At 32.6% G+C, this 63304-nt stretch overlaps 4 protein-coding genes, 3 long non-coding RNA genes and 2 other non-coding genes across 10 annotated transcripts in view; 6 read left to right on the top strand and 3 right to left on the bottom strand.

The window, feature by feature from the left end:
• LOC146911265 (putative mannan endo-1,4-beta-mannosidase 9) overlaps positions 1 to 1854 on the bottom strand; it is a 2581-nt gene extending 727 nt beyond the window's left edge. Inside the window, exons 1-4 of the mRNA XM_085723941.1 lie at positions 1285 to 1854; positions 667 to 861; positions 188 to 310; positions 1 to 76 (exon numbers count right to left, since the gene is read on the bottom strand). The exon at positions 1 to 76 is cut by the window's left edge and continues 118 nt beyond it. Coding sequence (XP_085580067.1) covers positions 1 to 76; positions 188 to 310; positions 667 to 861; positions 1285 to 1710 — 820 coding nt within the window. The 5' untranslated portion in view covers positions 1711 to 1854. The remainder of the gene's footprint in view (positions 77 to 187; positions 311 to 666; positions 862 to 1284) is intronic.
• Positions 1855 to 8127: 6273 nt separating this feature from the next.
• On the bottom strand, positions 8128 to 9109 carry LOC146911264 (uncharacterized). Its single transcript, XR_015019352.1, has 2 exons — positions 8836 to 9109; positions 8128 to 8355 (listed from the first exon to the last, which is right to left on the bottom strand). It is a non-coding gene; the product is annotated as an uncharacterized LOC146911264 (long non-coding RNA).
• Positions 9110 to 9262: 153 nt separating this feature from the next.
• Positions 9263 to 9336, top strand: TRNAI-UAU (transfer RNA isoleucine (anticodon UAU)). Its single transcript has one exon. It is a non-coding gene; the product is annotated as a tRNA-Ile (tRNA).
• A 3226-nt stretch (positions 9337 to 12562) lies between these two features.
• LOC146911262 (uncharacterized) lies at positions 12563 to 14674 on the top strand. The gene is made up of 2 exons (XR_015017728.1): positions 12563 to 12645; positions 13658 to 14674. It is a non-coding gene; the product is annotated as an uncharacterized LOC146911262 (long non-coding RNA).
• A 5212-nt stretch (positions 14675 to 19886) lies between these two features.
• ERMO2 (Sec23/Sec24 protein transport family protein) lies at positions 19887 to 31499 on the top strand. The gene is made up of 14 exons (XM_085723441.1): positions 19887 to 20162; positions 20531 to 21613; positions 21697 to 21835; positions 22167 to 22357; positions 23139 to 23246; positions 23367 to 23570; positions 27219 to 27450; positions 27880 to 28029; positions 28173 to 28329; positions 29076 to 29203; positions 29279 to 29601; positions 29679 to 29867; positions 30544 to 30783; positions 31001 to 31499. The coding sequence occupies exons 2-13, from the start codon at positions 20600 to 20602 to the stop codon at positions 30772 to 30774; spliced, it is 3066 nt and encodes a 1021-aa protein (XP_085579567.1). The 5' UTR covers positions 19887 to 20162; positions 20531 to 20599; the 3' UTR covers positions 30775 to 30783; positions 31001 to 31499.
• Positions 31500 to 33840: 2341 nt separating this feature from the next.
• TRNAF-GAA (transfer RNA phenylalanine (anticodon GAA)) lies at positions 33841 to 33913 on the top strand. The gene has a single exon. It is a non-coding gene; the product is annotated as a tRNA-Phe (tRNA).
• A 1554-nt stretch (positions 33914 to 35467) lies between these two features.
• On the bottom strand, positions 35468 to 40303 carry LOC146911259 (Protein kinase superfamily protein). The gene is made up of 8 exons (XM_085723440.1): positions 39892 to 40303; positions 39092 to 39808; positions 38656 to 38760; positions 38350 to 38472; positions 38111 to 38281; positions 37865 to 37994; positions 36581 to 36793; positions 35468 to 35846 (listed from the first exon to the last, which is right to left on the bottom strand). The coding sequence occupies exons 2-8, from the start codon at positions 39775 to 39777 to the stop codon at positions 35730 to 35732; spliced, it is 1545 nt and encodes a 514-aa protein (XP_085579566.1). The 5' UTR covers positions 39778 to 39808; positions 39892 to 40303; the 3' UTR covers positions 35468 to 35729.
• An 8107-nt stretch (positions 40304 to 48410) lies between these two features.
• Positions 48411 to 50487, top strand: LOC146911258 (uncharacterized). The gene is made up of 4 exons (XR_015019035.1): positions 48411 to 48680; positions 48807 to 48840; positions 49024 to 49140; positions 50251 to 50487. It is a non-coding gene; the product is annotated as an uncharacterized LOC146911258 (long non-coding RNA).
• Positions 50488 to 56896: 6409 nt separating this feature from the next.
• On the top strand, positions 56897 to 62943 carry LOC146911257 (endoribonuclease). Of its 2 annotated transcripts, none has more exons than XM_085723439.1 (9): positions 56897 to 57482; positions 58018 to 58050; positions 58437 to 58519; positions 58772 to 58844; positions 59101 to 59431; positions 59528 to 59859; positions 60660 to 60997; positions 61576 to 61933; positions 62356 to 62943. In XM_085723439.1, the coding sequence occupies exons 1-9, from the start codon at positions 57027 to 57029 to the stop codon at positions 62569 to 62571; spliced, it is 2220 nt and encodes a 739-aa protein (XP_085579565.1). In that variant the 5' UTR covers positions 56897 to 57026; the 3' UTR covers positions 62572 to 62943. The 2 variants fall into 2 exon arrangements, with proteins under 2 accessions (XP_085579565.1, XP_085579564.1); XM_085723438.1 differs by having other exon boundaries at positions 59525 to 59859.
• Positions 62944 to 63304: the final 361 nt, after the last annotated feature.

The following is a 63304-nucleotide window of genomic DNA, read 5'->3' as shown; positions in this document are numbered from 1 at the left end:
ATCCTTCAAGACCAACTTCTAGTAAATGGTTGCTATCAATAGATTTCACATAAGCAGCCATTTCACTCACCCAATCCTGTAATTAACATAGTTAATTAGCAACTTTTAGTAAATTTATATATGTTGACAACTACTATATATTGACAAGAGGTAGATAATGACACAAAACCTATGTAAGGAAATAAACCTGAAATGATTTGCCGGAAGAGTCACTTTGAGAACGAGGTTCATTCATAAGCTCCCATGCAAAAATGGTTGGGTCATCCTTATATGCCAATCCAGTTATAGTATTATTTCTTGTCAAAATAGCCTGTACACATTTCAATCAAATTTTTCAAAATTCCACATATTACTTTATGTTAAAGTTTGTGTCTATTTATTTTTTCGTGAGAATTTATCAAACTTTGTAAATAGTGAATATATATCATGCATGTATGTGTTTGCATGTATCTCTTTTTCTTTATGGTTTAGCCTTAATTTTGTTTCAAGACTATTGATGTTTTAAATTTTTTAGGGAGTAATATAGTTTTTAAATTTTAGAGACTACTTGTTTTGGATGTAGCTCCACTTGTTAGAGTTTATTGAGTTTTCTTTTTATACATATAATATAATATGCTCAGTCATTTGGAAAAGATCCGTATTTGTCTTTCCTCATTATATTCTTACCACAACATGGTTTTTGTAATATTGTTTAACAATAGGATGTACGTAGAAATCATCATCATTGTTGACGTTCTGACCCTGTTCTTTGGCCCATTTCACATATTGACTTTTTCCACCATAATCATTCCAATTATTCACTAAACTTAATATCAATTGCACTCCATTCTTCCCTGCTTCTGAAATCACAAAATCCAATCCCTACAACATACGCAAATTAATAGTCATATATATGAATTAAGTTTAGCCCATGCAAATCTTACGTATGAAGTAAGTCAATTAAGTTGATATATCACTAATAAAAAATCATATTAGCAAGGGGAATTAGACAAGAAAAACGTGAAATTTATCTCTAAACCCGTCACTAAATTTAGTGGAGAGAAAATTAAAGAGTGGTTTTAGTTTTCATCGCTAATCTTATTTTGTTTAATAGTACATATATATATATATATATATATATATATATATATATATATATATTTTAAAATAAAACTTTGAATAAGTATATAATATGTATGAACATCTAATTATATGTGTATGTGAATCTAATATGCACATACACAACACAAGCAAAACATAAATTTATTTAGATGACCATTATTATAAGATGCAACTAATTAATACCTTGAATATATCTTCGTTATAAGAACCGGGTGAAATTTGAAGAGCTTTATAACCTCCATCATTGAAGGCCCATGTTCTTGCTAAGTTTAAACCATTTTGGGAAGCTTCTTGAAAAGTTGTAGTAACTTTAGACATTGTTGATGGGTCTGATGCTGCAATCATTAAAAAATACGAATTGAACCCATTCAAGTACAATGGTTTTCCGTTCAGAACAAAACTAGTTCCATTTCGTTGAACAAAACCGCTTTGGTAAAGAGTTTCACTATTGCCTAAGTGAGTGTTTGAGTTACGATGATGTTGATGATGATGACGGGTACGACGATGATAATGATTACCATTAGTACCCTTGCAATTCACATACTGACCAACAAGTACGTTCAATATTGTCACCACAAAAATTAAAAAAACCAAGTTTTTGAAGCCCATGGCTACAAAATAAAAAACTAGTTAAAGAAAGAACAAATATGCAAATTAAAGCACAAGTTTGAGAGATTCTAAATGCAAATTAAAGCACAAGTTTGAGAGATTCTAAACTTTGTTTTGTTTGTTTGTTTGTTTAGTATGAAAATGTAAAAGTGTCGTGATGTTTATATAGAGACGGAGATGAACAAACTAAGGTAGCATGAGAAACAATTATGAGCTTCATGCCATGCAGTGGGTCCCATCGAAAAACTAGAGTTTGTAATTGGTTGAATTCAATCAAAAGTTATTTTTTTATTGGACCCCATATTCTAGGATGAGCCTCAAATTCAGTTTATTTGGCCGTTGAGTTTCGTGTGCATGGACTGTATCGTTATTAGTTGGACTCTTTATTTTGACAAAAAAAATACTTTACGTTAATTGGACCCGGTGAAGTCAAAATCATGAAGATATATGGTGCATGGTACTATTTAAATTCTTCCTAAATTATGATGATGCATCTAGGGAGGGTGGAGGAAATTGGATTCGCTGATCGCATACATTCACGCGCAATCATTCACTGTGACCGTTCCAACAAGATTGAAATATCCTCCAAATTTTAATTAATTTTCTTTAACGTTAAAAATATTTAAACTTCTTGAGATTTGAATCGTCTAATTTTGATCAGACGGTCACACAATCACTAAATATGTGATTACATGCGGTCGGTGACTACAGCAAATCTCAGACCTTAAGATGGATGAATCATTGGTGACTATCGTTAAATGTGGTTAGATATACTAATACTTTGATGTTATATATATATATATGGGGCATATCTAGTGAGAATGGATATGTTATGTGAGAATGATAGGAATAATTATCAACCCTTGGATTAAAATAAATGGCTATGATTAAAAGGCTCCAATTTAATGTGAAAAAACCCCCAAAACCCACGTGCATCCCTTCCTTCGCGTTCTAACCTTTCTTCTTCCCTCACATCTGCGTTTCCACTTATGTGTTCTCCCATGTCTCTTCTTCAGGTTCCACAACCGTGACCTCTTCTTATTTCTTCTCCCTTTATTATTCTTTTATTTTTCTTTCCATTCTCATCTTTATTACATCACTCTCTCAAATTTGGATGCTTTGTTATTAGCCACTTCAATTGTTTCAGAAATTGTTCCTTTTCCTCTTGGAGCTTCTTTATCATGAAGTGAAAACAGTGCAATAAAAAATATAAAGAGTGTGGTTAAATCGTAAAACATAATTGTGTCAATTAATTATGTTAAAAAAGTGTGCAGCCATTGATCCAAGTTCTAGCCTTCGAAATAGGAAACACGGATCTGGTATTTGGGTTGAGTGGAACTAAGAAGGAGAAAGAATATTAGACGATAGAAAGAGGGAGAATCACGTAGAAAGAGAGATTGAAAGAGGGAGAACCACGGTAGCATTAAATTGGAGCCTTTTAATCATAGCCATTTATTTTAATCCAATGGTTGATAATTATTCCTATCATTCTCACATAACATATCCATTCTCACTTGATATGCCCCTTATATATATATATATATATATATATCGTCTCATTGGATAAAAAAATATTGTTTTAGTTAGCTTGAATATTAAGTTAGTGAAACTTCTGTTGCCCTAGAGTTTAGTTTTTTTTTTTTTTTGTGACCGGGGTTCGAACTTCGAACCTTGCATATATTATTCATTGTTCATACCAACTGAGACAAGACAAGCTCACGAGGACGCCCTAGAGTTTAGTTAGGCACACATTCACCATTCAATTATTAAATTTTATGTCATTTTTTTATATTTAATTAGTTTAAAGTAATTTTAAATTATTTTTTCTCACTAGAGTACCTTTATACAACAAAACTACACGGTACCAAAAAAAATCTATTAATTTATGTCATATATATCCTACTATTATCACATACTCCCACAAGAATGAATTATAAGGAAAAATGATTAAATTACACTTTTTTTAGGAATTATTAAATTACACATATTAAGAAAGATAATTGATCGTGTTTATATGCAATTTTAATAAAAATTCACGTGTCTTGACTAAATTAAACTTCTCGACTATTTAGAAATTTAAAAAGTCCAACTAAATCATAGTTTAAATATATCATCTTCATTTTTTATTTTGTTAAGTAATTTAGTGGCCAAAAATTCTTGTATTTTACAATGCTCCTATCAACTGAGAAATTAATCCAATTTCTCTCAAACTGAAGATCGTACTAATTTCAAATACTGTAAATGTTTTTGAATGCCGGATTTTCAATTCATATTTTAAAATTAAACCAAATCGCATACATAAAGTTACTACTTTTTTTATTAGTGTGAGATATATTGGAAAAAGTTATTGTATTAACATGTTGTTTTAAAATTAGATGTAACTAATTTAATAAGCCCAAATATCCTCTCCTAAAAATTAGATGTAACTAATTAACGTATATGGTGGAATTTAGAGTAGTGTATATAAAGATGTAGTTTGCATGAGAACATTGACTCAAACTTCATTCTTATCGTTTGTTTGTCTTTAACTATACAATATTTCTAACGAAAAAAATAAAAAAGAAAGTTGCATGTATTGCCTCAAACCAACTACTAATAACGTATACGAATATACCATAGGACACCAGCCTCCTTTAAATTTTGTTTTTTGTGGTTTTTTTCCTGTGAATTTAAGTATAGTCCCAAAATTTATGAGCAGTTTTATTCCACAAGTTTGTGAACAAATGGCGTCTCTTATTTTTTTTTTCTTCTCTTTCTCCATAAAAAATTGAGGTTATTGGAGCATATATTAACGTGAGATCAAACAAACACGTAACTTTGTGCAAAAAAACAAACACGTAACATAACTAATTCTAAATGCCGTCACCTGCATTTGTTGACATGTCTCCAACTTCTAACTATTTTAATTTATGTATGCTTTCCATTTTCTTTTGTTTTAATTATTCCTATAGGCCTACTTGTTGCATTGCTACTTAGGCTTTGTTTGGAGGGGAGGGGAATGAAGGGTTTTAAGGGTACAAAAATATAGAGGAAAATAGATTTTTTTTTGAACAAGCCAAAATGGAATATATTAGATTACCAAAGGTGATTCATCTCGCACAAGATGTGCAAAAGAGAACACCCAACATAAACAGAGTTTAGTTACAGTCTTACTTCAAAAGATAAAACGAATAACAGAAGAACATAAACAAAAAGCTACACCAGCACACCCATGCATAATAAAGGATGTTGTCCCCAGTCATTATAACTGAAGGCAAAGCTGGGCATATTTGCCTTAAGCCAATTAAAAGACATAATCTTGACCATTTCTGCTAAACGATCCGAAGTCAATAACTTTTGCTGAAAAATCCTGTTATTTCTTTCCTTCCATATAACCCAAACACAAGCATGCCAGATTAATGTCATAAAAGAATGAGTAGACCTCAACAAACCTGCCAACTGACCAAATTGCTGAAAGTGGTCGCCTATTGTAGCTGGAGCAATAAAAGAAATGCCTACCCACCGATAAACATAGTGCCACACTGAACCGAAGACTTCACATTGAAGAATGAGATGAGCTGCAGTCTCAGCACAGCCGCACCCCCCAATGCAAAAAGTGCCATCCTGATGAATAATTCCCCTACGAAGAAGGTTATCTCGAGTTGGAAGTCCATAGAGGAAAATAGATAAATTTAACTATTTTAATTTATGTATGCTTTCCATTTTCTTTTGTTTTAATTATTCCTATAGGCCTACTTGTTGCATTGCTACTTAGGCTTTGTTTGGAGGGGAGGGGAATGAAGGGTTTTAAGGGTACAAAAATATAGAGGAAAATTGATAAATTTTTCACATTTTTTGAAAGAGTATTTTTTTAGAGAGTGATAAATTAATACTTATGATTAATATATTTTTAATTTTAAGAATATTACAACAACATATATTAAATTTGAAGAATTCACATAAACTCCCCCAAACCTCCCCAAAACCCTCCTGCAATACAAATTTTGAGTTCTGCTCTTTAGCAACACGTTTTGCTCGCGCCCAACTAAAATACCAAAAATACCCCTGCGTGAGTTAACTCACGCATGTGTTAAAAATTATGCATCTTAACATGCGCTGCGCAACTTAGCTCACACTGGAATTAACACTTGCGTGAGTTAACTCACGCAGGGGTATTTTAGGAAGTTCAGTTGGGCGCGAGCAAAATGTGTTGGGTAAAGAGCAGAACTCACAAATTTTTAGTTCTACTGAATGAAGAGGGTTTTATATTTTGAAGTAAAGCAGGCCCCCTAAAACCCCTCCTCCCAATGTCCTCTATTTTTTTCTACTTACTCCTTCCTTTTTTTTCCAAACCCTGCCCCTTCAAACTCGCAAACAAAGCCTTAGGGAATCCACAAGGTAAGTTGTCCTCTGGAATTGATTTTAAATTCTGGCCTTCTTCAATGTTTAATTTTTTTTTTTTTGAATCGGCAAAATATTATTAACCAACAAGCCCGTGCGAGGAGCACTAATAAGCTCGAGTGGAAAAAAATACATACAGGGGGTTTAAATATGAATTTGGTTTTGGTGAAAACGAGGGTTTTGACATTTGAGAGCCAAAAAATAGAAGGAAAAAAAGAAGAAGATTAACATGACATTAAATCTGAATTTAATCTTTGACCTGAATATTTTGGATGATACACCAATTTGTGTATGTTTGCTTGGATGGAGGGTCATGCGTTTGTCAAACTCATGGTGTTACCGCGAGTTTATAAAAATTATGGTGACATTGATTTAGTAGAAGCTATAAAGTGTAACTTTTGTTTTTGTTAAAATTATGGATTTATCATGATTTTGAGTTTACATTATAAGACTCTAAAGTTTTATTAAATAATTGTCAAGATTAAATAATAATATGTGATCCATCGTGATTTCATTTAATTTAATAAACTAAATTCACTTCAAAGAGGGATTGTTGGAACATGTGTGGAAATTGAGTTAAAAGACTAAACACAAATTCCTATGTTGGGTAGAACTAGTGTTGTGTGAATTGAAAAAAGTGGAAGTCCCACATCGGATGGAACACACACATTAGTAGTGTTTATATAGTGGGGGTGTACCTCTAATAAGGGTACATAGTTATGTGAACGAAGTAAGCACTAGAGAAAAAATAAATATATTGATATATATTTTATCATTTGGAAATGATAAATTAAATAATTAATTTAATCATTATTAGAAAGTGATTTCTTAGTCCCCAAGTTTTGCTAAAATATTTTGGAACACAATCTAGAATATTTTGGAATACAATCTGAAATATTTTAGTAGGCAATCTAATATATTTTAGTGCTTGATCTGAAATATATTTTGGTACATAATATAATATATTTTTGTACTAAATATAATATATTTTGGTACTTAATTGAAATATTTTTGTACTAGATCTAATATGTGAATTACTTAATGACAAAGTAATGTATTAGTTGTTCCCAAAGTTTCTCACTTATTAGTTGTGAATTTTTTCTATAAATAGAGAGCTCACACAGTGCATTCCACACACCAAAGAGTTTCATTGAGTTGTCGGGAACTCTTTCTCTCTTCTCCCTTTCTTGACTTGTTTTGACGAGTCTTTCTTCTCTTCATCTCCTTTTTCTGTCCCTTCGGATTTAAGAGTGTTCTTAAGACCATAGTCCCTTTTCGGTTTAATGTCCCTTCGGAATTAAGAATGGTCTTAAAAACATAGTCCATTCGATAATATAAGTCCCTTCGAAATAAAGAGTACTATTAAGATCATAGTCCCTTTTGGAATAATAATGTCCCATCGGAATTAAGAATGAATGATCTTAACGGTATATAAAATATTTCAATATTTTTCTATTTGAGGAAAAGTGGTGGTAACACCATATTTGAGTGGTCGTAGTACCATATTGATAGTTTGAAGAAATTAAAGTTAGAATGGTGGTAACGTCATATTTGAGTGGTCTCAACACCATAATAGAATGGTAATAATATCATATTAAAGTGGTTTCAGTATTAAAGAGTGGTCTTAGTACCATATTTGAGGGTGTAATTCTCGAACGATTTTCTACAGTGCAGTAGTTAATCGAACAGTTGTAGCTGGACTTGTTTTATCCTGGAGGCGGCGTGGTTGATAGTCTACCTTGCACAACTTTGGGTAGTGCCACGAAACGTCTTAAAGAGAGCGACCTGGTCGTGACTCAACCTAGTAACAACTTCGGTAGATAATAAAATTTGGAAATCCAAATACAACAGTTTGGAAATCCAAAAACAACAGGGATTAACATGGAGACCTAGTTAATTAATAGGTACTCTTTTTTTTTCTTCAAAAAGATTGAAACCACTTGTAGGGAGGTTGGGCCAGAAAGAAAAACTTTGCTCACTACCTCCTCCACTAATATGAACGTTGCGATTAAGTTCCCTAACAATAGCTCCCTAAAATCTCCACAACACTATTACAAATCTCATTGTTGTCATAGCTCTTCAAACTTACAATCTTTTCCAACCACCACAGTCAGAGGGCTTATTTAGTCCCCTTTTCTTGCAAAATTCTCCAGCATCTAAAATGTTTTCCAATCCTTTCAGACATTTTGCCACAACCTCGGGGTCTGTTCTGTACATATCAACAGATCACATAATGCCTTGATGCACCCTTTCCTCACCAAGCACCTAGAGCAATGTCCATCATACACTTATGTCATAAGTTTTCATCACAACACAGAATGCTAAAAAAGTAAATAACAATATTTTTATACACATCAACTAATTTTCTAATAAACCCCAAGTGTTCTAAACTGCATGTATCAATATTTCCCACAATTCCATGGACACGGCAATATATATTCCACCACATGTCATTCTTATTATTGATTTTTGTTCTTTTTAGTTTTTACACCTAGAAGAGAGACTTCCTGAACAAAGTTGCACTGTGTCGATGAATGTTAAAATCTGAGTAGTAATTAACAACTTACATGAACTACATCATAATTTAAGCAAAGCTCGCTCGCACGCAGGCCTTATATAGTGTGTAGCACTATTTGAAGTAAATTAAAACTCGGGACATTACATAATGTCATCATATAAGTTAGGCATAACATAAGAAACCGATATTACATCCTAAATTGAATACATGATCAGTTGTATTCATACCTGTTGATGATTGCTCACAAAACCAAAAAGTTGCTTCATATTGTAAATCAACATCGTTAGACTGTAATGGTCGTGTCATTTCAGGAATGTCTTTTATCTGTTAAACAAAATTAAGAATATTTTTATGTTGCATTTCAAAATCACACACAAAGCTCTATCCTGGACATGCATTATATGTAGCTCTAGCTCTTAATTGGAACTTTTTTTCCACATAATTCCGCTAAAGCCTCTTATTTTGCAATTGGTATCTGTCTTTAATCATGGTTATGCTTTTGACATGGAACAATTTAGTTTTAGAAAAAATGCAGGCATCACACAAAGTGAGTCAGTACACGCGTGCCAGCTCCAGATTAAAAAGCTTCAATTGCAACGCGAACTCTGATTTCCAAAGGTTAAATATTATATAAATTTAAAACAATCATCAGCTGGTCCCGTAGCTCAGTTGGTTAGAGTGTTGGTCTTATGAGCCGAAGGTCGCGGGTTTGAGCCCCGCCGGGACCATGCTTTGGTTTTCTTTTTGGGTTAAACGCAAATCCTGTTACGAAATACTCTGTATATATCGAGGACTCAAAATCATTCATCATTCATGTTGTACAATCAAAATCCAATCCTTGTCCTTTACAAGACTGTATTACATTTTTTTTTTTAGCAAAAGACTGTATTACATGTTAATTATATATTTTTATTGTTTTTATTTTCTTATCAATTCCTCTACCTCCTACCTAAATCTATAGGTTCTATGATATTTCCTTCGAGAATAGTTAAGATATGGGTATGTGATCAAATTAAAAAAGACGTTGAATTGCAAGTAGATGTAATTAACTAAAAAGAGGAACAACTAAATTCTTCTAATTAACAAACATCTCTTGACTTTTGTAAGATCTCAATGGTCGTTAAACTCTCTATAAAAGTTTTAATGTTGTTGTATGTTCAATGATGGATTCGAATTCAAGACTTTAATTAAGTTAGAAGAAACGTGTATCATCTCATCTAAGTGCACTTGGGGTTAAGGTTACATTTGTTTGAACCAACAACCGTCGATTTTCAGGAAGAATAAGTACACAATCCTCACTGTAGGATTATTTGTCATTCAAACATAGCATTTATCTAACATTAAATGATAGGTCAAGATCAGGACTAAATATAAGGGTCCGTTCGGTCCACAAGATAGGAAAACATAATATGATCAAACTATCATATTTTGATTCAATCTGTTGTTTAGTGCACCAATATGAATGGATAATTTAAACCCATTAATCATATCATGCTCCCCTTTGTTATTTTTATCCTTAGTTTTTGGCGGGTTAGCAATCTGAAAACACAACCATCAAACACATGTATCAACTAAATTTATTATATTATTGGTATCATTGAAATCTTTATTATCTAATCCTAATCTACAATGTAAACAATTATGCAAAACCCTAATCCTTGATAATGAGCGGGAAAATCTCATTTAATGTTCAATTTGAAATTCAAATTGCATTGTAAATAGTAAAAAAATAAATTAATGTTGTATGTTTTCGATACTTGGTGTTGCATATCTATTTTATTGGAAACTATGTCTCTGACCTAACCCATCTCTCTCTCTTCTCTCACACGCATTCTCCCAACGCCACCATCTGCTCCCCCACCAGAACCCTATCGGAGCTCCGCCGTATCACCACCAAAACAATTATAGCTCTGACCATTTTCTCACAACCAAGCCTTTCGGCTCCGCCGCTGCTGTCTTTGATTCCAACCCAACACTTTCTTCTTGCTCAAATCAGAATCGCTGATCTTCTCTCTCTTTTCTCTTTATCGATGGGTCTTTCAATTTTGTGTTTTCCCTTTTCAGAAGAAATCATCTTCAATCTTAATACCTATCAATTGATTATTCAAATCAAATCTCAAATCGTTTCTGAGAAGAAGATAGTACGCCTACAAATGTAATCAGATTTCCGATGAATGACTTTCATATAATCACGTTTTTCAGGTAAGCAACTGTAAACGGTTAATTTCTTGCTCACGCTTTCATCTTTGTCACTCTATTCTCACGCCTCCATTATATGAAAATTGATTTACCCTTCAATTTTCCTCTGTAAGTTGATTTTAATGTTTATCTCTGTAAAAAATAAATTTGTTCTTTGAAGCATCATTCTCTCTTTGCAAACAGATGCTCAATTACAAATTCGTATATAAAAAAACTACGTAGATTCAATTGAATATTTTCTCACTTCAACGATATCATTATATTATTATATGGGTTTCAGAAAATTTTAGGAGCAATTAATTACTTATTTTTGTAATTTTTGCTTTAGCTTAGATATTCAGCGACACCATTTATTGTTTGATTTGCAGCCGTTGGCAAACTTTGTTATGGTAGAGGTCCTTAAGCAACTTTTTCTCAACTGTTTGTCCCATACTCATCTCTGTTCTCACATTATCATCTTTATTTACTAATAAAACTATTCCATTAGTTTAATTTTTTATTTTTCTCTTAGCTTATTCACTAATGTATTTAGTTTATGTATTTTGATTTTGTGCTATTGATGCACTTTATTTTCTAATTTTACCATTCAATTTTTCATATTCATTTTATTTTTGATTGCACTATATCCTCATAAAAGCTTTCGCAAGAGTACATGTTATTTTCCTGATAATTTTGTAGGTTGGTCTTTAAGGGAATAGTTTTATTAGTAACTGAGTGTTTTCTTTACTATGGTGTGTTTATTGATCTATTGTGAAATTTCATCATAGCATTTAAGATTAAATGAAAAATCATTCTTTGTAGGTAAAATCCTCTGTTTGACTGTATAGGAAGGAGCTGAGTATAGTTTTGAGTGTTATAGAGGAAGGAGCTGAGTATAGTTTTGAGTGTTATAGAGCAGCTATTGTGTTTTTTGAGTGTATGGGAAGGATGTTTCAGGTGAAGCTAGCAGATTCATTTAAAGATGTGATGCAACGTTCAATAATTCTTCTTCAACCCTATGTCATTTTTTTGATTGTTTCATGTATATTTTCTTTTGTAAGTAAAAGAATTTTAAAAAACACAACTCATCAGCTTTTTAGTTCCTTTCTTCTTCTGTTTTCTCTAAATTATTTCCATGGTTGCAGATTCAAAGCTCCCACAAATTAAGAGTAGTCGAATCATTCTTCGCTATTCTCAGTTTATCTCAATCTTCAAAGCTTGAGATGATTCAGTTGTTAAAAAACCGGAGGTGTTGAATGTTCAGGTATTCCCAAAATTGTTCATCTTTTCACTTTCACCTTCTTCTCCATTTCGGTGACGATTCAATTTCGTCGGTTGAGGTAAGAATGGAATGGAACGTGTTACATCAGTGTTAGGTACCCGTACTCCCTTTCTCACTATTTTCCTCTCATTAGCAAATCTCTGCCACCACCTTACCTTTTTGAAACATTATCCTTTAACTCAATTTAATTTTGAATACCTCTTCCATTAAGTCATAACTTTTCTCAAAGGTTCTTCAATCCTAAAAAATTCCCATGTGACGAGTCTTACCGGTCTTGAGTGTTATTGGTCTCCTTGCTTCTTTTTTTTTTAATCATATTTGCAACATTTGATGATTTTTATTATATACTTTTGAAGTTTTCTATTGTTTTCCTTCTGAATTACATGTAAGAAGATATGTTTTAGGCAGAAGCTTGATTGAATGACTTTTATTTGTGCAGCAAAAATCGTCGTAGATAGACCAGCTATAGAGGATCATTGTGTCTCAATATTTGCAATTGAGACACAATGAATATATGCACCTTTCGTTTAGATGTATGCCTCTTTGATGAAGGATTAATCCTACCTCCTTATTTTAGGTGAGCCATGACAATATCAAGTTTACAAATCTATTTTCAATTGCAAATATTGTTATATTTTACTCATTTTTAATAAAGAGTTAAATTTTGAAACATAATTAAAAAATGTATTAATGCTGCCTTATTGACTAATCACAATTGCTCAATATATATATATATATATATATATATATATATATATATATATATATATATATATATATATATCCACTTTTACAAACTGGAAGGATGATTCGACCATACAGGTGGGGTTTTGGAATGTGTGAAGGATCAGTTGAATGTATTATGTTATAAAATAAAATAGTAGCATGATTCTCTGGATAACCAGTCACTTAATTGTTGATCCTGTTTAATATAGTCATTTTTTGATGCGTAGCTTCAATTGGGATATGTTGGGCGTGATTTTCATTTGTACACTTTACAGATACATAACTCTCTTCTCTATCAATGATTTATTAGTTGGGATTATTCCAATGATGATTTTCTTTTTTCTTTTCATCAATGTTGTTTAGAATAAATGATGATAGGCTGAATTTTATGTTCATCAATTATTTCTGTTAGTGTATCTCTTTGTTTATGTCATGCCTAATTCCACATGATTTTACTCTCGCATCCATGAAATAGAAAGTAAAATACCATTTTTTTTATTGCATATGCATCTTTGTTTTTGTTCATAAACGATTTCCTTTTCAAGTTTGCGGTATCCATTTTCCGGTTTCATTGCCTATTTGGATTCATGGACTAGAGAAGGATACTCGAAGGTGATGATTGTTGTATTTTTTTTTTTTTATAACCATGTTTTCCTTTTATTGTGATTCAACATTTTTTGGTTAAATGTCATACATGCGATATTGTTTCTCCTATGTTCGTTCTCTGAAGTTTGTAGATAACATAAAGTTTGAAGGAAGATGGGGTATTGAAAGAAAGAATAGCTCAAAGTTACCTGTTGATATTTTTTTCTATCATATTTTAAATATCTGACGTCAAAATTATTTGATTTATTCTTTTATAGGGGAAACTGGTACTTTTAAATATATCAAATTTCAAAATGTTCGTAGGTTTGTGACTTTGGTAAAGTGCCTTCTATTTTTATTATCCTGTTGGCGGGAGTAGTGCTAATTCATGTTAATTACTTGACCAGCCTGGGTATTTATTGAGGATAACCCGACTAATTCTGAGATCACGAAAGTTCATATGATTCTGCTGATTGAATCAATGTAAGTTATAAACTATCAGCTCTATTATGTTTCCTTTCTCTGCTGCAACTTTTTGTTTCCCGCTATTGTATAGAAAGGACTATTAACTATTATACCATGGTAATACTTGCATCTATAGCTTTGTCCCTATGGTGAATATTCTGTTATGTTTCCTCTTCAAGCTGAATATTCTGTATGGTTACCTGTGGTGTAATGCAAATATTCTGTTTTTTTGTTTTGTTTTGGTGATATGTAGTTGTTCATGGCAAACAAGAATTTCCAGCTCATATTTCAGTGGTTTCAAATGCCCCAACTGATTTTGAACATGAAGAATGGCTACGAGGATTGCATATTTTCTCATGTCGTTTTAAATGCATTGTATACAAAGTTAAGAGATGACTTGAAGTAGCTCATCATAGATTCAAGAATTTCTTCTGACTTTCATTGGTTGATACTGAGCATAGGTTGATGTATTTATTGGTACCTATTGATTCACCAAGGAGAACTTATATGACCTGTTCCGGATGGATTCAACGACTACTTTGTAAATGGCAGACTATGTTTGCATTCATGGCCTCAACCACTGATTAGTCTAACCCAAAGTTATGATGGAATGACATTTGTTTAATCCAGTTTTTAGAGGATTCAAATACATGTATATTATTAGTACATAATTCTCTTGGTGATAAAGGAACAGTAAAGTTAAATGTAGTATTCAAATTTCTTATGTATCATCCACCAAACAACCCGAAGTTATGTAATATCAGTTGCTATGTTACAAGCGGAGATTGACAATGGACATTTTTAAGGATATCAAATATGATATTTTGCTAGACCAAATCTCCATTTTTTGTATGATAACTCCTAATGAAAAAGAAATTGAATGAGTTATTGTGCTTTTTGGATTATTATATCTCCGTGAGATACATTAACTTTTATTTAATGGAAGTTCCAAATATACAAAATTCTTAAATAAGGGTACCAATTTTTTTTTTAATGGTAAAATAGGGATACCAAAATTGCAATTATTATTTTTTTTTACAATATTATAATTTTAATTAATTTCAACTTATTTTAGTATAGGACTATAAACAATCTTCAATAGTAAAAAAGTTTAAACAATTTTTCTTATTGTAGAAATATTGACATCATAGTCTTTAAAGAAATTTTTGAAATTTTTAGAGATGAGAAACTGCGAATATAATCGTAATTGTTATTATAACATAAATATTTTAAGTTGGTACGAAATATATAATTTTGCTTTGAACTATTATATTTTCAATGTATATGACCCGTGTGGCAGCACAGGTAGATGGTCTAGTAAATAAATATAGTTTGTTACAACATGAAAATGTAAAATATCTATACATATAATTTTAATAAAAATCAAAACAATTTTAATCAAAATTGCATTAAAAATATTACTCGTAATTTATACACATTAATACATACTATATTTCTACCAGCGTCCAGACGGGCACAAACACGGGAACGTTGTGCCCGTCTATCTGCACTTTGTAACGCCCTCCTTTTATTTAATTATTTTTATTAAGTTAGAATCTATTTATGTGATTTATTTATATATATGAAGTGTTAGTATTTTATTATGTGACATTATTCTATTATTTATTAGAATATGATAATTATTATTAGTGTAAGTAGAATTGGAGGTTAGAATAGAAAGAAGAATAAGTTATTGGGCATAAATAGATTTAGGAAGAGTGATTAGTATTATAAATAAGGAAGCTTAGGTTAGAAAGAGTTTTTACGTTAAACCGCTTTTTGGAGAAAGAGGAGAAAGAGGAGAACTCAGAGAGAGAACCCTAGGAACGAAGAACGCTGCTTTTGATTTCAGAAAAATAATTTAAGGTAAGGGTGAGACTATCTTTCACTAATATTAAGTCTGTAGATCATTAGATTGCATCTAACGTGTTTTAGGATGAGTTTTGTAAGATTATGAGAATTAGGGTTTGAGTGAGAATTGATGATTAGGTGATGAAAAACCGTTGAATTGATGTAAGGGGGGAGTTTTATTCATTGTAAGGATTGTATGAACATATGAGTAGTTAAGGGCTTGTTTTCTTTTCATTGATAATATATTTGCTCTAAACTGAGATACTTTATTTTTAAGGTGATTTTATTATAGGGATGATTATTATAATGAAAATTATTTCTACTATATTCTTTTTAAATGTGTTTGAAATAATAAATTTTAATTGATGAATTATTTGACTATGTGTAGTTGATGAGTTGTTTAACGAAGTGTAATTAGTGAATTATTTGATTAAGTGTAATTTGTGTTATTTGAAGTTGTGTGAATTAAAGATGTGTTATATAAAGATGTGTTATTTGAAGTTGTGTGATTTAAAGATGCGTTATATAAAGATGTGATATATATGAGTTGTTATATGTTGCACTTGTTGCTGTTGCTGTTGTTGACCATTAATGTCATAAAGTTGTAAGTGTCGGTCTAAGTTGTAAAGTCGTAATAAGTTGTCCAAATTATTGGAATCATATAAGTTGTTCAAGAAGTTCAAGTTGTAAGATGTTAAGATGTCGAGTCGAAGTTGTTAAGATGTTGAGTCCATGCATACTCATTCAAGTTGAGGGCTTGATGCCCTGGAGCTTTTGCTCAACCACGACGGTGGAGCTTTTGCTCAACCAGAGACGAGGGCTCATACCCTAGGAACTTTTGCTCAATAGTGACGAGGGCTTATGCCCTAGATTGGTACCACATGCATTTGCATTTTCATGATGATTCAAGATGGTTTAAGACATTAAGAGTTGCATAGTCGAGTCTAGATGCATTGTCAAGTCAAGTTGCTAAGTTGTGATGTTTTAACGAATTACTTTGTGATACCTTTTAATATGATGATATGTGACGATGATTGTGACTGCTATATGATGATACATTGCTAAGATGAAATGATGATGTCTATGTATTTGATTATAATTGTTAAATTATAAGATGTTTATATTATTAAATGTAATTTATGATTTATGAGCTTAATATTATTGTTTGAGAAATCTCACCCCTTCTGCTTGAAAATGTTGCTCTTCGTATGAGTAACTTGCAGGTAATCAAGATTAGGCGTGGTCGTGAGTGGACTCCTCACAGTGTGTCTTTAGGTGCTCTGATACGTAACGGGATGAGAGTTTTAACATTGTTTCTATTCCTTACGTATTGTTTTATGAGATTTTATAATAAAGATGTTGGACTGAACTAGTTATTATGTTTTAGACTATTTATGAGACTTTTATGATGAGGCCTTAATGCCAAAGACTATTTATGATGTTGAAATATTTCCGCTGCGAGATTTAAAAGATTATGTTGTTATATTTTTGAAGGATAAATTATTATTTATTCCATTTACGATTTTTAAGAAATGTGTAGCATTCCGTTTAAAGTTGAATTACTCTGATTTTTAATTATAAAATTTTTACGTTGGAAAAACGGGGTGTTACACACTTTTTATTGTGTTAATACGTATAGATTACTTTATGAAATTTTGATTAAAATTATATATATATATATATATATATATATATATATATATATATATATATAGATATTTTGCACTTTTATATTGTAACAAATTATATTTATCTCTGTAACAAAAAAAAAACTATATTTATCTCTTTCAATGATATCAACAACATACAGATATAAATTCGTATCTTTTTTAATGACATTGATAAAATAACATTCTTTAGTCAATTTTGTTTAAAAGAAATACATGGTTTTGAGATGACTTTTTCATCTCCAATTATATTCTTAAACAAATTTGTCTATAAAATTGTTATATTGTTAATGTTATTTTAAGAATTTAGATTATATTTGTTTTCTTAAGGAATTATGTTTGTTATATTTGTTATCTGTTATATCTATTTGAAAGATTTTTGGCTAATATCTATACATATAAGTATAGTTTGTTACACCATGAAAGTATAAAATATCTATTATCTATCTATACCAATAATTTTAATCAAGATAATAAATGATATTATACACCACGAAAGTATAAAAAATCTATTATCTATCTATACCAATAATTTTAATCAAAATAAATTTAATCAAAATTTCAAAAAAAAACTATTGTTTGTGGTTTATACACATTAGCGTAATAAGAAGACGGACACAGAGTGTCCGTCAAAACGCTAGTCAAAATAATACTAATCAAAATCGTATAAAACCGTATAAAATATGATTTATGCCAGAGAGTATTATTTTCATTAGAAACAACTTATTATATTTCCCCTTTTCAAAATGAAAAATAACTTACTATATTTACCAAAAAAAAGAGAGTTTAGTAGTAGTGGATTGACCGTCCAATACAATTTTATACACAACTAATAAAAATATTGAGAATCGCCACATCAATTAATATTTTTAATTTAACTATGTGTATAAAGTTGTCTTGACCATGAACCCACGTCATTAAACTCACCGTGTTTAAAAAACACAATATTTATATATTTATTTTCTTAACCAATCTACAAAAAACACTCTTTTTAACTTTTTCCAAATCAAATTAAACTAAACTTAATCGAAAGAAATTAGATTTAATTTTTTGGTGGCATTTCACATGGGAAGGTACAATCCCTTCCCACCATGGGAAGATTTTTTTTAAGCCATTAGATCAAACAAAGAACACAGTCCTATCATACATCCTCAACACTAGATTCTATTGTCACCATCTTCCACTATCATCTCTCTCATCATCACCACCTCCCTGTCATCAACACAACACCACCCAGATTCATCATCAACTCCATTTTAAGTTTCAATTAAATAATTAATAATGTTCTTTTATATACCATTGCATCAATTTCCTCTTCACCTTTATTAATCATGTGACATAAGTAATGAGTCCTCTGCAAAATTTTAGAGGATAATCAAGGTTTAAAAAACTAGAAAAAATAAAAACAGACTCCCTTGATCTATGTGAAAATTCCTTCAAAAAAATAAAAAACTCTATGTTACAATCATAAGATTTTTCCATGATTGAAAAATCTTTAATGCACCCATAAAAAGAGTAATGAGTCCTCTGCAAAATTTTAGAGGATAATCAAGATTTTTTTTTTTTTTGCGCTACTAACTTATTGTTAACACTTTTTTGTGTTTGAAGAATTGGGAAATTTTAACATTTTTGGCAGAAACAACAGAGAATTCAAAATAAAAACTAATTTCAAGAAATCTGGAAAACATACGTTCTGGAAAATCAAAATCATATATTCTTCCATATCTCCTTCTCTGGAAAATCCAATCCAATTTGTGAACAAATCAAAACGAGAACAGAGGGACGGGTGGTACTGAAGGGGATGATGGTGGTTGCAGGACGGCGTCGGCGGATAACGGTAAAAGGGTCGTGGAAGGGAGATAGGTTTTGATATGGGTTGTTGAAACGGGTCGGGGAAGCTTTGAAAATGGGTATGGCGCCGATAAGGTGGTTGTGGTTGGATGACGGCGCTCTATGGGTGGTGACCTGGGTTGTGGCAATGGACGATACTCCATGTCTTCTTCTCTGAACAAATTTGTAAAGAAAATCAAAATCTGAACAAATCTAATCCAATTTGTGAACAAATGGAAACAAGAACGTAGGCGGTACTCTAAAGGATGGTCGACGGCGAGAGGGATGGTGGTGGTTGCAGGACGGCGGCATGGTGGACAACGATCTTGGATATATTACAGGTTGTTTGATGTTGGTGGTGGGAGGATGGTGGTTGTGGAGGGAGGAAGGAGAGAGAGGGTGGTGGAAGGGTAAAAGAAATAATCTAGTGTTATAGGTGTATGAAAAGATTATGTTCTCATATTAATCTAATGACTTAAATAAATCTTCCCATGGTGGGAAGGGATTGTAGCTTCCCATGTGAAATGCCACCTAATTTTTTCAATATTTAGATTAGATAGATTTGATTTCACATTTATCTTTTTTTTTTTTTTTTTTTTTGGTTTTGTTACGTTTCACATTTATCTAATCTCCCATCTCCATTCAAAAGATTTATAACCCAATAAAATAAAAATTTCTGTGAGTGAAACAAATCATAGAAATTTATTCACTACTGTCGTGTAGAACAACAAAACACAGAGATCTATCGACTTGGTCGCTGACGAAACCGCAAACGCATTCATATATCATCGTCGACACCGTACGCCGCCGCAATCACCACTCTCCACGTTTGTTTGATCTCAAATTCAGTTTCTAGCACCTTTTGTTCTCTCTGTGACTTTGAGTCTGGGAGAGTGCTGTTTTCTCTTCTCGATCATAGGTCCTATCGCCAAATCAACGATTCACCATCTGCATCTCCGATCCGAACTCGGTGAATCTCAATTTCAACTTCTTCATCCTTTTTATCGATCTGTTACACTTGTAATTGTGTAACCTGATACTAATTGTTATCATAACCCTAATGATTACGTATGCATATGAATCTGGTCACAAGTTAATTCAATTCTCTGTTTTATTTTGATTCTTATTACTACACGTGTTGTTTTTTCATGTATTGCATTGTTATTTACCAATTTTAACTTGTGCACACTAAGCTATTCTAAGTTTAGTTGAGTGAGGAATAGTGATCAAAAGTGTTTTGGATTTATTTGAGTTATTGTGATAATTATGTTGATTGAAACTGTGCTTTGAACTCTGAATTCTAGTGCATTTTGTTGATTACTGTTTGTCTTTTAACAGGCTTGGTGATGAAACAAGTGTTTTGATAATTGAAAAATAGTTTGATTTGGATTGTTCTGTAATCTATCTATGGGGACTGAAAATCCAACTCGTCCAAACTTCCCTTCAAGACCTACTTCCTCGCCTTTTGCTGCTGCTCCCGCTGCTGCACAGACTATGACACCTTTTTCAACCACGGGTCCTGTGGCTGGATCAGAGCCTCCTTCTTTCCGACCTACTACTCCTGCACCTCCCCAAGCCCCCACACCGTTTTCATCGTCCGGACCTGCTGTTAGACCAGGGGCGCCAAGTTTTAGACCTACACCACCGGGCAGGTTTAATGATCCATCAGTGCCTCCTCCTCCTCCCCCATCGTCCAATGTCCCGCCAATGCCAACTGCTGGAGTTTTTCAGCAGTTTCCAGCACCACCCTTTTCGTCGACAGTTCAGCCTCCTCTTACACGGCCTCCACCCTTGGGACAACCATCAATTCACCAACATGCAAGTCAACCACCTCCCTTTCCCCCATCTATTCCACCTCAACCGCAGATGCCTTATGTTCAAATGGGGTCTCCACCTATGGGTTCAAATGTTCCTCCTCCTCAATTTCAGTCATCTGTTCCTGGATATGCCCGTATGCAGCCTGGTGCGGAAATTCAAGCTCCACCTATGCATTCCTCTATTCATGCAAATCAAGGAAATTACGGACCTCCACCACCTGCAGCATCATCTCCTTTTTTACCTCATCAAGGAGGCTATGCTTCATCACTCCCAGTGGGTACTCCAATAGGTATCCAGCCAACACAGCAACCAGGATATGTTCCCCCTACTGGCGCCATTCAGGGCTTGACAGAAGACTTCAGTTCGCTCACAATGCAAACTCGTCCTGGCACATTGGATCCACTATTTGATGCTAAAGAACTTCCAAGGCCGTTGGATGGTGATGTGGAACCAAAGAATTTGGCTGAGATTTATCCCATGAATTGTGATCCCAGATATCTGCGATTCACTACCAGTGCAATTCCAAGCTCCCAGTCCTTAGCTTCAAGGTGGCATCTGCCTCTTGGAGCAGTTGTATGTCCACTTGCTGAATCTCCGGATGGGGTTAGTGCCTCTTTTTACCTGTTGGATGAGCAGTAATGTAGTGGTCATCTTATTTACCTTTGTTCACTGTTCATTGTTTTCAGGACGAGGTGCCTATAATTAGTTTTGCTCCAGCTAGTGTTGTACGCTGTAGAAGATGCCGCACATACGTGAATCCTTATGTGACTTTTACAGAAGCTGGAAGAAAGTTCCGGTGCAATGTATGCACCTTGCTTAATGATGGTACTTCTTACTCCCATAGCTTTGTTTTTTGCCTTTTAACTGATCATTATGGAAGAAAATGGCAGCAATCAAGACTCAAACCACTTTAGACAAGATTTTCATAGAGGCTCTGAAAATTCAACAATTTCTGTATCATTGCATTCTATTGGATAAGCCCAAAAGGGCACTTGATAAAAGAATGCAGATACTTAGTTTATTTAACTATATTATGTGGATTATAGTTCAGTGTTATGTCATGGAAGCTAAACTTGTTCTCTGACTTTTCTGACTCTGTATATTCATGTAACTTGTGCTTTACTTAAGATGTTAATCTATTGAGTTTTATGTGCAGTTCCTAGTGAATATTATGCACAGTTAGATGCCACCGGAAAAAGAGTTGATTTGAATCAACGACCCGAGCTTACAAAGGGTACTGTAGAATTTGTTGCCCCTGCTGAGTATATGGTGCGGCCTCCTATGCCCCCAGTATACTTCTTCCTCATTGACGTTTCCATATCTGCTGTTAGAAGTGGCATGATTGAGGTAAGCACCTCACTTCTGGCTCAATTTATAGCTTGTACTGCATACCCAATCTCAGCCATTACAGTTTTCACGTTTTTTCATGAAAAAATAAATGATTTTTTTCTTTCTGTTGTGCAATGTATGGACTTATTTTTGTCGGGAGTTAAAAATTCATGAACCTTATAGATACATGTTTGATAAAATCTGGTTTTAGTGACCATAAACAAGAGTCACATGAGTTGTTATGTTTTTATGCATCTTGTCTCTGACTAGTTCAATTAGAGAAGAAAGTGGTCTGTGTACCAAATTACTCATCAATATGGTTTTCTTTTCATGGAACTTTTATACATATCTCTTAGGTGATTTTAATTATTCAAAACTCCTCCATTCTTTAAGTAATTTAATGATAGCTGGAACTCATAATTATTGGCGTATCTTATGTATGTCTTTGAGGGTTGCATTGCATATTATGCTTTTCCAGCGTGTTTGTGTAGTTTTTGTGGAAAAACTTTTAGAATACATGTTTTATTGGGGATTATTTACCAAAAGTAATTTTCCAGGAAGAGTTATGCTTATTTATTGCATATACAAATTTGTACCAGTATCCCTAAAATTCAAAACTCATAAGTGAAATTTTCTCAAAGTAACAGTTACTTCTTGGTAAACAACTTTTTCTTGCCAACTCTTAAGTTATGGAATGCATTTTGTATTTGGAGTTACACAATAACTTATTTATCCCAACTATTTTGAAGGTGTTGGGCATATGTTGTCTTGATTTCTGATGTTATTGTTCTTAATTCAGGTTGCGGCCCAAACAATCAAGTCCTGTTTAGATGAGCTGCCTGGCTATCCACGAACACAAATAGGGTTTGCAACTTTTGACAGCACTATACATTTTTATAACATGAAGGTTTGTTCTTTGTAGTACTATTAGCATAGCCATAGTGCATTACCGCTGTCAATGTGTCTATGCTTCCCTCTTATTTGGCCTTGATTTGTACTAATCATTCTATGTATCATGCTATTGCAGTCAACCTTGGCTCAGCCACAGATGTTGGTAGTCTCAGATCTGGATGACATATTTATTCCACTGCCAGACGATCTTCTTGTTAATTTATCCGAGTCAAGAAGTGTGGTGGAAGCCTTCCTAGATAGTTTGCCAACTATGTTTCAAGATAATGTTAATCTGGAATCAGCTTTCGGTCCTGCTCTTAAGGCTGCTTTCATGGTTATGGTATTGTTTATATATTTAACTTCTATTGTGATTCATCGTTATGGTATTGTGTATATAATTAACTTCTACAACAACAACAACAACCAAGCCTTATCCCACTAAGTGGGGTCGGCTACATGGATCAAATGACGCCATAGTGTTCTATCAAAAACCATATTTGGATCCAACTCATTGACCTCTAAATCTTTTCTAATGGTTTCTCGAATGGTTTTCTTAGGTCTTCCTCTACCTCTTTTAACCTCACTCTCCTCCATTTGATCTACTCTTCTTACAACGGCATCTACGGGTCTTCTCTCTACATGTCCAAACCATCTAAGCCTATTCTCTACCAACTTTTCTACTAATGGTGTCATTCCTAATCCTATCCTGTCTAGTCTTACCACTCATCCAACGCAACATCCTCATCTCTGCCACACTTACTTTACTCTCGTGTTGGCTCTTAACTGCCCAACACTCCGTACCATACAGCATTGCCGGTCTGACTGTTGTCTGATAGAACTTTCCTTTCAGCTTAAGTGGTACTTTCTTATCGCACAAAACACGTGAGGCTCTTCTCCATTTCAACCACCCAGCTTGAATACGATGATTTACATCTGCTTCTATTTCGCCGTCATTTTGTACTATGGACCCAAGATATTTAAACCGTGTAACTTGAGGTATGATATGATCTCCAACTTTCACCTCCAAGGTAGACCCACTTCTCCTTTTGCTGAAGTTATATTCCATATACTCCGTCTTGCTTCTACTCAGGCGGAAACCATACGCTTCTAAGGCTTGCCTCCAGGTCTCTAGCCTCCCATTTAACTCCTCCCTTGACTCACCAAGCAAGACTACATCATCTGCAAAAAGCATACATCTCGGTGCTAACTCTTGGATGTGTTCCGTCAGTACATCCAAAACTAAAGTGAAAAGATAAGGACTTAGGGTTGACCCTTGGTGCAATGAACTTCTATGGTGATTTTTTAAAACATAATTTCCTTTGCTAGTTTTACCCCCATAATAAGTAGTGAACTTGATACATTTGATATAAATTGCTATTAATTGAACCAGAGTTGTGTATATTAGTTTAATAGATTGGTTTTATTGATAGTCTAATAGTTTAATTGGATCATGGTTATGGTATTGATATAAGCTCTACAAGGGGATATTGAGTGTTGCAATTGCAGACCTAGTTTTATTGATAGGCAAAGCTTTAACAATAGCTGAAAGATATATTGGCGTGTGCTTTAATTTTTTTAAAAAACAATGCAGATCTGTTGCTTCCAGATTTAAAATCTATAAAGCATTGTGGTAGGAATTGTTTGACCCTGTTACCTGTACTAGTTGTTTCACATCTCTTTGGGATTGTGATAGGAAATTCTGTCTTATTTAGGATGGAATAACAGACCTGATTTGAAATTGGAAGTCCAACATGTAGAATTGTCATATTCGCACACTGCCTTTTTTCCTTTTATCTTATTGCAAATTAGAATTAGACAGCTCGATATTTAAGCTTTGGTACACTGGCAAAGTTAGTTCGAGAAATGCGGTAGGTATTATTGTTGAGAAGGAGAGGAAGGATGTTGTGGATGTAATGAGGATAGGAGATCATATTATGACCCTAAAATTTGTAGTGGAACAAGACACTTTTAATGTTATTAGTGCTTACGCACCTCAGGTAGGGTTAAAACACCTTAAATTTAAGTTCTGAGAGGATTTAGAAAACTTTATTTAGGATATACCACTAGTTGAAAAGTTGTTTTCTAGAAGGGGATCAAAATGGGCATGTAGGGAGTGTATCAAGATAAATGCAAAGGCTAAATCCATCCTAGATTTTTTGTTGTCTTTTGATTAATACTTGCTTTAGGAAAAGGGAGGAACATCTTATCACATACAAGAGTGAGGTGACATGCTCTCAGATAGATTGCTCTCTTATTAGGAAATCGAACTGAAAGATTTGTTTGGACTCTAAAGTCGTACCAGGAGAGAGCTTGGCTATTAAACATAGATTATTGGTTATGGATGTAAGAGTTAAGAGGGGAGCAAAGAGAAGAAGTCACAACGGGGATCCTCGAATCAAGTGGTGGCATTTGAAGGGTGAAGAACAAAGGATTTTCCAACACAAGATTTAGAGGGAGGATTCAGGCAGCCACAAGAAAGTGCAAATTATATGTGGGACCAGATGGTACATGTGATTAGAAAAGTAGCAAAAGAAACTTTGGGAGAATCAAAATGTTTTGGACCCGGGTGTAAAGAATCTTGGTGGTGAAACGAAAGTGTTCGAAGTAAGGTTCGAATCAAAAGGGAATGCTTTAAAGCTTGGTCCAAGTGTAAAAAATATCAACACTTGGGAAAATTATAATGAAGCTAAGAAAGAGACCAAGAAGGCGGTGAGATAACGAAGCTAAGATAGAGACCAAGAACGCAGTGAGCGAAGCAAGAACTCAAGCTTTTGAAGGGTTATACCAATCCTTCGGCACCAAGGAGGGAGAAAAAATTATATATAGGCTTGCTAAGGGGTGGGAAAGAAAGATAGGAGACTTGGATCAAGTGAAGTGTATAAAGGATGAAGAATGTAGAGTTTTGGTTCATGAAAAAGATTTAAAGGATAGATGGACTTACTACGACGTGTGATAGAGCGAAATTGGACGGATAAGAAAGACTTGCACTTAGTTTGCATTGATCTGGAGAAGGCGTATGGTAGAGTATCTAGAGAGATTTTGGTGTAAACTAGACTTAGGTGGTTTCGGCATGCAGAGTGAAGACTTGTAGATTCTGTAGTAAGGAGAGTAGATCAGATGGAGGGTAGTTGAATCACTAGAGGCTGAAGAATACCTTGAAAAACTATTAGAGAAATTATTAAGATCTAGAGATTAATGAGTTGGATAAAAATATGGTATATGATAGAACATTATGGCGTTGTTTGATCCATGTCGTCGACCCCACTTGTTGGATAAGGCTTGGTTGTTGTTGTTATTGTCCTTTTGCGAATTATGGAAAGTCTGCCCTCGGTTGTTTCGTTACAAGTAATATCTTTTGTGTATTTTGTATTTAATAGAGTATATAAATTTTTGATATTCTGTAGCATTTAAATCACTTAGTGAATGTGTCTGTTGGGAATAGACAACTGTAGTTAGCTGAAACAGTTAATTAGCTTGACAATTAGTCTGAGTGGGATCAAAATTGTATAAATAATTGGAGCGGAGGAAGAGTGAGGGGTGATTCTGAGGGAGGAGATGCATTCCATCATACTTACGTGATCTATGTTCTTATTATCATGTTGATAGTGATGCTGGTCATAAGACATTCTTTTTCTAGTGAAGGTTGTCTCTCAACCCTAATCCAGTTCTGTCAATAAACAAGTTTACTTGTGTTAAAACAACCAAGTGTGTGCTGAAACTTTCAATATTCTAAGATTTAATACCTTGCTGAATTCCAAGTTCCAATGTGGTGATGGAGCTTTGCTCAGAAAGTCACTTAATAAATTAGATAAACCATAGATAAACCAAGTTGCACTCCTTGCATAATGGGGTGATATGTGGCTATCTAAACTTAAGAGAACACTATCTACCTTGAATTTGTTGACTTTTGAGTGCATTTTTTCTTGTGCATTTGACAATTTCATTTTCTTATGCATTACTCTGTTATGGTCTTTCCATGCTTCTGCAGAGTCAACTTGGAGGGAAATTGTTAATTTTTCAAAATACACTTCCATCTCTTGGTGTTGGTCGCTTGAAATTACGGGGAGACGATTCACGTGTTTATGGGACAGATAAAGAACATGGACTGAGACTGCCCGAAGATCCATTTTATAAGCAGATGGCTGCTGAGTTTTCTAAGTACCAAATCTCAGTAAATGTGTATGCATTCAGTGATAAGTACACTGACATAGCCTCCTTAGGTATTTTATTTTCCTTCAATTTCTATGTATTTTATTTTCCTTCAATTTCTATGTATTTCGTCATGCCATTCTATTGTTAAACCTGTTACTCTTGATTAGAATCTGGAAGATTGATATATTTGATGATTCTTCAGTTGTGGCATTGTTTTATGATGACTTAATAACATGAGTTTATGGGCTTCAACTATGATTTGATTATAAACTGATACTCTAACTCATGGATCTATTTGACTATGAACTGGTCTGTAGATGCTCAAAAAGAATTCACCAGTTATGTGTTGATTGTAGTAGTTATATCTGTAAACAATCAATGTATCCCCGTGTCCCGATGTAATTCTGTCAGCATTTGCGGTCTTCTAAGCATATAGTCTTGTGTGCTGATGATCTTATACTTGAAGTAAATTAATTTTTTTTTTCCTGTCTGTGTAGGAACTCTGGCAAAGTACACTGCTGGCCAAGTGTATTACTATCCAGCTTTCCAATCAGCCATTCATGGGGAGAAATTGAGTCATGAATTAAGGAGAGACCTCACCAGAGAGACTGCATGGGAAGCTGTAATGCGTATCAGATGTGCAAAAGGTTTGCGCATTCATTTTATGTTGGAAATACTTAGCTTCCTTTCCTCCTTTTTTTTACATGCAATGTCTATATACAACTTAGCATATATAAGAACAACATACACTCATACACATATAGTAGATGATTGTTGCCTGTGTTTTTAGGCGTTCGTTTCACAACTTATCATGGAAACTTCATGCTAAGGTCCACGGATTTGTTGGCACTTCCAGCTGTAGATTGTGATAAGGCCTTCGCCATGCAGTTATCACTTGAAGAGACATTATTGACAACTCAGACTATTTACTTTCAAGTTGCATTGCTGTATCCTTTCTTCAAGAATTCTTAAGATGAAATCTAATATACTCATGAGCTTTATTGGTAATGATAAAGTTTATATATATATATATATGATATTAATTTTCAAAAAGGAAAACAGAGTGTAATTCTTAGAGAATCAGATTTATTTTCAAAGGTAGTTTGTACTTTTGAATCATTCCTGAAAATTACATTTTTTCTTTTATTTAAAAAAATAGTTTTTTTTTTTTTTTTTTTGTCCCGTGACCATAGCTCTGCAGGGGCCGGGGTTCGAACCCCGGACTCCCCACTTATTCACCTTATAAGGTGAATTCTAGCCACTAGGCTACCTGACCAAAAAAAAAAATAGTTTTTTTTTTTTTTTTTTTACTATTGACCTATTGGCCAACATATATTCAAATAAACAACAATACACACAAGGAGGGGGAAGTGTGGAGACTCGGGATCGAACCCGGGGTTCCACATAAAATGTCCTCACAGTCAAACCACTGGGCTGTAACAACGGGGACATTTAAAAAAAAAAAATAGCCGTATTTATTCTTTTTTATTTGTAGGCCAGTCTGCTATTTATACTTTTTTTCTTCATAATACATCGAGCTCATCTTTATCATGCTTTGTTTTTACTATTTCTCTTCTCCTTTTAAACAATTGTATGAATGTCTACCATGCTTGATATTCAGTTAAGTTCAGTAACTCAGGATGATTAGTATGCAAATTCTTTTAAATCCGATGTATCCCTAACAACAAAATAGTTATACTGCATCTTGTGGAGAAAGGCGTATCAGAGTACACACAATGGCAGTGCCAGTAGTTACAGACTTGGCAGATATCTATCGCCTGGCTGATACTGGTGCAGTTGTCTCTCTATTTTGTAGGCTAGGTAAGATAAACCAAACTTCTGGACTTATATTCCAATCTGGTTGTTTCTATCTTCTTATACAGTTCTTATTTGCAGCAATTGAGAAAACATCGTCCCAAAAACTGGAAGATGCACGGAATGTTGTGCAACTAAGAATTGTGAAAGCCCTCAAGGAGTATCGAAATCTTTATGCTGTGCAACATCGCTTGGCCAACAGGATGATATATCCAGAGTCTTTAAAGCTCCTAATGTTGTATGGATTAGCTCTTTGTAAATCAACGGCTCTACGTGGAGGGTATGGCGATGTTTCATTGGATGATCGATGTGCAGCAGGACATACAGTGATGACTCTACCGATAAAAAAATTGTTGAAACTTCTCTATCCTAGCTTGATTCGACTTGATGAATATCTTCTGAAGGTATGTTTTACCCGCCCTTGATAGTATATACCAATAATAGGGATAAACTGTCTGATTTATTTTTGTTTGTGTTGTAGCCATCCATACAAGCTGATGACTTAAAAAGTATCGAGAGAAGGTTACCTTTGACTGGGGAGAGCTTAGACTCTAGGGGACTTTATTTATTTGATGATGGCTTCCGGTTTATTATATGGTTTGGTAGGGTGATTTCACCTGATATAGCAAAGAATTTACTCGGTGCAGACTTCGCGGCAGAATTATCAAAGGTATTGTTTATTCATTCTGTACAAACCTAGGTTCATAATAGGTTTATTTTTCTACGCAGAGGAGAGAGGGTGATCGAGAATAAGAGTTTATTATAGGCTGTTGTCATGTTCAAATTTATCTTGGTTACTTTTTGGCTCTTAATTAGAAAAACTCATCATATATTTTATTCTTGTTTTGTATTCTAGTGTATATACTACTGTTGAATGATAAATAATTGTCACAAAGATCTTGCTTGCCAATTTTTATTCTTGTTTTCCATAGTTGAATTCAAAGTATATTATATTATGGAGTTTTTTACGTACACAGTAAGTGAAACACTTCTACAGTCTCATCTAATCGGAGCTCACATTTTTACCATGTCATATTAAAATAATTTAATTAAAAAGGAAAAACTAAAACAATTTGAATTATTCCTTGCAAGTCGTTCAACAATTTGAATTATCTCTACTTGTTGTTCTCACACTGCTGGATGAACAACCGTTGGGAAGTGATAGACAAGAAAAAAATCATTTGAATTGACAATTTTGTAATTTGAAAACTCCTCGTTGTTCCTCCTTTACTTGTCTATAACAACAACCAAGCCTTATCCCACTAAGTAGGGTCGGTTTTCTCCTTTGTTTGTTTAGTTGAACAAAATTTGAAATTCATCTGTTGCTGTGTTGTTTCTTTTAACAGGCTACTCTCCATGAGCATAATAATGAAATGTCAAGGAGGCTGATGAGGGTACTTGAAAAATTAAGAAATGATGATCGTGCATATTACCAGCTCTGCCACCTTGTGAGGCAAGGTGAGCAGCCCAAAGAAGGATTCCTCCTCCTTACAAACCTTGTTGAGGACCAGATGGGTGGTAACAATGGGTACGTTGATTGGATGCTACAGATATCCCGACAAGTGCAACACTCATAATATATATAGGTACGGATTGTAATATTCTGAACACCTTGTCGCGTGTTTGACTAGAAAACTGTGGCAAGTTCTTTGAACTTTCTGTTTTAGTGATTTGAAGGCAGGGTTTGGGTTCTAGCTTAGGAAGGTAGGGTTTGTGTATGATTTTTTGTTTGAATGTTCTATATATATAGTGATAATGATCTGAACATAATCATATATTTATAAACCGATTCCCTTTTGACAGATTCTTCCCCATGCGATAAGCAGAGTTTTGTCAGACTTGTTATCTGTTTCATAAGCGAGGACCAATTCTTTCTGCTTCGGGAATAGGTTGAATCTAGCCTTTAGGGTGCTTGGATTCTTGACATGGCTAATTGGTTGTGACTCCTAAGAAGGAAGCTTCTAAGAGACTGTTGGTTCAACCTTGAATGTGTCAATTAGATGAACTCTACCATAGTGATTGAATTAAAATGCGCTTTCTTGTCGTTCAGTCCTCGATAGAAGGAAAAGAAGTAAAGAGAGAAAATTTTCCCTGTATTTTTCCTTGTGAGATAAGTTTGTCTCGTTTTCTTTTATTGTCAGCTTATGGGTATTCATTCATTTTGTAGAAAAAGAAAATATACAGAAAGAAGATATGACACGTCCAAATCAGTCTGCGAAATATTTAATTTTGTTTTGTGACGATTGTTATGTATTTTGATTTTGATTGATATTAGTGGTGAAACTTTTTTTCTTCCTGATTACGGCTCGTGTTTATCCACAATCTTATTGTGTTTTCCAAATTCTCCACAATCTTATTGTGTTCTCCAAATTCTTTATTCTTACTACCGTTTAGATGCGGACTGTTTATCCGCTCTTTTTATTGTGTTAATGTGTGTAATTACTGAACAATATTTTTTATGAAATTAGTTTGACCATGAACAATATTTTTATGAAATTAGTTTGTTTTTGATTAAAATTATACGTATAGATAGATGTTTGTGATTTCAAATTATAACATGCTTATCATTTTAAATTACACCAACAATATAACAAATAAAATATAAAATTTTATCTTTCTTCAATGACATCAATAATATCATATTATAAAAAAAATTATTTAAGGGTAAAACTGGAATAATAAATAATCTAACCTATATCTCTTATTCTTTTTATACATTGTTATAGTTAATATTGTTAATGTTTTAGGAGCTTGTTACTATTTTATGAGATTTAATTATTTTTTTAATTAATAATTTAAATAATATTATAAAAAAGATAAAATAGTAAAGAAAAAAGATAAAATAGGTTTTAATGAAGGGTAAAATTCAAAAGCGAAAAAGTAAATCCAAATCCATGTATTTTTTTTTTACAATACTTCAATCTTTAAATATAAGACCCTTTTGAAAAAAACATGAGAATTAAGAAAGTTGATTGTTGAATTAATTTTGTTGACAATTGCTATTATTTTACAAGTTTAACCTTTAAGAGGGATAATTAGTTAATGTTTTCATGGAGTATATATAATGCAGAAAAATATATAGCATAAATAGGGATATAATGGTAAGAAAATAACGAAAATGCTAACGAGTGTAGTTATGACTTTTAGATGTGTTTGACTTGTATTTTCAAAACAAAATTTATTTTTGTGCATTCCTTAAATAATGTCTTTAGAACACTTGTTAGCAAGAAGAACCATGAAATAATTAATCCACGTTAATTAAAGACAAAGGTAGTATACTTGCTTCCTGCCTGTTATGGAATGGCCCCCTCCCAGGTTGCATGGGGTATGTGTATATCGGGAAGAATTTTTTATTTTATTTTTTTAAACAGGGAAGAAGTTATTTTTGTTTACTTGGTTTTTTGAGAGTTAAATTTGTCGTTTTTTTGGTGGTGGTCGGAGTTGGGTTTGAACCCCGGACCTTGTATATATTATGCATTGTCCGTACCAACTGAGCTAAGCCATGAAGACAGTTAAATTTGTCGTTAATACATTGATCAAATTTTGGAAATATTTTATTTTTAATTTCCCATTTGTAATGTTTTAAATTTGGAAAATTCTTTGGTACACTAAAGTTTTGTTTGGCATCAATATTATGTAGGCAAAATTCATTTAAAATTGGAAAATGCTAACCACGGTCTCCGGGACACCGTTTAAGGACCACAAAATAGTAAATATTTATAAAAATGTCTGTATTCAATGCATTGAAAATTAAAATATTTAACTTTTTCAAGGAATAATTACTTGATTTGGAATCATTAAAGCATGTTTCGAAGACACTTGTTAGCAAGAGCAAAAATTTAAATGTACTTCAAAATAATTAGGAAAATGAAGGCTTCAAAATAATTAAAATAATGAAATTTTGGAGTTTTTAATTGAGATACAAATTAATTATGAATTTTTAAAAAAATTGATAATTATAGGTAACGAAAAAATTCAACATTTATGTCACTTTTCCGGAATTTATATCTACATAATGAAATATGAGATAAAAATATATGAAAAATCTCCATTAACAAAGTTAGAATTTGTGTGTGTTTTTGTTTTACATTATCATTTTTCAGACTTCGCGTATATTTTTAACGAGCTGAAATGGAATATATTATAACAACGAAAGTGCACAACCCGGTACAAGGTGTGTCAAAGCACATAAAGTTAATTACAATAGCAAAAGCAACCGAACTCAAAAAAGAAGCAAAAGGAAGCGGAGAAGAAAAACTACATAGTGAAACCCATGCATGGTAAAAGGTTCAGCCAGGATGATAATCAAAATCAAAATTAGGATTCTTTGTCTTTAATTATAAAAAAGATAGCAACATAACTTTATCGAACAATGTATGCAGCTGAAATTCTTTGTTAACGAAGATGTTGTTATTCCTTTCCTTATAGATTCTCTAAACACAGAGTCAAATCAAATTGTAATTTTGGCATTTACTAGTTGAGCTAGGACTTCTAGACAAAAATAAAATAAAAATTATTCACCTAAAATATCTTAAACACTCAACATTTAATAATTAAATTCGTTTATTTTGATTTTTCTGCGAAAACAGGACCACGTGGTGCAACTATGAATTTATATTGTATTACGAAATAATGGTTCATCAGCGGGGATAGCTCAGTTGGGAGAGCGTCAGACTGAAGATCTGAAGGTCGCGTGTTCGATCCACGCTCACCGCATAACTATTTTTTTCCACGCTCACCGCATAACCATTTTTTTATGCATGCAGTTGAGTATTATGCGGTCGGAATTGTGTCATTGATCAAAAAGCAATTGCATAAGCTCAGTATTATGTTGATGCTTTGGACTACTATGCAAACCAGTTTATTTGATGTTTGGTTGCTTAATTCATAACTAGACTTTCTGCTGAAAATATTACTCCCTCTGACCTTATTTTAAGCTAAAGCCATGATAATTTCTTGACCTCAAATATAAGTAAAAGTCATCAAATTGAATTCTATCCAATGGTTTTTATGAAATTCGTATCAATTTCTTAACAACCATTGAACCATAAATAAATTAACCTTTTTTTTTGTTATTTGCCTTTTGTTTGTGTTTCCTCTTCACCGTACATAGGCTTATTCAATCACTCGATCCCTTAACTTAATTGATTGTCTCAATTTGGTCCTTTAACTATAATTTGTACCAATTTGGTCCTCTATGTTTTGCTCCGTTACTAGTTTTAGTCCTTTTTGTTAGTTTCTCTCAAAAAAAGGTTAACAGAAATGACTAAAACTAGTAACGGAGCAAAACATAGAGGACCAAATTAGTACATAAGTTAACGTTTTTTTTAGAGAAACTAATAGAAAGGACTAAAACTAGTAACGAAACAAAACATAGGGGACCAAATTGGTTCAAATTATAGTTAGGGGACCAAATTGAGACAATTAATTAAGTTAAGGGATCGGGTGATTGAATAAGCCTATTCTGGTTTGCTTCCTGCATATAATTTTGAGAGTTGCTTCTTGTTCATTACATCCGAGGAGTACATAATATCAACACTGGTGAACTGTCATACCAATATGCTCACAAAGTTAAAAAAAAAAAAAAATAAAAAAAAAACAGCACTTGTATATGTGTGCTTAAATTATTATCCGACAAAGTGAATCACCTTTAACACCAAGCTCTTCAATTTTATGTGTGCTTAAATTAAACGAAACTAGTTCATCATCGTTTTTTCAATGGATTCTTTTGTATATTCCGAATTCATTCAGCATAATTAAATAAAACATGGTTCACATAATTAAATAAAACATAGCTGATCCGGATGTGCTATGTTTTATTTAATTCTGTGTTTAAATTAAACCAAACTCTTGTAACAAACAACCTATTAAACATACTCTTTCTCACGTTTTTCTCTCTTCTCATATTCTCTCTTGACTATTTCTCTCTTCACAATTTCTCTTCTAAACCAAACATAGTGTTAGAGTGGAAAAACTAGTTGCAGGTATTGGATGGAAACATAGTTTTGTTCGAAATTCATAAACCTATAGGACCCGTTTGGTGCACAGGATAGAGAGACATGATATGATAAAATTATCCTATCCCACTTAAATCCATTGTTTGGTGCACCAATAGGATATGATAAATTAAAACCATTACTAATCATATCATATTCATCCTTTGTAGTTCTAATAATTTTTTATTCTTAAATAAAAATGCCAAAGTACTTGTGTATAGGGTGAGAAAATTGGACCCAACTTTCTGCAGTGGCAATTGGCAAGCAGAACAAATTTATGGAACAAATAATGGAAATTTAAGAAGAAATCCGATTATGTACACACCCAGTTTATTGGGTTCTTATCTTACCAATACCACCCCCCTTTCATACACAAACAATAGGACAGACACCAAAACAAAAACCCAAGCATATAAAAAGGGAAAAACAAGAATCTAAAATGCTACTCGAAAAAACAAAAACTACCACTTTATACATCCCAGTAAACCATTGATTCTAAAAAAGAATCCGCCTTTGAGTCATGTGTGCCGTTACCGTTACCCTCTGCTCTCTTCTCTAGAACTCTGAATCTCACTCCTGTCTGTGTCGGAAAATTCCCTCTGGGAGTCGATTTCTGCACTACCCCCTTGATTTCTTCTCCTGTGCCTTCGATCCTGAACATGACAATGAAAAAATAAAATGCCAGTAAATTCATTTTGAAAAAATGAACCAAAATTATAAGATTAATCTTCTGAATGAGAATATAACAACTTTTGTGTTCTAATAAACTGTTCACATAACAATTTTCTGACGATGAATAAACAGTTGGATCACCTGACTTGCTGGTAAAATATTTTATACAATTGCACCAACTTCATGTCTTATAGTGTGCGACAAAAAAAAAGTCTTGTAGTGGAATCACAAGTCGGACAGCTTGGATCTGGATTGTGTGCAGTCACAATCCTATGACTGCACACAATCAACCACATCAGGACAGTCTAATCAAAGACCGGCTGATCCAGATTTCAAGCTCGGTATGTTTTATTTAAAACATGAGCAGAATCTGCATTGAAATCTGCACCGTCCAATCTTAATCAAACAGTCCAGATGTGGATAACAGCAAACAGTCACACCACACACAATCCAAATCCATCATGATAATGGTGGCACTTTTGTCCTTCCAACAATTTCAATCTCTCTCTCCATGCATATATTAGCGGCCAACATATATGATATTGTAATACTAGACGGTTGGTATCCCGTCAGAAGTTGTATGAGTGTTGCCTCCACGACATAAATTTTTCGGAAACTATCACTTGCAACAAGCCACACTAACTTGGCTTAGTATTAGCACAGTAACATTAGTAAGCTTTTAATGATTTAATGATGAAGTGGGGGGAAAACAAACCTCTCGTGCTAAAGGGTATTCCTCCGACTCCAGCATACGTACAACCTGGCTCATCTTAGGTCTTTTCTCAGAATCTGGATCCACACATCTTAAAGCAGTTAAGAGAGCCCTTTTCAAAGCTCTGGTTGATGGCTTCACCTCAATGTTTGGGTCAACCACTTCTTCTGATCTCCTATTTCCAACCATCATTTTCAGCCAATCAACTAGATTCACCTAAGAGCATTGACGTTTCACAGTAAAGGTCAATAAAAACCATTGATAAAAAGTTTCCATGTAGAAATAAGTAACAAAAAACACACACTTATTGTTAATAATAAATATTAATGGAGCAAAATTAATCCTCTGTATAAACTATCCTCTGATAATAATTGCCGGTGCTAGGCCAGAGTTCATACTTCATAGTTAAACTTAAACTAGATTTAATCATTAACGACTCAAATTAAAACTAAATCTAGAGGATGCCAACTGTCTATTACTATGTTAGAGCACAGGATAAAGTTTAAAAGTGCACAGTAATGGATTTTGTTCCATAGAAGAGTGAGAAATGTTTAGCTGTTCGAGAAAGAAAAAAAAAATCATTGCAATGTATCATTCAATGTATATGCCACCTTATCTGTAACACTCAAAATGTTGTTAAAAAGTAAGGCAGCTGTGACCCACAAAGCTTAGCTAGTAACCATTGAAAGGTATGCAGCAAGAAGGAACAAACTCTAGTATAATAGTAGGGGCAGCTAAAAACACACGGACATGATAGTTACTAGCATTCCTGAGAATGTTGTTCATGTTTCCTGTTTTTGAAAGGGATGCTTCAGAAGCGAAGATTAACTTTGAATCCTAACACTTTGCTGAGACTATCATGTGTTTACTGTTTCTGAAAGGAACGCTTCAGAAGAGAAAATTAACTTTGAATCCTAACTGCGATTTAACAGCTCAATTTTTAACCATAACGTCATCCTAATGAGGTTATGGTTAAAAATCACGTATCAATATCATAAGATCAGTCATGCACCAGACAATCGAAAACATAATGGTATGCGTTGTATCTAATAATATGAACAAATATGTTCTTAATAGTGATAGAAGCAACTTTTATTCTCAAATTGACCGGAAAAAGGATGAGGTGTAGTATATTTGAAACATTTGTGAAGATAAGCCACAAATGCACAATATTGAATAAATAAAGCTTACATCTAACACTTCAGGATTACTAAGTAAATCATCGCAATCAAACGCACATACTTCAAGCTGAATTTTGTCCCAAAGACATAATATTAGTTTACTCACTTCATTTGCCGGACGACCATAATCAACTGGATCTCTTCCAGTGATTCCTTCCAATAGCAAAACACCAAAGCTATAAACATCACTCTTCTCATTTAGAAGGCCAGTGTTTGCATATTCAGGAGCCACATATCTGTCAAAAATTTAGAGAGAAAAAGCATATAAGAATTGATTTTTCTTAAAAAGTATAACAATACTTAGCAAGGGAAAAATTCACCACTCTCAAGGGTAGAGCAAGAAAATACTGACCCAAAGGTTCCCATAACTCGAGTTGTGACATGACTCTTCCCAGCACCCAGTAATTTGGCCAGACCAAAATCAGAAACCTTAGCATTGAAATCATCGTCAATTAATATGTTGCTTGACTTGATATCTCGGTGTACCACCTTTGGCTCAATTGCTTCGTGCAAATACGCAAGCCTGAAACAAGTATATTGCTTTATACAAGGACTACAAAGAAAACGAAAAGTATAGATGCAGAGGCTCACGCTTTGGCTGTGCCTAGGAGAATCTTGATGCGTGCTTCCCACGTAAGATAGCCATGGTGACGCATGGCTCCATGAAGCCATTGCTCTAAGTTTCCATTATTGACATACTCATAGACTAGAATCCTGAAAACATACCATATATGAGGAAAAATATATTTCAGATTAATGAACATGCAATTCATATTATGATTACCATTTATTCCGGCAAAAATTATTTAATAAAGCTAAGCAGATTATTTTAAAATCATGTGTGTTGAGGATATTATACTCATACAGTCATACTTTTGTAATTGAGAATATGGATACCTGTGAGTTCCCTCGACGCAGAACCCCAAAAGTCGAACCAAGTTTTTGTGTCTGACATGACCAATAGCTTCAACTTCCACTCTAAATTCTTTCTCTGCTTGACCACTGTTATACACACAAAAGAACAACTTAAAAGTTGAATTTTCAGTCTAATAATAAGGAGACGCACAAGAGCATATTTTAAAAGGGTTTATGTATAGGCTATTTCTGGAAGAAAAAGTAAAATAAATTCAAATTTTTTTCATAGACTATGATGGAGAGCTTATTGAAATAAGCTGAAAACAACTATGAACATGTCATGTGTTGTTTCCGTAAGCTCTTCCAAACAGTCTCACAAGAGCTTATGTAAGTAGATTAACTAAAATAAGTCAATCCAAAAAGGCGCTAAGGAAAACAAAATTAAGGTAACTAGACTCAGCATTCTAATGGAACTCACATATTATTGAGTATCTTTTTAACTGCAACTGGACTTCCATTGATCAGCTGTCCCTTATAAACAACTCCATAACCACCTTCACCAAGTACATTTTCTTTCGCAAACCGGTTTGTAGCAAGTTCAAGATCCCTCAAAGTAAACCAATGACCCCAACCTAAGTGAGAGAATTCTGGAAGGCCAGATAAAGGCGAAGGAGCTGTTATAGGGTATGAAGCCGAAGAGTGTTTGTACACAGTAACCGTTCCTGAACTACCTTCTTCACCTGATTGCGAATGTGACCCTCCACCCCCATCTCTCTCCATGTATTGATGAAATGAATCTGAATGACTACTACTATCACCATTCTTCACCTTCTTCCCTAAACCTAAATGAACCATAACTTTGTCTGATTCCTTGTCACTAGATTTATCATGAATGGTTAAAAGTATTCCATCACGAGGCGCAAATCCATTTGTTGATACTTGTTCAACCCTAACTTCCTTGATTTCTTTTGACACATTTGGTATCTCAGTAACAGGAATTTCATTTCTAGCTTTTCTAGATTTCTTTCTTGAAGTAAGGCAAATTGATAACACAGTGAGAATAACTATAATTGACAAACCAACTACAATTGCAATAATTTCCCAAACCTTTATACCAAAAAAAGAAGTTTTCTTTGATAATTCAGCATTCAGATTAGAACCCATTTCTCAAAAACAAACCTTGATAACAATTCACCTACAAAACATGAAATAAACAATTAACTCACATAATTCAACATATTACATTAAAATTAACAACAACAACAAAAAAAAACTAACCTTTAGTGAAAATCTTCAAAACCCAGATCTCAGAAACAAGTTTGTCATAAGTGAAGAGAGACAAACAAAGGTACAAAACATAAAGGTTAGATCTTTTTGACAGCCCAAATCTAGGAAGTTTGTTAGAAAAAACAAGAATATCTAAATAGGTGAAAATTGTTTATGTGGGGTGTGGAAAATGTGAATGAATCTAAGATAGAATGGAACTATCTAAAGAAAAAAACATGATTTTTTTTTTGTGTGATGATAATTCGGAAAAAGAAGAAGAAGGGGTGGAGTTATCAGTGGTAGGTAATAGATGATACCTTACAACTCATAAAAATGTGTTACTAATAAACAAACAAAGAAACATCAATTTCAGAAATTTCAATTCTGTAATGTAAGGTTAGTAATAAGGTTCTCTTCCTTCTTTGGGATTTTTCTCATCTCATCTCTTCTTATGTATGAATGTGACTCATTATCAGTAATTAATTTATTTTTTTTCCATTTTTGATTTTTGATTGCATGGTGTGGTGTGAGGTGAGCTGTGAATTTATTACTATGGACTGTACTTAACTGTTGAAGCTTGTTTAGTCCAAACACTGTAGTATATTTATGTTTTTGCCATGCGTGATTTTTGTTTCACAATAAATTTGCCTAATCACGCTTAGCTGTCATAATAATACTATGATCAGTCTATTATTATTATTAGGGTCTTGTTAACCGGTGCCCCGGGCACTGGTTAAGGAACCCAAAAAAATAAAGTTTAAAATTAAAAGTAATATTTTTTAAACTTTTAATGAGTTGATTGCACAAGTTCCAACGCGATGTTACTATATTTGTTTTCTTAACCCGGGGGCACCGGTTAACATTTCCCAAATAATAATAGACTGATCATAGTATTAGTGGTAATAGAGTTTAATGAAATTCCATAATATAAAACCATTCTTTATATGAAAGAAAATCTTTATATTGCTTGATATGGTTGAATTTTTTTTTTGGTAGTGTTTTGGTAGTGAATTTGAAAGAATATAGAAGGCATTTGTTTCAAGTCATATTTGGATATTTATGAGAATATGATAGTATGAATTATGAAAAATATATTTTTATGTTTGTTTCAAATTTTTGAAATTTTATTTCTAGAAATAGAATATAGAAGTTTCTTGGTAATGTTGTTTTGTTCCTAAAAAAAAATTGAAGGGAATAAAGTTCTCATAAAAGTGAGAATAAAATTATTAATTATTATCCACAAATATCATTTTATCAGTCATTCCTAATAATACTTTAAATACTAACCAAACACATTTTCTCAGTAAACCCAGAAATAAAATTATCATCCTTATATTCTCAGAAAAATTATTTCCTGGATTATATTTTGTAAACTTAAAACAAACGTCCTTATAGAGAAATGAAGATAAATGAAAAATAATTTGCACAATTAATTTTTTTTTAAGGAAAGAAAATTACGACATCAAATTACGCAAATTAGAGTCTCTTAAATATCTATGATGATGGATGTTTCAAATTAAGCATGGAAAAAGTTTTTTTAAAAAAAGAGGCCTGAAAAAAGTTGGATATTTGTAAATAACAAGGGTTACATAAGTAACACATCTCTCTCTCTTTTTTTTAATAAATTATATTATAATATATATATATATATATATATATATATATATATATATATATATATATATGAGTTTTGTTTAAATATATAATAAGGTTAAATATGTTTTAGTCTTTATAAATATGTAAAATTTCGTTGTTAATCCCTGCAAAATAAAATAACACTTTTTTAGTCAATGTAATATTTTTCTTTAGCATTTTTAAGAACAAAAAAATGATGACGAAAAATTTTACATGTACTAAAAATGTTTATAAAAAATTATATTGGGACTAAAAAATTGATGAAAAATTCTATAATGACTAAAAATTGTGATTTTATTTTGTAGGGGAAAAAACTAAATTTTGAATATTTATAGAGACAATAAATATATTAACCCTGCATAATAGTAACATCCAGTTATTTGTGAGACTCGACTAATATTTTTTTTTTGAGATACTAAGTCGGAAACATTGAATATTTATTAAGTAATGACATTAAAAAAAAAGGTGATGAATCGCTTAAGCACCAAAATATGTAGTTGTAGATTTTATCTTACATCATCTTCTAAAACAAAGGTTGGAAGCATGAATAATAGAATCAACCAGAAGAATCCAATAAAATAAGCAATGAGCATCCCTTATTAGCCAACAAGTCAGCACACCTAGTCACTTCATAAAACACATGGCAAACTTGAAAGCCATAAGAAAAACAACTTTTAGAATAGAATAATGATATTTTGACATCCATTTGATGACAACTTTGTTGACAACCTTGTTTTTCTCACTTCTTATTGGTCAAAAACAATAGAGAGAGAAAAAGGAAGAGAGAGGATAACAACATCATGTGAGTATGAGAGAAAGAGTTGTCCAAAAGTTGTCAAAAAGTAGTTGTCAAAATATCATTTCTCTTTAGAATAAGAGGTTGGATGAAGGTGTTTTGGGATGTTTAAAGGATAGTCGTGATTGTTCGGAAATTAATTAAAATTTTCAATTAATAATAATATAAATGATGGAATATAAGAGAGATTTTTTTCAAAAAGAAAAAAAATGATATTTCATTAATTAAATTTGATAAAGTATGTTAAATACCAGATATTCAACATCGCTAATTTCGTAAATGGTAAAAACACTAGATAATTAATTTTATCCATTATGCTATGTTTGTGTATCGAGATGCTTACTTTCGTTTTCTATAAAAAGGAAGTGAAGAGTTTATGCATCCCCAACAAATCATAATTAATTAAGAGATCAGGAAGGTGTAAGTGATCAAAACTATGTCAAACATGAGAGTTAGTATCATTGTCCCTACTGTTGAGTGAAGTATTGTACTTAGGGTGATTTTGTTTGTAAACATGGACAATATGAGTTAATTCTTATGTACTTAGGTTTGAGTCTCTATTAAATAAATAAAAAATCATTGAAAATGCTCCAAGTTTTCGCTAACACGGAGAACCCCATTGTAGTACATGAAGACAAGTTTGCATTGTTTTTGTGCATAAACGAGCAACAAAGTACCCTGATGCGTGATGAGTGCTTGTTTGTTTAATAGTACCTGCATGGCCTAATCCAATGTATAGATAAAGTGGCTGCATGGAAACATGGTAGGTGGAAATATATGGATGTATGCTTTGTACAAATTGAAGGTGGCACACAGAAGAAAATGGATACATAGTTAGATGGTGCACCTAGTTAGATATCAATAGAACGTGCGTGCTTATATGCTTTTCTATGGTTATTTATGGTATATTTATACTATTGCATCTTTTCTATGGTTATTTATGGTATATTTATATTTATACTATTGCATCTTCTATTATTTGAGAAAATGATTACATCTTGTTGTAAATTTTTAGCATATAGGAGCACCTCTTTATAAAATGCAATTGCAAATTGTTCATATATTTTTTATTTAATAAGATATGCTTTTTCAGATGCTTTTTCTCCTTTTCAAAATATCAATTTTTTTTTTGTGGTTGTCGAGGTTCGAACCCTTGCATATTTTTATACATTGTTCATACCAACTGAGCTAAGCTCGACTTTTTAGAATATCAATAACCAATGCTATTTAAATATGGTCATTTTAAAAAAAGTACTCAAAAAAAAAACATGAACATCAAACAAATATATATTTATAGCAACTGGATCAATCATAATCAATGGAATTAATAGTATTTTTTTTAAGTATAGACGTGAAATCAAACGCCGCACAAGACGACGAACAACACAACGTCGCACTTAGACGATGAAATCACAAAAAAAATACAAAAGGAAAAACTTGATATATGTGAAAAACCATTTATTTAGATTGAAGAAAAGGGAAAAAAAAAAGATATAGGGGGGTGATTCTAGGGAAAAACCATTTTTTATTTTTAGGGCTTTATTTCTAAGAATTGTGAACTATCTTAATCGTAACAGTATATATGTTTGGTTGAAATGTCCTTCCAGTAAGGTCTTAAATTAATTATTTCACGCGTGTGGTCCATATTCATATTATGTGGTCAAAAGAAGCTTTGTCATGCTTAGCTTTACATGCAAATTTACACCCATGACCGGCCTATTAGTGAAAAATAGATAAATAATTTTTTGGGTATGATTATATTTCTAACAAAATTCCATTATTGCATCAATTAAAAGAAGTTATAAATTTTTAGTCACTATGTTGTTGGAATGAAAAAGTCATAAATATCTTCTTACAAAATGAAAACGAGTTCGACTTCTCGTTTATTTGAAAGACAATTTAACTCGTATATAAAAAAAATGGATATCTTGAGGGTTGGTCCCACATCAGATCCAAAATATCTAACTCGTGGAGATACAATGAAGCACTTGCTTGTATAAATATCATTTCTTATGATGATAAGTTAGTAAAATTAGTCGTAAAAACCTATAAATGTTAGGTCTAGCGGAACAAACTAATTCTTTCAACATGGTGAACTAAGGGGGATGTATTGGATTAGGATTTTAAGGAATTTTAAAAGACTTTTTAATTATGAAAAAGTCTTGTGGTATTCAATGAAGACTCTTTGCAATTTAAAAAAAGTCTTGTGGTATTCAATCAAGATTCTTTGTCATTTTAAAAAAGTCTTGAGGTATTCAATCAAGACTTTTCATCACTTAAAAAAAGTCTCATGGTATTCAAAATCATTCAAAATTCAAAGGATTGTTTAATAAATTAGATTTTGATGGATTTTGTGGGATTTTCTAGTGAAATTCTAATAAGAAAAAGTCTTTCACGAAGACATAAGATTTCTTGAGATTGTTTTTCTTTAAAAGTTTATTATCTCTTTCTTATCCCTTATTCCTTCTTTCTTCTCCCTTCTCTCTCTCTCTCTCCTTTCTTTTCTCCCTCCTCTCTCTCTCTCCCTTCTCTCTTCGTCTCTCTCTCTTCTCCCTTCTCTCTCCTCTCTCTCTCTTCTCCCTTCTCTCTCCTCTCTCTCTCTCTTTTTCTCTCTTCGTCTCTCTCTCTCTCTTCTCCCTCCCTCCCTCTCTCTCTCTCTCTCCTTTTTCTTTTCTCCCTTCTCTCCCTCCTCTCTTCCCCCCTCTCTCTATCTCTCATAAAAATAAAATAAAAAATAAGAGTATGTATTGAAAATATTATGATAGAGAGTGTATTTTAATCATTTTTTTCAATGAATCCTTAAAATTCATAAAATCTTTTGAAATTTTATAAATCCATAAAATCCTTTAAAATCCTTTAAAATCTTATGATTTAAATCCATCGAAATACAAATTGAGAATCCTGATTGTCTTTTAAAATAATGAAAGTCATTAAAATCCTACAAAATCTTTTAAAATCTTTGAGATTTTTTTAAGCAAAAATTGTCCTTTAAATCCAATACACCCCCCCTAAGTTTTGAAACCCAACAGTAAAAAATGTCTAATTTACCGTGTCACAAATACGATTACATCTAAAAGAGGAAACTTGTAAAAAAGTTGCAAAGATTGATTATTTATTTTTATTTTTCGTGTGAATACAGTCAATTATATTATTCCTTTGATTGCTACATCAAATTAGCTTGACAAATTGAGATAATATTACTATCATTTCCATGCTTATTATATGTAAATAGACGGCATATGCGTGATATATATATGGTTAATTGAGTAGAAAATATTCGATCACCAGTATTAAAAAAAAAAATAACGAGCAGGGTCATCCTAACCTTAGCCAAAGGAAACAAGCTAGGAATTTAGACCCACCAGGATTTGAAGTTAGGAGATGAATTTATAAATTCTCTAATATCACTAGGGATGCAGAGCATGTATAAATTGATCATTGTACATTTTACCATATAAGGTTAATTGTGTTGTGTTTACTCAAGACCTCACCTAAACTTTGTTTCACTGCCTAAAACTACATTGGCACTACCAAGGGGGGTGCATGATCACGACTCACGAGTTCATTTTGTTTATCCAAGATTTCAGTGTTTGTCAAACGATTAAATATTATGCCACGTGGGCCCTACTCTAGGCTTGGCTGTTGGCTGGCTCCCTTTACGGTATCCATGTTGTACAACCCAGCTGAAAGTTCTGGAAAATTAGCATAACATCATGGGAAAAAGGCTTAAACCATCAACAAAACAAGAAAGTTACAAAATGGTCATTGCAAAACTGTATGATGAATTAAAGGGAAGTGGGTTTTGCTTTTTGCTAACACTAGTTGAATTTGAAAAAGACATCTTAACGAATTTAATTGGAATTATATTTCTCAATCTCAATTCTCAATCAATTTATAATTAAGCCAAAATCATTTTATCAACAAAAAATAAGTAAGTTAAGCCAAAATCATTTAAGTTTACTGACAAGACACAACTAGTTTTGGACTTGTAGTTACTGTATACTTTATCGTTAAGTAATCAAATCACATAATTAAACCATCTACGTCAAAACAATGTGGCTTGAATTGCTCCACTTTGGAAGCTTCATAATGTATAGATAAATGATATATGTACAACCATTTTGTGATAATTTTAAGACAACTTTCTCTCTCATATTCACATTATATTTCACATTATATTCTTACTATCTCTCCTTCTTTTTCTCTCTCCATTGTTTTTGACTAATAAGAAGAGAGAAAAAGAAGGTTGTCATGAAAGTTGTGTCAAATTGTTGTTCAAATATCATTGCTTTAATGTATATATCGCCAAGATGTGTGTGTATTGTCAGATTATGACAAACAATAAAGCCAAATATGCTTATGGGCCTCACTAATTAAGCAAAAGCATTAGAGGGATTAATGCGGCATTATCCAAAGTCCCAATGAAATAATTCATATTTGTCATGACTATTGATTATTGATACAATCCCAGTTTGGATTTCACAAGTCAATTGAATGAAATGCAATTAGTGAACTCCGACAGTGTCTGTGAGAGGGACAAGATAGATTAGTATTTTATCGTTTGGTTTATTCATTTTAAATGCTAATGGGAGAATTTATATTTTAAAATGGATATGCACTATTAGTGTAAAATAGTTTTACACTTATATGTAGTGATTACTCAAAATATTGTCATGTATGCGCATGAGTGTTTGGTTGTGCGTGCCACACCACAATCATGTGTTTCAAACTTTTTTTACCGTAAAAACGAGAAGTTAATAATACGGTGGCATTTACTATGGGAAAGTCTAATCCTTTCCCACCATGGGAAAGGTTATTTTTTACCTCCATGTGGCACTCAAACAAGTTACTTTTATTTTGTTTGTTTTTTCTATGATTCAAAAAGTTAATATTTAATAGTATTAACACTAGTAATGCACCTCCCCTATCACGCATTTTTTTTTTGTTGTTGATATCTAACTTTTTTTTTTAATTTCACAAACTTTTTTTTTATGGTAAGGGATTAATTTACGAGTTTTTTTATTGTTAAAATAATTTTTATTTTATAAAATCTTATTTTAATATTATTTTATTTCAGTTTTTTATACTTAATAAAAGTTAAACATAAAAAAAGTAAACGTAACTCTTCCATTTGTCACCAGAAATTAAACTTTTCTATAAAAAAAAAATTAATGTGAATCTTTTAAAAAAAACTGAACGTAACAATAGTACAACACAAACTATATATCTTTTTTTTTTAAGGAAAACATATTTACAGTATTTATTTATTCCGGATTTTAAAATCCGGAAACATCTGCAAAATTTTAACAATGAAATCCGGAAAACGAAATCCGGACCATGAGTAAAATTGAAAAAATATAGCGCGCGAGGAAAGACATAGGGTGGGAAAAGTAATCCATAAAATAAAATATCATTAAACCTTATCATGTGGGGTCAAATTTTTTGTGAAATCTTTAAAACAAAAAGTCATCAATGGATTGCAAGTGGACAATCTCAACCATTCAATATTTTTATTAATATATCAAGGGTTCAAATTCACCTTTCCCATGGTGGGAAAGGATTAACCTTTCCCATGGTAAATGCACCTAATAATACTGGCTTGAACAAAATCGTGAGTCTACTACTATCTTGTAGGTGTGGAAACAAACAAATGCTAACTGTAATTTTACAATAAACGCAAAACGTTTGAATTTGATTACATGTAAGTATAAATTTAGCTTACATCGAAGATACATGCCCAATTTTCTAAATAAAACTATGGTAAATTGCTTAGTCAAAAAAACTATGGTAGATTACACTGACCTCTCTTGAGGTTTAGTTAAATAACACAAACCTTGAAAGATTTTTTTGGTTTTTTAAAGGATCCTTCCTTCGAATTTATGTTATATTAATTGAGATAAGTAAACTAGATTTTCACTATAAAATTAATGATAATCTTGATTTTGGTGTGGAATTTGTTGATGTTGATGTTAGAATTTCGATTTGATTTGTGTCTGACAGAGTGGCCGCATACAAATTTGGACGATGTGTATGAAGTAGTAGCCAAACCTCCACTAGAGTTAGCCATGGAATGGCATCAAGATTGTAGAAATGGGAATGTGATGTTTTTATAGCTGTACGAAATTTAGCATCAAGTATGAGTCATTTACTTTGATAAAAGCTACTTTGCATTCGAACTGTTTGATAAAAGGATCACTAGAACTTAATCGAGGCAAGTCTCATTCCTATTTCCTTATATGTTCATTTCTTTCATCTTTTTCGTTTTCTCTTTTAGATTTATGATTTTTTTTTTCCGTATCTTATGATGGCGGTGCTGATAGGTTTGAGTTCAAATGTTGAAGATGATGGAGAGTGAAGCTTTGATGAGAAGGTGACCCTTTGTCAAGTTTCTTTCCACTTCAGTTATTTCACTTTTTCCTTTTTGTTGTTCTGATTTTGTTTTTTTAGCTTTTGTCTCACTGTGTTGTGTCTTTTTTGTCTGGTATTTTATTTTCAGAATTTGAGGCAGACGAAGTGAGCGTGCAAACTGAGTGAGCGTGACAGCTTCTTCGATGCTAAAAGTATTTTTATTGTAATAGGTTTTCAGTTTTTTTATTGAAAATATGTGAATTTAGTTTGCTTCTTTAATTCACCTTCTTGATTGTTCAATCTATCTTCATTTTTATTCTTTCCTTTCTAAAATGAAGTTATTAAAAAATCCATATTGTTGGCAGAAAGCTCTCTGTGCTAGCTTACACAGGTTATTTTCTGCACTGGTTGAATATTGTTGTATTGTAGCTCGTGGTGACAGTTCATGCAGTGGTGATTACCTATAGCAGCTCGCAGTAATGGTATGTTTCACAATGGTATACTTCTCTGTCGTTGTACATCACTTAGGGTGTTTACTTCTCAAATTTCACTTTTTTGATTGTTTCTTACTTTTACTAAATTTAATTTGTGACTTTGATTGCATATTCATTTGTGTTGATGCAAAAATTGAATGTTGCTGATCTACGTCTCTGAGATTGTGCATGTTTGTTACTTCACAAATATCACTTATTTTGATTTTGATTGTTTCTATTACCATATATATTTCAGGAATCACAATTTGCCTTACTATGCATATCAAGCTACTTCTTTTTGCATAGCTAGATTTACACTAGACATAGTCATGTAGATTAAATCATTTTCTCATTTTGAAGACATTTTTTTCTTTCTTTCTATTCTTCAATCTTTAGCTTATTCACGCATGTATTCAATTTCTGTAATTTTATTGTGTGCTATTGATATACTCTATCTTACAAGTTTACCACTCAATATTTGATATTCACAATATATTGTGCATATTGGTTCGCAAGCATGAGAAGTTTCTTTACCCGTGACATCTATAATGGGAGGCCATATGAGTTTTTATGCATTTTGTATTCAATTCTTTATAAGTTGACATATTAAAGATGACTACTATGCATCTAACTATAGATAGATAAATGTGATCTCTATTGTGATCATGACTTTATAGTATTGTTGTTAGTTTCTCCAATTTCTTCAAAAATGTGTTTCTCCAATTTCTTTTCATTATTTTGTAAACAGAGATTCTGCTGATCTGTTCATTTTTTCTATGTCATTTCTTCTCTAATAAGTTTAGTTCTTTACTTACTTTGTTGTATACTTACAGGTAAAATTGTATATATCATACACTAATCTGCATTTGTCCATCCAAGATAAAATTAGTAGTTATAATTCAATTAGGTATACATGACATTATAATTGGTATTGGTAGTGCTCTTACTTGAGCTTCGTGATTGCAATTATTCGTTCCAATTTCTTTGCTTTTTCTATATATTTCAGTTCTGTATGTGATTGGGTTCTTTTGTATATGAATGAGAAGTCAATCGACAGGACACTTACATCCTTTTATGGTATTCATCATTAAATTTCTATCATTCTCTTCATTTTTGCAGTTGGAAGCCCTCATAAGCAAGACAACAATAAAAGATGCAAACGTATTCGCACCGGTGCCAGTTGGATGCTTAGATGTTTTTTGAAGGAAAATGTTTAGCTGTTTTTAGTGACTGATATTATTACGTGTACGCACGGGTGTAGAATACTTTGTTGTATTTAACGTGTCTGATATAATGAATTGTTAATTCCTGTTATTGTTACTCATGTGATTTTGTAATGAAATTTCAATTAGATTATATTTAACATGCTTTTAATTTACTGTGTTCATTATCGACCCGAGCGAAGCGCGGGTGCACCATCTAGTTTAGCTTACATCGAAGATACATGCCCAATTTTCTAAATAAAACTATGGTAAATTGCTTAGTCAAAAAAACTATGGTAGATTACACTGACCTCTCTTGAGGTTTAGTTAAATAACACAAACACTCCCTCTAGTTTTAAACTGAACACAAACCTCCTTTATTTTGTTATCAAATTGACAAACATCATCCTTCCACTATTAACACCAATTATCACCGTTAACTATGTGTATTTTATGCTACCATGAACTCTTAAAAGTTGAATTTTTTTATACATATTGCATAAATTCTGTTTTCTTCTATTCTTCATGGTCATGTATCAAGTTCATTCCAACATGAATTTTAATTTGAAGTTGTTTATTATATGAATTTTGTAAATATGCAGTTTAACCAATTGAAAAGATGAATCTGCAAGTTTTGAAAGAAAATTCAACTCACAGAATATAACTAAAGTACATAACAGCAAATATAAATCACTCGACAACAATCTTTATTCAACTAATTTATTTATTTTGGTCTGACATGTTGATTTTTGAATCTACCAATTTAAAAATACACTCTTTTTTATCTCATGTTGCAATGCTCTGATTTGGGAAAATACGATGAATTTTGCTTCAATTACTTGTAAGGAAGTTGAGAATGGGTTTCAATTTTAAAGGTAGCCATGGAAGGAAGCTGGAAAGTTTGGTAACGGAACGTGACCAACATAGTAAACATGAGGGGAGGTAAAAAAAAAAATTCAAATTAGGAGTATGGATGTCATTTAATAAAACCTCAAGGGAAGAAAATGTAACTTTCTTGTATATTACTATTATCATTATTATTATGGAAAAAGTTTTTTCTTGTATATTACTATTATCATTATTATTATGGAAAAAGTTTTTATTGTAGAGAAATGACGGCCACAAACTTTAAATTGTAGTAAACTTTATAAGTTTTATATACCTAGTAATATACTTTGCCAACCACTCATATATTGCGTCAAACGAGATGTAACAATGAAAATGTATTCGTGAATCGTGAGACATTCGTGAAATAACAATTAAAAACCTAAGGGGGCATGTCTTAGACTTTTTCTTTTATTTTTTACACAATTTTCTTGTTTCAAAGTATTGAGGGGTGGTGGGAAGAGCAGTTATTAAAAATGTAAGGGAGCGTTTGTTTAACAAACTCAAAAATATTCCTAAGAACAACATACTCAAGAATATAAAGATAGAAGATTTGTTCCTAGGTATTTAAAAAAAGTAATTGTTTTGACACACCGATGAATATTCATAAGAAACTTTAAAATTTTAATATTCTCAATCTTGTAATAAACATGGGTATATTTAGGGGGGTGTATTGGATTAGGATTTTAAAGGACAATTTTTGCTTAAAAAAGTCTCGAAGATTTTAAAAGATTTTGTAGGATTTTAATGACTTTTATGATTTTAAAAGACTATCAGAATTTTCAATTTGGATTTCAAATAAGAATTTAAAGGATTTTAAAAGATTTTATGAATTTATCAGATTTCAAAAGATTTTATGAATGTTAAAGACTCGTTGAAAAGAAATGATTACAACACACCCTCTATCATAATATTTTCAATACATACTCTTATTTTTTATTTTATTTTTATGAGAGATAGAGAGGGGGGAAGAGAGGAGGGGGAGAAGGGAGAAAAGAGAGGAGAGAGAGAGGGAGAAGAGAGAGAGAGAGAGAGAGAGAGAGAGAGAGAGAGAGAGAGAGAGAGAGAGAGAGAGGAGAAAAGAGAGGAGAGACAGGGAGAGAGATAGAGGAGAAAAGAGAGGAGAGAGAGGAGAGAGAAGATAGAAGGAAGAAGGGATAAGAAAGAGATAGTAAACTTTTCAAAAAAAACAATCCCAATAAATCTCATCTTTTCATGAAAGACTTTTTCTTGTTAAAATTTCACTAGAAAATCTCACAAAATCCATCAAAATCTAATCTATTAAAGAGGAAATTACACTTCCCTCCCCTCAAAGATGCTTGAATTACACTCCTCTCCCCTCTTATGTTAAAATAAACACTCCCCTCCCTTGTAAGATGCTTGAATTACAACCCCCTCCCTTAATAATTAAATATGATCTACACTTTAATCTATTTAACATAAATAAATATTTTTATGATATATTTTAATTTTGAATCACCATTTAAGAAAAAATAATTCATTTCTTTATAATTGAAATGACAATGATAATTAAATTTAAATACCTTGCTATTGATTTTATAATTTGGAGTATAAAATTAACTTTTAAATAACCCTATTTTATTGTCTTTAGTAATTTTTTACATATTTTAATTTTATTTTGGGTTGTTTCATATTCTATAATAGGGTTTAAAACTACATGTTAATGGAATTGTGAATAAAAAATAGCGAAAAATATGTATTCAATTTTTTATTATATTAAAATAAAGCCGTAATACAATTTTTTTCGAAATGTGTTAGATTATTATTATTTTTGCTAGATTATTAGAAATAAAATAAAATATTGAGGGAGTAAAATGTAGATTTTAACATAAGAAGGGAGGAGAATGTAATTCAAGCTTCTCTTAGGGGAGGGGAGTGAAAAGTTTTATAATATGTTTTGAATAAGAGGGGAGGGGATTGTATATTTTAACATAAGAGGGGAGGGTGAGTTTAATTCAAGCATCTTAGAGAGGAGGGAAGTGTAATTTACTCTTTATTAAACAATCATTTGAAATTTGAATGATTTTGAATAGGATGAGACTTTTTTTAAGTGATGAAAAGTCTTGATTGAATTCCGCTAGACTTTTTTAAAATGATAAAGAATCTTGATTGAATACCACAAGACTTCTTTTAAATTGCAAAAAGTTTTAATTGAATACCACAAGACTTTTTCATAATTAAAAAATCTTTTAAAATCCCTTAGAATCTTAATCCAATACATCCTCCTGTCTGTTTGGTTCAGCTTCTACATCCTTCAAAAGCAATCCTGGTAGCTTTAAAATTGAAAACTAGCAATTCCAACATGTTTGGTTCAGCTTCTCAAAATCAATTCTCATCTTCAAAAGCAATTATGGTTGAAACTACAATTCCTAGCTTTTGAGTTTACAAGAATCAATTATCCACTAAATTTTATATTTTAATTACTACAACCATTATTTTCCTTTATTGTCCTTTATCAAATCTTATTTTTGGTTTGTATTTAATTTGATAAACCAAATTTAATCAAAAAATTCAACGAACCATATTAGCTAGGGGTGGCAAAACGAGTCTGACTCGCCGGGCCGGCCCGCTATTTTTGGCGGGCTGAGTCGAAGTTTTGAACTCGCTTTCTATAGTTGGCTCGACTCGTCTCGTCTCGTTAAAATATGGGGCGGGTATGGCGTGGGGCGGGCCGGCCCGCTTAACTCGTGTTTCAATTTGTTATTTTGAGTCTTATTTTATGCTTTTGGACTTATTTTGGTTGTTATTTATTGGGTTAAATATGTTTTTGGTCCCTATAAATATGTCAATTTTTCGTTTTAGTCCCTTTAAAATTTTCCTTCAACTTTTGGTCCCTATAAAATTTTCAATCACTACTTTTGGTCCCTATTTTCAACTTAATTTATGTATTTTTTAATAAAATTTTGCAGAAATGTGTAAAATATTCTAAAACAATTTCCTGAAAAAAATTAGAATTTTTTAACAAAACACAAATTAAATATGAATTTTTAACCGTAAAAAATATAAAAATTCATATTAAATTCATGTTTTCTTAAAAAATTCTAAATTTTTTTTGGAGTGATTCTTATAATATTTTGAATTTTTCTGGAAAATTTTATTAAAAAATATGAATTCTACATATGAGTTTACTTTAAAAGAGGGACCAAAAGTGAAGATTGAAAATTTTATAGGGACTAAAAGTTGAAAGAAAATTTTAGAGGGACTAAAACGAAAAGTTGACATATTTATAGGGACCAAAAACATATTTAACCCTTATTTATTTTGAGACTTATTTTATGTTTTTGAATTTATCTTGGTTGTTAAGTTTATTTATTTTGAGACTTATTTTATAATTTGGTTGTTGGATTTGTTTTATGTTGCGCATTTGCCTTATTTTGATATTATTTATGATGTTGAATTCGACAATTTGATAATTATCTTATTTTTCATGAATTTACTTGCTACCTATTCTTTTATATTTTTTTACAATAAAAGCAACATGGTTTTTTTTAACAATTACGTTGTAAAAAAACGAAAGTTTTTTGTTTGGCGGGCCGGCCCGCCAACTCGCAAGTCCGCCACTAAACGGGGCGGGGTGAGATTTTGGACTCGGTCACAAAATTTGACTCGGCTCGTATCGTCTCGTTTTTAGCGGGCTTAAACGGGGCAATGAGGCAGGCCGGCCCGCTTTGCCATCCCTAATATTAGCCCCAGAAAATATAAAACATTTATGGTCGTGAATAGGGGTGGGAACAGGCCAGGCCGTCCGACAGGGGCCTATGGCCTAGCCTATTTAAAGCCTAGCTCGGCCCAGCTCGTTTATTAACAAGGCCAAGCTCAAGCTTTTTATAAAGCCTATTTAATTAAATAGGCCAGGCTAAGGCTTACAAAAAAGCCTATTAAGCTCGTCGGGCCGGCCTATTAAGTTTTTTATGTATAATATATCTTCCATTATTGATATCGTTGAAGTTTTTTTTCTCATAAACTCAAACCTTCATAAGATTAGTTATTTAGTAGCACATATATTGTTGTGATTATACCTTCATAAGATTTCATTATTTAGTTGCAGATATATTCATGTGCTTTAGGCCTTCGTAAATTTTGGCCTATTTAGTAGTAGGCTTATATGTGTTGCTAGGCTTTGGTGTAAAATAGGCTTTTAAATAGGCTTCCAGGCTTCATCGGGCCTTTAAATAGGCCAGGCCAGGCCTCGAAAATGAGCCTATGACGGGTAATAGGCCAGGCTCAGGCCTATAATTTTTGAAGTAGGCCAGACTTAGGCCTTACAAAGCCCGGCCCGGCCTAGCCTATTTCCACCCCTAGTCGTGAATTACCAAATTTTGGATCTTTCTTTATGATTTTTCCGTCTAGGTTTACTATATATTTTTTTGCGTTGTATTTTATCATTTTTGGCAACCAGCTCTATTATTATTTAACTTATATATTTTTTATCAAAAAATCTAAAATATATAGAACAGATATTTTGTCAAAAACTTTAGTTTAATGATCATATTTATTATTTTTAAATTAATATATAGAAAAATTTATTTATTTAAATTCAATAATGTATCTATATTTAATATTGATCTACATTCAACTATATTCATTTATTTGTATTTAACTATGTCCATTTTAGTAATTATACATTCAAAAGCAATTTTGATCAAATCTATCCAAACAACATCCATTTCGTTTAATCAATTCTACATTATTGTATCCAAACATAAATCAATTCTCTCAAAATCAATTATGTCAGAATCAATTCTATCAGAATCAATTCTGTTAGAATCAATTCTATCCAAAGCTGAACCAAACACACACCTCTCTGTCCAGCGGCGTAGCTAACAATATTTTTACGAAGTGGCCATATATATATATATATATATATATATATATATATATATATTGCACCTAAAATCAAACTTAGGGTAGCCAAATATATACTATTAGAGGTAGCTAGATATAAAAATATACCTACTGACTCAATAATTTTTTTTTTTTGGCTAGCCATAGCTACCCCTTGGTTGTACAAGCATCCGCCTCTGTCTCTCTCCATGTATTCCCATAGATGTAAATCTTAAACTTGAAACAAACAACCAAACGTTTTTTTTTGGTGAACTTAAAAATGTAAGAGCAAAGATCAATTTTTAACAAGTGAACTCACTTGAGTTGATCTCATGGTGTTGACCTGACTTTAAAATGTGCTTGTAAGATATCATGTTCGATTTCATCTGTTACTACTTTTATTGGACTAATCCATACATAATATTGTTTGGCTTTAAACAAAATCAATATATATATAAATGATAAAATTGATCACCTCATATTAATCGATATTTTTATAAAAAAAATACTACTCCTACTGTGAAGTGAACAATTTGCAAAAAAATAATGTCCCAAAAAAATTGATCCATTTCACTTTTCAATACAACATTAATTATTTTTTTTCAAATATAACTCTAATTAATATTATTTTCATCACTCTCAATTCAATATATTTCACTTTGCATTTACGATAGTGGAAAATGCACTCGTACTTAACAACAACATTTTAACACCATTTTCTCTCTCATTCATATATACATATTTCTTTAATAGACGTGAAATGAGCAGATGACTCGGTTAATCTGGAACGGAGGGGGTACTAACTTAGTCCTTCACATTTTCAATGAAGGGACAAATTAGTCCTTCAATTAATTCAACTGGGACTAAAACCTAAAAACAACAGAAGTGAGATACCGGCGCTGCTGCTCTACCGGTTGCTGCATCGTAATTGTTGGAGTCACACTAAACTCAACTTCCCCAAAGATGAAGGTGGTTGCACTTGTTAGCGGCGGCAAAGACAGTTGCTACGCCATGATGAAGTGTATTCAATACGGCCATCAGATCGTCGCGTTGGCGAATCTGATGCCGGTTGATGATTCCGTCGACGAACTCGATAGCTACATGTATCAAACTGTTGGGCATCAAATTATCATCAAATATGCTGAATGTATGGGATTGCCATTGTTCAGGAGGAGAATTCAAGGTTCATCAAAGCATCTTGAGCTTGGTTATAAAAGGACTCAAGGTGATGAAGTTGAAGATATGTATATTCTGTTACGCGAAGTCAAAAGGCAGATTCCTTCTGTTACTGCTGTGTGTTCTGGTGCCATTGCATCTGATTATCAGAGACTTCGCGTTGAATGTGTGTGTTCGAGGTTAGGTCTTCTTTCTTTGGCGTATTTGTGGAAACAAGATCAGTCCTTGCTCCTCAATGAAATGGTAATTGGTTGTTGTATTGCATGTATGTGCAATTGTTTATGTTTATGTTTATGTTTATGTAGATTTTAATATTTTCTTCGTGACTTAAGTGTAACAGAGAAGAGATGAGGATGTTGTGTTGGATGTGTGGTAAGACTAGACGAGACGAGACGAGATATGATTAGAAATGACAACATTAGGAAGAGAGAGAGAGAGAGTTTGGTAGCACCTGTAGTAGAAAAGATGTGGAAACTAGGTTTAGGTAGTTTGGACATGTAGTGAGAAGACCCTTACTTTTTGTAGTTAGGAGCGTAAATCAGATGGAACATAGTCGTCAGATCACTAGAGACAGAGAAAGACCTAGAAAAATTATGAGAGAAACTATTAAGAAAATCTAGAGATTAATGCATTAGATAGAAATATGGTATATGATGGAGTATTATGACGTCTTTTAATCCATGTAGCTGACCCCAATCAGTGGGATAAGACTTGGTTGTTGTTGTTGTTGTTGCTGCTGCTGTTCAAATAATTCTAACTCTGTTTTGGTCCTGACCAGATTGCAAATGGAATAGTAGCTGTAACTGTGAAGGTATAACTTGTTTGACTTTGCTTTTATTGACTATATTGCTCTCTTTTTTCAATTTGTATATGGGAGGAATTCCTATGTTCCTATCATACGGCTCTTCTCAATTATCATCCATTCAGAGAGATCTTAGATCATATTGAGCTCCTCAACCGATATCAATCAATGGACAACATTTAAAGGTTCCATGATATGCTAATGCGGCTATATACTCTTAAAAATAGGGTTGCTTTGAATATATGGTTGTTGAGTATGAGAGATATGCAGCCAAAATATGAAAGACTTAAACAAGTGAAACCATTTCCTTTTACATAGGAATTCACCTGTTTTTGTAATTTTATGTACTTGGATAATTGTTATTTTGGAATTTAATTCTTTATCTATTTCACAAGGTAGCTGCCATGGGTTTGGATCCTGCAAAGCACTTGGGTAAAGAATTAGCCTCGTTAAATGCTTACTTGCATAAATTGAAAGAGTATGTCAAATATGTTCAACATTCCTTTTCTTTGTGTTTGTGTGTGTGTGTGTGTGTGTGTCTATATATATATATATATATATATATATATATATATATATATATATATATATATATATATATATATATATATAGAGAGAGAGAGAGAGAGAGAGAGATGTATGTATGTATATGTTCTTTGAAGTATGTAGATTGACATTATTCTATGGTGTTTTTGCATATAAATGAATTCTGTGTAACTCTTTTTGACAGGTCATATGGAATCAATGTTTGCGGAGAAGGAGGGGAATATGAAACATTAACTCTTGATTGCCCGCTCTTTATTGTAAGTTCCTACCACCATTGGTGTGGTTAACTGAGAATTGTTTATTTTTTTGCTATTGTCATATGATCCTCAGTTTTCCATAAAACTGGGCTCAATTTACACTCGTTCATTTTCAATGTCTGTTCTGTGTTCCTACTGATCTTGAAAATTTAATCTTGTAAATTTATTACTAATTGTGCCTCAAACTTATGATCAATATTTTTCTTCCATTTTCTTCTGTTATCTATTCGTTCCTTATATATTTTTTTTCTTTCAGAATGCTCGCATTGTGCTCGACAGATATCAAGTTGTGATGCACTCTTCAGATTCCATAGCTCCTGTGGGAGTCCTTCATCCCGTTGCATTTCATTTGGAAAACAAGGCAGACGACCACTCTTTAAAAACACAAGACAAAATACATGAGATTTCTATTCAGAAATTGGGATCTGTGTTTGAAGTGCATGACGGTCTAGAAAGTTCGGAAGCCATATGCAAGCCTCTTGATTGCACTTATCCAATTGACGTCGTAGAACATAAATTTAACATTTCAAGAACAAATAACATGAACACATTCTCCATGTGTTGCTGGTTGCAAGATTCATGCAATGGTAACAGTTATTCTATGTTCTTAATGATTTGAGTTGCGTCTTACTCTTCCACATTATTTTGTTCTTTGACACATCGCTTTTATTTCTTTATAGCAGATTTGCAGGAAGATTTAAAGATTATTTTGAGGAAAATTGAATTGCAACTAGCAGCGTTTGATTTTGGCTGGGAGAATGTACTCTATATACACCTCTACATCGATGACATGAATAAGTTCTCTGAGGCAAATGAGACATATGTGAATTTTATAACACAGGAGAGGTGCCCATTTGGCGTCCCATCTCGAAGTACAGTTGAAATGCCTCTACTTGAGATGGATTTTAGTAGAGCATACGTTGAAGTTTTGGTAGCAAATAATAAAGATAAAAAGGTTTTGCATGTGCAGAGTATTTCTAGTTGGGCACCTAGTTGTATTGGGCCATACAGCCAGGTAAACACGCACTGCTAGCAGTTGTCGATTATTTATCAACAGAAAAGCCAGATTACATATATCATCTATTTCCTGCTTCATTAATATTATTGTGAATATTGACTTGGGACATTATCGGTAGCTGTTGAAGCTGCTTATTGTCGATTCAAGTTGATTTAGGACAAACCTTTACTTTGTGTTTCTTTAATTTGATTAGCATCATATAGGAACTGTTTATTCTTTGGAAGTGGGATTTAGCTATTCTGAAATCATTGTGAAATATTCTGGCACTGGTCCAAACAGTATCATGTCAGTTTCAATTAGTATAATACAATTTGACAAGATTTAAAAAATCATTGGAAATAGTTTAATTGAATTTTATTTTTTATTGTTCATGTAAATGTAAAGTGCATTTATTCTTTTTCATACATAACTATCAAGGGTTCGAGTGCTCTCACTCAAGCAATTCATAGAATGTGTAGAAGTTTGTTGTTAAAGTCTCTTAAGTGAAATATATGTCTGCGGTGTGTTTAAACTAATTTTGGTTGATCCCCAAAATGATACTTTAATTCCTTGTACTTCATTCCTTCATCCTTAAATTAAATATGTTAGGGCATTGTAACTACGAGTTGGGGTGTTCTTATTAAAGGAGGAAACATAGACAAATAACAGTATAATTGAACAGTGAAGTTCACTAAGTTTAGGGTTTGCTTACTTCATACTGTTTTTAACATAACAAATCTAATTTATGATACAACTATCCAATTTCAAATGCTATCTGGTAACTCTTCTGTAATTTCTAATGCTTCTTTACTTTGCAGGCAACCTTGCATGAGGGTATACTTCACATGGCTGGTCAACTGGGGCTTGACCCTCCTACCATGAACCTTTGCAGTGGAGGCCCTGGGGTTGAACTGGAACAGGCACTAAAAAACAGTGAAGCAGTGGCAAAATCTTTTAACTGTTCAATATCGACATCTGCAATTGGTTTTGTTATTTACTGTTCTAAAAATATCACTTTATTGGAGAGACTCGATATCGAGAAGAAACAAGAAACAATCCTCAGACAAATGAAGATAGCTGAATCACAGGGAGGCAAAAAGTGCATAACATTAGAACCCATATTCCTTTATGTCCTTGTTCCTGATCTACCAAAAAGGTACTCTAGTTTCTTAACTATGCATCTTGTTTGATCATCATTCCATTGATGTGCAATTAGTCAAGAAGGCCCATTTGTATAGGTTTAGAGATTATAATTTGCTATCTTATAATTTATTTAAAGTACGTTTCGTTTGCGATTTTAAGATTTATGAGTTATTTTACAAAATTGTCCTTTATTAATGGTATGGGAAAGAAAAGTTAATAGAATGAGAAGAAGAGAGAGTAATAAATAGTCAAGGGTATAAAAGGATAAGAAACATTTATGTTTAATTGATATTGTAAAACACCCTACAATTTGGGACAAAGTTTTCTCCAAAGTGACTTATAATTTAGGACGGAGGGAGTACACTTTAAGCTACTCAGAAACAGAAAGTAAAAAATACAAAAGAAAAATGGACACCTATTTGGTTTGTGTGATTTGAGTCATTTTCAAACATATGTTATGTAATCTGGATTTTTTTTTTTCTTTGCATTCCATTTTTTACTGGTTCCTTGGTTTTTTTAATAATTCCTCAAAATATTTGTCATGGTTGCTAACGATTGTTTTGGGTGAATATATGTGTGATGTCTTTCCAGAGCATATGTTGAAGTGAAGCCCATTCTTTATGTCGAGGATGGTGCAGATGTAGAAATTGAGACCATCACAGAAAGATCATGTTCGAAGACATCATGTTATTGGGGTTTCAAGCACGAAAGTTGGCATGATTCTTGCTTTCAGAAATGTGTGATTCCCGGAAAGCTATGTGCCATTATATTGTCAATCACAAGTGATCTGGCTGCAAAGATATCTCCTGATTCTTTGCCTACTGATAATGTCAATAATAATGGTCAATATTCTCTACCTAAATCACGAATGGAGCAGTTATCAAAGTTCTGCATTTATCTTCTTGACAAAGTTCTAATAGATAACGACTTTGCATGGAAAGATATAATGGTTAGTATATTTATCAAAATATCACATACCAGATTAATTTTATTCCTCCATTGTTTCAAACATATATTTGCTGTGCATTCGGTATGAAACCCATTTCCTGTTTTCAAAATGATTTTTCATCGATAATCTCCGTTCTAGATTGTACTTTCTTCCTCAATCGTTTTGGGGAGGGAGATACTATAGATACAAATAATTTGTATGGCTCCCTGTGTTCTTTTGCCTTCATAAGGCATCCATGCATTTTTGGGCCTGAGATGGAGTACAATATAGGATATTAACAAAATACACTAGCAAATTGTAATAAACTTAAGATAAAAAGGCCAGTGATCAAATTTATTATTCTACTGCCCCTTTTTGTTTTGTATGGTCCTAATCTTTCTCGGACAATTTAACATTTTGAATTCTTTTCTCATGTCATGCAGAGTTTGAGGTTCTACATTCCAGTAAGCCTTCAAATGTCAGTGGACCTGATACAGCCTATGTTCTGCAATGCACTTTTTGAACTTTCTCAAATAAGTCAGAGGGAAGTTAAAAATTGTGAGCCAATCTTCAACATAGTTCCTGTTACAGGTGCTGGGCGGTCTGCTTCATCCATAGATGATGTAGTGACCTGCGAATTACTGGCTCAGAAATACTGAGTATATCAATTATCAGCTGATGTGCAAGGTTTTTTTTTTTCCTTTTCAATTTTGTTGCATTAACCTTATTTTTTAATTAAAAAAATATCAAATAGGACCAATGGAATAGATTCAGCCATTTAGGTTCTTTTGCTGACTTGGCGGTGATTTTAAAAAAATTTGGGCAGAGCAGACTATACATTGATCTTCGCCAAGGTCTGATAAAATTCCGGAGCTACCCTTTTAATTTTATGAATTAAACATAATCTGCAATATTCAGATGTATGGAATGCTGTATAATTTTTTCAAAATGTAATTTATATAGATAGGTGTACTGTAAACCCAAACTGTTTCTTATCTTTTTGGTCAATCTTATAATGAGATGATTATTTTTGTCTTGGGTTTGGATCACCTACGTAACTTTGCCTTTTGTTAACAAAGTTACAAACCGTAGATCAATTTTAGGTTAGCTTAACAATTAACTAAGTATGACGGGAAAGTTACAAACTGTCGGGAATCTGTTTGTCTTTTCCGCTTGGTGTGAAACTCTTTTTAATTGTTCAAGAGGTGTCGGCTCATTGGTAAAAGCTTGATCTTGCAACCTCAACGACTAGTTCTACTTTATATCTACCTTAGATCCATCTTCTAGCTTTATAGATGAACATCAATGTCTAGTTTTTAATTCTCGAGTAAACAAATTACCAAATTTGCATCGTTCGAATGCGTACTCTCTAACAATTTATTGCTAGGAGTC

The sequence above is a fragment of the Medicago sativa genome, chromosome 7 (genome assembly GCF_051527215.1).
Source record: "Medicago sativa cultivar Bolivia chromosome 7, Bolivia_mono, whole genome shotgun sequence".
NCBI classification, from domain to species: domain Eukaryota; kingdom Viridiplantae; phylum Streptophyta; class Magnoliopsida; order Fabales; family Fabaceae; genus Medicago; species Medicago sativa.
This window is presented reverse-complemented; position numbering and strand designations above follow the sequence as displayed.

What these genes read in the sequence shown, in the direction of transcription:
- ERMO2 (XM_085723441.1), top strand. Translation starts at nt 20,600, where the DNA reads ATGGGGACTGAAAATCCAACTCGTCCAAACTTCCCTTCAAGACCTACT. An exon ending in AGGCTGCTTTCATGGTTATG is followed by an intron (nt 23,571 to 27,218) that starts GTATTGTTTATA and finishes ATGCTTCTGCAG; the next exon opens with AGTCAACTTGGAGGGAAATT. An exon ending in TTGATGAATATCTTCTGAAG is followed by an intron (nt 29,602 to 29,678) that starts GTATGTTTTACC and finishes TTTGTGTTGTAG; the next exon opens with CCATCCATACAAGCTGATGA.
- LOC146911257 (XM_085723438.1), top strand. Translation starts at nt 57,027, where the DNA reads ATGAAGGTGGTTGCACTTGTTAGCGGCGGCAAAGACAGTTGCTACGCC. An exon ending in CCTTGCTCCTCAATGAAATG is followed by an intron (nt 57,483 to 58,017) that starts GTAATTGGTTGT and finishes GGTCCTGACCAG; the next exon opens with ATTGCAAATGGAATAGTAGC. An exon ending in GTATTGGGCCATACAGCCAG is followed by an intron (nt 59,860 to 60,659) that starts GTAAACACGCAC and finishes TTTACTTTGCAG; the next exon opens with GCAACCTTGCATGAGGGTAT.
- LOC146911259 (XM_085723440.1), bottom strand. Translation starts at nt 39,777, where the DNA reads ATGGGTTCTAATCTGAATGCTGAATTATCAAAGAAAACTTCTTTTTTT. An exon ending in AAAAAGATACTCAATAATAT is followed by an intron (nt 38,761 to 39,091) that starts GTGAGTTCCATT and finishes TGTGTATAACAG; the next exon opens with TGGTCAAGCAGAGAAAGAAT. An exon ending in ATGGTCGTCCGGCAAATGAA is followed by an intron (nt 36,794 to 37,864) that starts GTGAGTAAACTA and finishes CAATGCTCTTAG; the next exon opens with GTGAATCTAGTTGATTGGCT.